A 72,089-nucleotide genomic window follows, 5' to 3' on the forward strand; every position below is an offset into this window, starting at 1 on the left:
AGTACTTGTGTCTTTAAGTCATCAGTCTGTACATAGCGCACTGACGATAGTGTCCTATGCCCGAATCTTACTTTCGGCGATCTATTCAGATCTGTCTAAGTACTTGTGTCTTTAAGTCATCAGTCTGTACATAGCGCACTCATGAATGTTTGTTCCCTTCCAGCTTATAAATAAGAGCTAGCTGCGAAGTAAGACTCATTCGGGTCGAGAGAGTTTAGAGTCATAAACTTTTCCTGCTCTGCATCTGCGGACATTTGTGTCTGATCTGCTTGCATCACGAAGAGTTTTCTAAGTCTTAGAGTCTGGTTTGGAAGCCTGCGCATCAGTGTGTTCGGCACTGGTGAGAACCTAAAGTGGCTGAACCATTAGGAAAGTCTGAGAGTTTGTCTGTAATCTCTGAGGCAGAGCCTGTCTATTGCCAGGAGCTTCCGGTAATACTTGTTCCTTGAGAACGGTAGAAAGTCCGGTGAATGCGTAGACAGTCAATCTCTGTAAGGAGATTTCTCTTATGTAATATCTGCATCCATATAATAAAAGTTCTGGTTCCAAATTTCCGCAATCTTGCTGTGTTCAGAGCCAAGTATTGTTTGAGTTGATATTTTGCTGTGAGATATTGTTTGAGTGAAAAAATTCGCTTGAGTCCTGAATAGCGTTCGAGCTCGTTGTTGCTGTTGTTGGCGTTGGAGAGCGTTGAAGACGTTGGACGAGAATTTGCCGCAATTTCTCCTTCAGAAGAAGACCACAATTCTTCTCATCATTTTCTGCAAGACTTTTGATACGGGTATTTTTCTATTCTAAAATGGATGCTTCTAGACATTCTTCAGCTGAATCTTCTGATTCTATTTTTGGATCTAAGCACTTTAGAACTATGAAAGAAGAAGAAATATCTGCATTAGAAGGGTTATGTAGATCTGAATCCTCTTCTGGAAATTCTGCTATCATAGAACAAGAAGAAACAGATCCCTCTGTTAATTGGAAACTTCCCCCAGTATCTCCACATGATGTATACAGAAATTTATCTTCTTTTAATTTACGTGCCATGAGTCAGATCAAAATCAAAGAAAAATCTATCAAAGCAGATTTAACTTTGAATGCCATGTTAACTATATCTCTCCTGGAAGCTAAACATATCAAATCAGCCCTCAAAGCTGGTTACCAGTATGTCCATCTGGGGATGGTGAGGATAGGACTGAATGCATTACATAGAAAAGGACAAAAAGCTTATGTGTTCTCAGCCCTATTCGACAATCGATGGACCACATTCACCCAGGCTATGATAGGTGGCATTGAAACAAGCCTTGCTGAAGGCCCAGTACAGTATGATGTTTTTCCAGATTTCTCTGTTGCACTTGATGACCCAAATGTCCTGCAATGCCTAACCTTAGGTATCCAAACTGCTGGGTATCAAAATTTCAAAGCAAAATCAAAAAATTTGGCCATATTTTATATTACTTGTGTTAGGTTTTATAACACAACAATCCCTGCTGTTCTGCATACTCCTGATAAAGATGAAGGCCGAGTTACTCTTATCCAGTATGATTCATCTTGCAATCCAGTAGCCCCAGTCTATGTCTCCAGAAATGATTTATGTCCACCTGATGATTGGGTAACCAATTGGGGAAAGCCTACGAAGAAACCTGTTGCTGCTGCACAGTCAATAATAACAGAGATAGATGGAAAAGTTACCACAAGATTCCCTAGAGTTCACAATGAAGGACCCTCTACTTCTATCTCTGCCATTCCTACTACAATCAGTCAGTTACATCCGGGTCAATCTCCTGCACCCCCACAGTTTGTAATAGACCAAGCAGTGTATGATTCTATCAGAAGAATGTTTTCACAGCCAAGCTCATCTCAGCCTTTTAGCTCAGTCTGTGACCATCCACACTGCTCCAAAACCTTCTGTCAATTTTCTTCAGAACCACCAACTCCACATGGTGAGTCATCAGATCGGCATAGAATAAATATGATCAGATTTACTCCTTCATCTGACTCATCTGAAGAAAATTACAAAAAGGTTGTATTTTTTAATCCACAAGAAGAACTACTTGTACATACTGTATCCAGTTCTTCTACTTACGGTTTAGGTTATATTGATTCTTCACCTATTCCTGAATACAGAAAAAATCCCATTGATAAGATTCCAAGACATGTTGAAATTCCTTCTGATTCAGAGATAATCGCCTTTTTAAAAATCTTTAAAGGAATCAGTCCATATGATCCTGATGATCAATGGAAAAAGAAAATGTTCAATTGGGATATGTTTACACATGAAAAAGAACACTTGTATTTTGAAGAAGTAATGCTTCTTCCAAAAAATGATCGTCCTGCCTTCAACAGACAGAATGTTGAAAAATGGAAAGAATGGATGAAGGTAGAAAATCAATGGATATCATTCTATGAATGGTATTACCCTTCTGCAAATATCATAGAACAATCCTTGATGAAGCAATTCAGGAACCAGGCTAAACAGAAAAAAATCAAGGATCCAGAAAAATTTGTAGAAGAAAAACTGAAAGAAAATCCAGTAGTAATTCCTCCTCCTTTGAAAGCACATGTTTTTCAGCCAAAGATTCAGAGTATGTTAAGCAAGTCAAACATTCCAAGATCTCTGATTGCTGTTCAAATAGAAGGAGAAAAATTACTAAGGAAAATATGTTCTCAGTTCCAAGTAAATATGATGCGGACTGGGACCCCAAATAAACACAAGTGGGAACTCCTTGATGGAAATCTTTTAGAAACAGACACAGAGTTCCCTCCTTGGAAAAATTTTGTGATTAGAAGTCAAGATGGGAAATTGTATAAATTACTCCCATCTCATGTAGATGATCCTAATCTAGTAGCAAGAGATGCTGTTGCTGCTACAAATTGGACAAATTTAGCTCTATCCAGTCTAGAGAAATTTGTCAGTTCTAAGTTTGAAAATATTGAAACTGCCAATTCTGAAATGAAGATTATGCTTGAAAGTATCTTGAGAAAACAAGACTATAATACAGTCTGTTTGAATAACAGTGTTAATACTTTGGCAGAAAATGATAAGGCTCTTGCTAAGAGTCTTGACAGATTATCTTTACAAACAGGGCAGATTGATAAGAAGACCCATGATGCTACCAATGCTCATGGAAAGGAAATAGTAAAGATCAGTAATTCCCTTGATATTGTAAAGAAACAAGTTTGGGAAGTAACTCAAGGGATAGAATCCTTGAAAAAGAAGCCTAAGGTTGAAACCTATAAATCAGCAACTATATTTTCAGAACCTAAGACTTCTGTCCCATATTCTATTACTCCTTCTGTGGAAAGCCTTATTAAAACTCCAAACTCTATAACCTTTCCACCACCCACCTCTTCTCATCCATATTCTCTGTTTGCAAACCCCAGTTTCTTTAGTCCACATCCTGTCATAAAACACTCTAAAGAGACTAGTGAATCCAGCAAACCAGAATCTTCTAATCTGGTGAATGAAGATTCCTATACTAGAGAAGAAGAAGAAAGTTTTGATACAAGTTTTCACAAAACAGAAACATCCTTTGGTGATATGACTCTTCACAAAATAGAGGCAGAACCACAAATGGAAGAGCTTGAAACCTGTATCAATAACTTATCTTTGACAGATCAAGAACAAGATCAACTTGATAATGAAAATCAAGTCAATGCTACATCATCCAGGTCAAGATGGCAAACTACCTGGAATCCTGCTCCTGACAGAAGAGATCTTATGAAGTCTGAATACCATAAGGATTGGTCTGCAAATGCTACTTACTCATGGAATATTGATAATTGCACAGAGGCTGAGATCATGTCTGTTTTACATTCCATGCTTGTATGTTATAGGACTTATCTTGCAGATGACATAGGACCTATCAATGCTACAAGAAGAATAATAGGAGGATTTGAAGGAACATTGGATTCTTGGCTAAAAGCTGAGACAGTTAAAGATCCTAATCTCCTTGCAGGATGGGAACAATCAGTTGTTGAAAATGAAGATGGATCTACCCACATAGATCCTGTCACTAGTTTGCCTGTCAATAATATGATAGGAAAACTTCTTTATGCTATCACAGTTAATTTCATTGGATTCCCCCAGATAACCAATGATATTACAACTATCACTCTGCTGGCCATGAGATTGCATAATATGCAACATTTTGATGAATATTTTAATGAATTCCTTCATAGATTGCATACTTTGACTCCAGATCTCATTCTTGAGCCAAAATGGAAGGAAATTTTTGTTGCATCTCTTCCCCAATGGGTCTCTTCAGCAATTGTAAATAAATTACCAGGCAAGATTGGAGACTATAAATTTGGCATAATCAGACAAGCAGTAAAAGCAATCATTGTTGAATTATGTTCACAAATGAAGATTGCAAGAGCTGCCACAAATCCTAAAAAGCCACATGGATATCAACAGCTTTGCAAACAATGGCATCTTGGTAAAGTTGGAAATTCTGAGGGGCATAAGAGGAGAAAACGACAATTCAAGAAGAATACCCAGACCTCCCAAGATAAGCCAAAAGGAAAACATTACAAAGCAAAACCTTACAAGCATACAAAGATGTTTTCTAAGGATAGAGAAATAATTTGTTACAACTGTAACAAAAAAGGTCACACAGCTCCAAATTGTCCAAATAAAAAGAAAGACTCTTCTAAAAAGAAAGTCCAGTATAGAAATAAGAAAGGAAAGATAAATTCATTCGATCTTCCTAGTAGCTGTGATGAATTGGTATCTTCTGATTCAGAATCTGAAAATGAACTTAATTTTGTTGATTCAGATGAATCATCTGATGAAGAATTCTGTAAAGATCCCCATTGTACAGAATGTAAATATTGTGATTGTGATGATCCTGATATTTGTACATGCAATGCAGTCAGGATGATGAAGACTGATTATGATGAAATCAGTAAGAACATTTTTGCACAAATGATGGCTGCTACAGATCCGCAAATGAAAGAAATGTACAGATCTTTGCTGACAGAACATTTGAAGAAAGCACCCTCTACTTCAAAGAATTCTCCAAATAAAGGGTATGTGCCCCCTGCTACTCTTTTCTCTGTTGAAGCCTTAACCAGACAATTTAAGAATGAAGATTTTGGAGAAGACTTGCCACAGACTTTACCTGCAGTGCATCAGGCAATAAAAGAACTGAGGAAAACAATCAAAGAGAATAGAAGATTGTGTGTTGAAAGCCATAATGAGTTAAGCCTAAAGATGCTCAATGCACAAGCTCCTCCTGCTTCTTCATCACAAGGTCCCATTTCAGGAAAGACAGAAAATTGGACCTATCATATGGGGCCAGTTCAACAGCAGCATAACAAAGAAGAAGAAGAAGAAGAAGAAGAAGTAGCAAGAACAGATTTTGGATGCAATAGCATGAATAGAGATGTCATGTATTGTGTAAAAATGAAAGTAAAGATTGGACACCAGTATGAATTTTGGAAGGTACTTATGGACACTGGTTCCAGATTAAACATCGTAAGTGATACAGTAGTTGGCATGCATCACAGAAGGCCAACAACATGTCCAAGGGTGATCACAGCAAGTGGAGACATTCCCACAAAACATGAAGCAGAAATTGATGTTCTGCTCACAGACAAAATAGGAGTTCATCTGGTTTGTCCTGTTGTTCCAGGACTGGATTGTGCAATGTACCTTGGGACACCATTTTTTCAGAATTTCAGCATGCATGGAGCAAAATTTGATGCAAGAACCCAGAGGTATGGATATTTTATTAATTTTGATAATAAGGAAGTCTTTTTTCCATTCATCAATTCTAATTCTCCAATGAGGATTAAGAGAGTTGAAAGAATGGAGAATCTTTTGGCAAAAATGGAAGTGAAAAGGGAAGTATTGAAAACAGAAGAACATCTAGATAATGGAAAGTATGCTTCTGAGATAGCAAATCTCACTTCCCAGTTTAAAGAATGTTGTTCAGATGATCCAAATGCCTTTTGGCATATTAAGAAACAAGAGGTAGAACTTCCTCTCAAGAAGGATTTCAGTGGAAAATTAAGAAGATCTAAAGCAGTAGCAATGAATGAAGAACAAATGAAACTCTGCAGAGAAGAAATTAAATATCTTTTGAAGAAAGGGCTTATCAGGAAAAGTAAAAGCCCCATAGCATGTTTTGCATTCTATGTAAATAAGCATGCTGAAGTTGCCAGAGGTAAACCAAGGTTAGTTGTGAATTATAAACCTCTGAATAAAATTCTGGATTACGATGCATATCCTTTGCCAAAGCCATCTTCCATACTTGCTCAGATATCAAAGTCCAAGATATTTTCCAAGTTTGATCTCAAATCTGGTTTCTGGCAAGTAGGAATTAAAGAAGATGATAAATGGAAGACAGCATTCTCTGTACCAGAAGGGCATTATGAATGGAACATCATGCCATTTGGCCTGATTAATGCTCCTTCGGCTTTCCAGAGAATAATGGATGAAACTTTCGAAGGAATGGAAAGTTTCTTGAAGAAATATATTGATGATTTACTAATTCATTCTGATAATATTGCTGACCATATCAAACATTTGAAAATCTTTCTCCGCAGGGTTAAAGAAATGGGCATAGTATTATCAGAATCTAAGTTGAAATTATTCCGGCCAATGATAGACTTTTTGGGTTATAATATACAGTACGGATCCTATACTGTAATCCAAAGAAGTTTAAATTTTGTTGATCATTTCCCTGATGAAATCAAGGACAAAACTCAACTGCAAAGGTTTTTGGGAAGCCTGAATTACATTTCAAAATTTCTGAAGCATTGTGCACAAGAAAGGAAATTATTGAATAAAAGGCTTCAAAAGAATCCAATTCCATGGAATAATGATTGCACACAAGCAGTCAGGGCAATAAAAGAAAAAGTCAGAAATATTCAACCACTCTCCCCTATCAGAGAAGAATGGGAGAAGATCATCATGACAGATGCCAGTTATGAAGGATGGGGAGCAGTTTTATGTCAGAAAAATCCCAGCAGTAAAAAAGAGATTGAAATTTGCCAATATGCATCTGGATTATGGGCAAAAAATCAATTGAATTGGTCAAGTTTGAAGAAAGAACTCAGAGCAGTTTGCCTAGGAATAGAAAAATTCAGAGATTTTGTTATCTACACCAAATTCACTGTTAAGACAGACTGCCAGGCATTGAAATTTGCAATTCATAAATGTGATTTTGAGGATGCTGCTATGGTCAGGTGGATCATGCAGTTAAGCCAGTACAATTTTGATGTTGAATTTGTTAAAGGCGATAAGAACAATTTCGCAGATATGCTGAGTAGAGAATTTCTGTCAAAACATTCAATTTTGAGCTTGCATTGCAATTTTATCAGGAGAAGGGAAAGCACTGTTGAAATAGAAACACCAAATGGTTGGGTAAGTTATATGCTTGAAACTCCAGTACTTATCCATGATGTAGATTGGTACCCAATCAAAGAAATTAGACATAGGGAAGATATTCCTTACCTATGGACAGAAACAATGCAAGACGAAATGAACCAAGAAGCAGTAGATGCTCTGGACTATTTGGAATACATTGACAACATACACTATACTCTTGAGAGAGATGATGAGGATGATGAACGGATGACAAGCTGCCACATCACACTGAGAAGATTTGATAATCCTCTCCACAGAGAAAATTATGACCCTGACAGACAAAAAGAATGTTTCTATACAGCTATGAATCTTCAAAATTGCTCAGCTAATTTATTTTATTCTATACAGTCCTCATTTTTATTTGAAGGCATGACAGCAGAAGCTTTGGAACAAGAAGATCCTACACCAGAATGGTTCATTGAGTGGTGGCAGATATATGGTCTTTCAGCTCTAATCATCAAACCCTATACACTCCAAATGCTTAAAATCCCTGGTTTCAGTGAACCGTTTGCCCATATGAATGGAATTGTATACAAAGATATTGAAAATGTTTCCGACATCAGTGATTTATCTTTTCTACAAGCAATCAGACGCTGTGGTCACATCAGATGGTTTGTTACAAACCAGTACAAGGCAAGGATGATATCTCATAGTACTAATTATGAAGATTTCCACCATCAGGTTGATATCGCATCAAATCCTTTCCAACCTATCAACTTTTTGGAACCTCCCAACCAAAATATTTCACAGATGTGGGAATCAGAGAAAGAAATAAGAGTACAATACTTCAATAATTCTCTGATTGAAAGATTCAGATATCAGCATTATACACATCCGCAGATAGAATACTATACTATGGATTGAGTGACGTCTTTCTGGCCGACTATGGTGCCGGACGAGCTTTCGTGGATTCCCTCGCTCTGGAATCTCCACTTTGTACAAATCATGGATTTTGCAAATCTAATCTTTTATGACATGATAAGTCTTTCGAGGGTTCACTAATGAATTTCCTCTGTGTAAATAGTACGTTTGGTACTAAGATTCGGTCCCCACATGCCTCAGGCTCTCTGATAAAGAGTAGGGACGAGATAACATAGGACGATAGTGTCCTATGCCCGAATCTTACTTTCGGCGATCTATTCAGATCTGTCTAAGTACTTGTGTCTTTAAGTCATCAGTCTGTACATAGCGCACTGACGATAGTGTCCTATGCCCGAATCTTACTTTCGGCGATCTATTCAGATCTGTCTAAGTACTTGTGTCTTTAAGTCATCAGTCTGTACATAGCGCACTCATGAATGTTTGTTCCCTTCCAGCTTATAAATAAGAGCTAGCTGCGAAGTAAGACTCATTCGGGTCGAGAGAGTTTAGAGTCATAAACTTTTCCTGCTCTGCATCTGCGGACATTTGTGTCTGATCTGCTTGCATCACGAAGAGTTTTCTAAGTCTTAGAGTCTGGTTTGGAAGCCTGCGCATCAGTGTGTTCGGCACTGGTGAGAACCTAAAGTGGCTGAACCATTAGGAAAGTCTGAGAGTTTGTCTGTAATCTCTGAGGCAGAGCCTGTCTATTGCCAGGAGCTTCCGGTAATACTTGTTCCTTGAGAACGGTAGAAAGTCCGGTGAATGCGTAGACAGTCAATCTCTGTAAGGGGATTTTCTTATGTAATATCTGCATCCATATAATAAAAATTCCAGTTCAAAATTCCGCAATCTTGCTGTGTTGATGGTATTGCGGAATTTTGAACTGGAATTTTTATTATATGGATGCAGATATTACATAAGAAAATCCCCTTACAGAGATTGACTGTCTACGCATTCACCGGACTTTCTACCGTTCTCAAGGAACAAGTATTACCGGAAGCTCCTGGCAATAGACAGGCTCTGCCTCAGAGATTACAGACAAACTCTCAGACTTTCCTAATGGTTCAGCCACTTTAGGTTCTCACCAGTGCCGAACACACTGATGCGCAGGCTTCCAAACCAGACTCTAAGACTTAGAAAACTCTTCGTGATGCAAGCAGATCAGACACAAATGTCCGCAGATGCAGAGCAGGAAAAGTTTATGACTCTAAACTCTCTCGACCCGAATGAGTCTTACTTCGCAGCTAGCTCTTATTTATAAGCTGGAAGGGAACAAACATTCATGAGTGCGCTATGTACAGACTGATGACTTAAAGACACAAGTACTTAGACAGATCTGAATAGATCGCCGAAAGTAAGATTCGGGCATAGGACACTATCGTCAGTGCGCTATGTACAGACTGATGACTTAAAGACACAAGTACTTAGACAGATCTGAATAGATCGCCGAAAGTAAGATTCGGGCATAGGACACTATCGTCCTATGTTATCTCGTCCCTACTCTTTATCAGAGAGCCTGAGGCATGTGGGGACCGAATCTTAGTACCAAACGTACTATTTACACAGAGGAAATTCATTAGTGAACCCTCGAAAGACTTATCATGTCATAAAAGATTAGATTTGCAAAATCCATGATTTGTACAAAGTGGAGATTCCAGAGCAAGGGAATCCACGAAAGCTCGTCCGGCACCATAGTCGGCCAGAAAGACGTCACTCAATCCATAGTATAGTATTCTATCTGCGGATGTGTATAATGCTGATATCTGAATCTTTCAATCAGAGAATTATTGAAGTATTGTACTCTTATTTCTTTCTCTGATTCCCACATCTGTGAAATATTTTGGTTGGGAGGTTCCAAAAAGTTGATAAGTTGGAAAGGATTTGATGCGATATCAACCTGATGGTGGAAATCTTCATAATTAGTACTATGAGATATCATCCTTGCCTTGTACTGGTTTGTAACAAACCATCTGATGTGACCACAGCGTCTGATTGCTTGTAGAAAAGATAAATCACTGATGTCGGAAACATTTTCAATATCTTTGTATACAATTCCATTCATATGGGCAAACGGTTCACTGAAACCAGGGATTTTAAGCATTTGGAGTGTATAGGGTTTGATGATTAGAGCTGAAAGACCATATATCTGCCACCACTCAATGAACCATTCTGGTGTAGGATCTTCTTGTTCCAAAGCTTCTGCTGTCATGCCTTCAAATAAAAATGAGGACTGTATAGAATAAAATAAATTAGCTGAGCAATTTTGAAGATTCATAGCTGTATAGAAACATTCTTTTTGTCTGTCAGGGTCATAATTTTCTCTGTGGAGAGGATTATCAAATCTTCTCAGTGTGATGTGGCAGCTTGTCATCCGTTCATCATCCTCATCATCTCTCTCAAGAGTATAGTGTATGTTGTCAATGTATTCCAAATAGTCCAGAGCATCTACTGCTTCTTGGTTCATTTCGTCTTGCATTGTTTCTGTCCATAGGTAAGGAATATCTTCCCTATGTCTAATTTCTTTGATTGGGTACCAATCTACATCATGGATAAGTACTGGAGTTTCAAGCATATAACTTACCCAACCATTTGGTGTTTCTATTTCAACAGTGCTTTCCCTTCTCCTGATAAAATTGCAATGCAAGCTCAAAATTGAATGTTTTGACAGAAATTCTCTACTCAGCATATCTGCGAAATTGTTCTTATCGCCTTTAACAAATTCAACATCAAAATTGTACTGGCTTAATTGCATGATCCACCTGACCATAGCAGCATCCTCAAAATCACATTTATGAATTGCAAATTTCAATGCCTGGCAGTCTGTCTTAACAGTGAATTTGGTGTAGATAACAAAATCTCTGAATTTTTCTATTCCTAGGCAAACTGCTCTGAGTTCTTTCTTCAAACTTGACCAATTCAATTGATTTTTTGCCCATAATCCAGATGCATATTGGCAAATTTCAATCTCTTTTTTACTGCTGGGATTTTTCTGACATAAAACTGCTCCCCATCCTTCATAACTGGCATCTGTCATGATGATCTTCTCCCATTCTTCTCTGATAGGGGAGAGTGGTTGAATATTTCTGACTTTTTCTTTTATTGCCCTGACTGCTTGTGTGCAATCATTATTCCATGGAATTGGATTCTTTTGAAGCCTTTTATTCAATAATTTCCTTTCTTGTGCACAATGCTTCAGAAATTTTGAAATGTAATTCAGGCTTCCCAAAAACCTTTGCAGTTGAGTTTTGTCCTTGATTTCATCAGGGAAATGATCAACAAAATTTAAACTTCTTTGGATTACAGTATAGGATCCGTACTGTATATTATAACCCAAAAAGTCTATCATTGGCCGGAATAATTTCAACTTAGATTCTGATAATACTATGCCCATTTCTTTAACCCTGCGGAGAAAGATTTTCAAATGTTTGATATGGTCAGCAATATTATCAGAATGAATTAGTAAATCATCAATATATTTCTTCAAGAAACTTTCCATTCCTTCGAAAGTTTCATCCATTATTCTCTGGAAAGCCGAAGGAGCATTAATCAGGCCAAATGGCATGATGTTCCATTCATAATGCCCTTCTGGTACAGAGAATGCTGTCTTCCATTTATCATCTTCTTTAATTCCTACTTGCCAGAAACCAGATTTGAGATCAAACTTGGAAAATATCTTGGACTTTGATATCTGAGCAAGTATGGAAGATGGCTTTGGCAAAGGATATGCATCGTAATCCAGAATTTTATTCAGAGGTTTATAATTCACAACTAACCTTGGTTTACCTCTGGCAACTTCAGCATGCTTATTTACATAGAATGCAAAACATGCTATGGGGCTTTTACTTTTCCTGATAAGCCCTTTCTTCAAAAGATATTTAATTTCTTCTCTGCAGAGTTTCATTTGTTCTTCATTCATTGCTACTGCTTTAGATCTTCTTAATTTTCCACTGAAATCCTTCTTGAGAGGAAGTTCTACCTCTTGTTTCTTAATATGCCAAAAGGCATTTGGATCATCTGAACAACATTCTTTAAACTGGGAAGTGAGATTTGCTATCTCAGAAGCATACTTTCCATTATCTAGATGTTCTTCTGTTTTCAATACTTCCCTTTTCACTTCCATTTTTGCCAAAAGATTCTCCATTCTTTCAACTCTCTTAATCCTCATTGGAGAATTAGAATTGATGAATGGAAAAAAGACTTCCTTATTATCAAAATTAATAAAATATCCATACCTCTGGGTTCTTGCATCAAATTTTGCTCCATGCATGCTGAAATTCTGAAAAAATGGTGTCCCAAGGTACATTGCACAATCCAGTCCTGGAACAACAGGACAAACCAGATGAACTCCTATTTTGTCTGTGAGCAGAACATCAATTTCTGCTTCATGTTTTGTGGGAATGTCTCCACTTGCTGTGATCACCCTTGGACATGTTGTTGGCCTTCTGTGATGCATGCCAACTACTGTATCACTTACGATGTTTAATCTGGAACCAGTGTCCATAAGTACCTTCCAAAATTCATACTGGTGTCCAATCTTTACTTTCATTTTTACACAATACATGACATCTCTATTCATGCTATTGCATCCAAAATCTGTTCTTGCTACTTCTTCTTCTTCTTCTTCTTCTTCTTTGTTATGCTGCTGTTGAACTGGCCCCATATGATAGGTCCAATTTTCTGTCTTTCCTGAAATGGGACCTTGTGATGAAGAAGCAGGAGGAGCTTGTGCATTGAGCATCTTTAGGCTTAACTCATTATGGCTTTCAACACACAATCTTCTATTCTCTTTGATTGTTTTCCTCAGTTCTTTTATTGCCTGATGCACTGCAGGTAAAGTCTGTGGCAAGTCTTCTCCAAAATCTTCATTCTTAAATTGTCTGGTTAAGGCTTCAACAGAGAAAAGAGTAGCAGGGGGCACATACCCTTTATTTGGAGAATTCTTTGAAGTAGAGGGTGCTTTCTTCAAATGTTCTGTCAGCAAAGATCTGTACATTTCTTTCATTTGCGGATCTGTAGCAGCCATCATTTGTGCAAAAATGTTCTTACTGATTTCATCATAATCAGTCTTCATCATCCTGACTGCATTGCATGTACAAATATCAGGATCATCACAATCACAATATTTACATTCTGTACAATGGGGATCTTTACAGAATTCTTCATCAGATGATTCATCTGAATCAACAAAATTAAGTTCATTTTCAGATTCTGAATCAGAAGATACCAATTCATCACAGCTACTAGGAAGATCGAATGAATTTATCTTTCCTTTCTTATTTCTATACTGGACTTTCTTTTTAGAAGAGTCTTTCTTTTTATTTGGACAATTTGGAGCTGTGTGACCTTTTTTGTTACAGTTGTAACAAATTATTTCTCTATCCTTAGAAAACATCTTTGTATGCTTGTAAGGTTTTGCTTTGTAATGTTTTCCTTTTGGCTTATCTTGGGAGGTCTGGGTATTCTTCTTGAATTGTCGTTTTCTCCTCTTATGCCCCTCAGAATTTCCAACTTTACCAAGATGCCATTGTTTGCAAAGCTGTTGATATCCATGTGGCTTTTTAGGATTTGTGGCAGCTCTTGCAATCTTCATTTGTGAACATAATTCAACAATGATTGCTTTTACTGCTTGTCTGATTATGCCAAATTTATAGTCTCCAATCTTGCCTGGTAATTTATTTACAATTGCTGAAGAGACCCATTGGGGAAGAGATGCAACAAAAATTTCCTTCCATTTTGGCTCAAGAATGAGATCTGGAGTCAAAGTATGCAATCTATGAAGGAATTCATTAAAATATTCATCAAAATGTTGCATATTATGCAATCTCATGGCCAGCAGAGTGATAGTTGTAATATCATTGGTTATCTGGGGGAATCCAATGAAATTAACTGTGATAGCATAAAGAAGTTTTCCTATCATATTATTGACAGGCAAACTAGTGACAGGATCTATATGAGTAGATCCATCTTCATTTTCAACAACTGATTGTTCCCATCCTGCAAGGAGATTAGGATCTTTAACTGTCTCAGCTTTTAGCCAAGAATCCAATGTTCCTTCAAATCCTCCTATTATTCTTCTTGTAGCATTGATAGGTCCTATGTCATCTGCAAGATAAGTCCTATAACATACAAGCATGGAATGTAAAACAGACATGATCTCAGCCTCTGTGCAATTATCAATATTCCATGAGTAAGTAGCATTTGCAGACCAATCCTTATGGTATTCAGACTTCATAAGATCTCTTCTGTCAGGAGCAGGATTCCAGGTAGTTTGCCATCTTGACCTGGATGATGTAGCATTGACTTGATTTTCATTATCAAGTTGATCTTGTTCTTGATCTGTCAAAGATAAGTTATTGATACAGGTTTCAAGCTCTTCCATTTGTGGTTCTGCCTCTATTTTGTGAAGAGTCATATCACCAAAGGATGTTTCTGTTTTGTGAAAACTTGTATCAAAACTTTCTTCTTCTTCTCTAGTATAGGAATCTTCATTCACCAGATTAGAAGATTCTGGTTTGCTGGATTCACTAGTCTCTTTAGAGTGTTTTATGACAGGATGTGGACTAAAGAAACTGGGGTTTGCAAACAGAGAATATGGATGAGAAGAGGTGGGTGGTGGAAAGGTTATAGAGTTTGGAGTTTTAATAAGGCTTTCCACAGAAGGAGTAATAGAATATGGGACAGAAGTCTTAGGTTCTGAAAATATAGTTGCTGATTTATAGGTTTCAACCTTAGGCTTCTTTTTCAAGGATTCTATCCCTTGAGTTACTTCCCAAACTTGTTTCTTTACAATATCAAGGGAATTACTGATCTTTACTATTTCCTTTCCATGAGCATTGGTAGCATCATGGGTCTTCTTATCAATCTGCCCTGTTTGTAAAGATAATCTGTCAAGACTCTTAGCAAGAGCCTTATCATTTTCTGCCAAAGTATTAACACTGTTATTCAAACAGACTGTATTATAGTCTTGTTTTCTCAAGATACTTTCAAGCATAATCTTCATTTCAGAATTGGCAGTTTCAATATTTTCAAACTTAGAACTGACAAATTTCTCTAGACTGGATAGAGCTAAATTTGTCCAATTTGTAGCAGCAACAGCATCTCTTGCTACTAGATTAGGATCATCTACATGAGATGGGAGTAATTTATACAATTTCCCATCTTGACTTCTAATCACAAAATTTTTCCAAGGAGGGAACTCTGTGTCTGTTTCTAAAAGATTTCCATCAAGGAGTTCCCACTTGTGTTTATTTGGGGTCCCAGTCCGCATCATATTTACTTGGAACTGAGAACATATTTTCCTTAGTAATTTTTCTCCTTCTATTTGAACAGCAATCAGAGATCTTGGAATGTTTGACTTGCTTAACATACTCTGAATCTTTGGCTGAAAAACATGTGCTTTCAAAGGAGGAGGAATTACTACTGGATTTTCTTTCAGTTTTTCTTCTACAAATTTTTCTGGATCCTTGATTTTTTTCTGTTTAGCCTGGTTCCTGAATTGCTTCATCAAGGATTGTTCTATGATATTTGCAGAAGGGTAATACCATTCATAGAATGATATCCATTGATTTTCTACCTTCATCCATTCTTTCCATTTTTCAACATTCTGTCTGTTGAAGGCAGGACGATCATTTTTTGGAAGAAGCATTACTTCTTCAAAATACAAGTGTTCTTTTTCATGTGTAAACATATCCCAATTGAACATTTTCTTTTTCCATTGATCATCAGGATCATATGGACTGATTCCTTTAAAGATTTTTAAAAAGGCGATTATCTCTGAATCAGAAGGAATTTCAACATGTCTTGGAATCTTATCAATGGGATTTTTTCTGTATTCAGGAATAGGTGAAGAATCAATATAACCTAAACCGTAAGTAGAAGAACTGGATACAGTATGTACAAGTAGTTCTTCTTGTGGATTAAAAAATACAACCTTTTTGTAATTTTCTTCAGATGAGTCAGATGAAGGAGTAAATCTGATCATATTTATTCTATGCCGATCTGATGACTCACCATGTGGAGTTGGTGGTTCTGAAGAAAATTGACAGAAGGTTTTGGAGCAGTGTGGATGGTCACAGACTGAGCTAAAAGGCTGAGATGAGCTTGGCTGTGAAAACATTCTTCTGATAGAATCATACACTGCTTGGTCTATTACAAACTGTGGGGGTGCAGGAGATTGACCCGGATGTAACTGACTGATTGTAGTAGGAATGGCAGAGATAGAAGTAGAGGGTCCTTCATTGTGAACTCTAGGGAATCTTGTGGTAACTTTCCCATCTATCTCTGTTATTATTGACTGTGCAGCAGCAACAGGTTTCTTCGTAGGCTTTCCCCAATTGGTTACCCAATCATCCGGTGGACATAAATCATTTCTGGAGACATAGACTGGGGCTACTGGATTGCAAGATGAATCATACTGGATAAGAGTAATTCGGCCTTCATCTTTATCAGGAGTATGCAGAACAGCTGGGATTGTTGTGTTATAAAACCTAACACAAGAAATATAAAATATGGCCAAATTTTTTGATTTTGCTTTGAAATTTTGATACCCAGCAGTTTGGATACCTAACGTTAGGCATTGCAGGACATTTGGGTCATCAAGTGCAACAGAGAAATCTGGAAAAACATCATACTGTACTGGGCCTTCAGCAAGGCTTGTTTCAATGCCACCTATCATAGCCTGGGTGAATGTGGTCCATCGATTGTCGAATAGGGCTGAGAACACATAAGCTTTTTGTCCTTTTCTATGTAATGCATTCAGTCCTATCCTCACCATCCCCAGATGGACATACTGGTAACCAGCTTTGAGGGCTGATTTGATATGTTTAGCTTCCAGGAGAGATATAGTTAACATGGCATTCAAAGTTAAATCTGCTTTGATAGATTTTTCTTTGATTTTGATCTGACTCATGGCACGTAAATTAAAAGAAGATAAATTTCTGTATACATCATGTGGAGATACTGGGGGAAGTTTCCAATTAACAGAGGGATCTGTTTCTTCTTGTTCTATGATAGCAGAATTTCCAGAAGAGGATTCAGATCTACATAACCCTTCTAATGCAGATATTTCTTCTTCTTTCATAGTTCTAAAGTGCTTAGATCCAAAAATAGAATCAGAAGATTCAGCTGAAGAATGTCTAGAAGCATCCATTTTAGACTAGAAAAATACCCGTATCAAAAGTCTTGCAGAAAATGATGAGAAGAATTGTGGTCTTCTTCGAAGGAGAAATTGCGGCAAATTCTCGTCCAACGTCTTCAACGCTCTCCAACGCCAACAACAGCAACAACGAGCTCGAACGCTATTCAGGACTCAAACGAATTTTTTTCACTCAAACAATATCTCACAGCAAAATACTAACTCAAACAAAACTTGGCTCTGATACCAGGCAAAATTCCGCAATCTTGCCTGGTAATTTATTTACAATTGCTGAAGAGACCCATTGGGGAAGAGATGTATACAGAAATTTATCTTCTTTTAATTTACGTGCCATGAGTCAGATCAAAATCAAAGAAAAATCTATCAAAGCAGATTTAACTTTGAATGCCATGTTAACTATATCTCTCCTGGAAGCTAAACATATCAAATCAGCCCTCAAAGCTGGTTACCAGTATGTCCATCTGGGGATGGTGAGGATAGGACTGAATGCATTACATAGAAAAGGACAAAAAGCTTATGTGTTCTCAGCCCTATTCGACAATCGATGGACCACATTCACCCAGGCTATGATAGGTGGCATTGAAACAAGCCTTGCTGAAGGCCCAGTACAGTATGATGTTTTCCCAGATTTCTCTGTTGCACTTGATGACCCAAATGTCCTGCAATGCCTAACCTTAGGTATCCAAACTGCTGGGTATCAAAATTTCAAAACAAAATCAAAAAATTTGGCCATATTTTATATTACTTGTGTTAGGTTTTATAACACAACAATCCCTGCTGTTCTGCATACTCCTGATAAAGATGAAGGCCGAATTACTCTTATCCAGTATGATTCATCTTGCAATCCAGTAGCCCCAGTCTATGTCTCCAGAAATGATTTATGTCCACCTGATGATTGGGTAACCAATTGGGGAAAGCCTACGAAGAAACCTGTTGCTGCTGCACAGTCAATAATAACAGAGATAGATGGAAAAGTTACCACAAGATTCCCTAGAGTTCACAATGAAGGACCCTCTAATTCTATCTCTGCCATTCCTACTACAATCAGTCAGTTACATCCGGGTCAATCTCCTGCACCCCCACAGTTTGTAATAGACCAAGCAGTGTATGATTCTATCAGAAGAATGTTTTCACAGCCAAGCTCATCTCAGCCTTTTAGCTCAGTCTGTGACCATCCACACTGCTCCAAAACCTTCTGTCAATTTTCTTCAGAACCACCAACTCCACATGGTGAGTCATCAGATCGGCATAGAATAAATATGATCAGATTTACTCCTTCATCTGACTCATCTGAAGAAAATTACAAAAAGGTTGTATTTTTTAATCCACAAGAAGAACTACTTGTACATACTGTATCCAGTTCTTCTACTTACGGTTTAGGTTATATTGATTCTTCACCTATTCCTGAATACAGAAAAAATCCCATTGATAAGATTCCAAGACATGTTGAAATTCCTTCTGATTCAGAGATAATCGCCTTTTTAAAAATCTTTAAAGGAATCAGTCCATATGATCCTGATGATCAATGGAAAAAGAAAATGTTCAATTGGGATATGTTTACACATGAAAAAGAACACTTGTATTTTGAAGAAGTAATGCTTCTTCCAAAAAATGATCGTCCTGCCTTCAACAGACAGAATGTTGAAAAATGGAAAGAATGGATGAAGGTAGAAAATCAATGGATATCATTCTATGAATGGTATTACCCTTCTGCAAATATCATAGAACAATCCTTGATGAAGCAATTCAGGAACCAGGCTAAACAGAAAAAAATCAAGGATCCAGAAAAATTTGTAGAAGAAAAACTGAAAGAAAATCCAGTAGTAATTCCTCCTCCTTTGAAAGCACATGTTTTTCAGCCAAAGATTCAGAGTATGTTAAGCAAGTCAAACATTCCAAGATCTCTGATTGCTGTTCAAATAGAAGGAGAAAAATTACTAAGGAAAATATGTTCTCAGTTCCAAGTAAATATGATGCGGACTGGGACCCCAAATAAACACAAGTGGGAACTCCTTGATGGAAATCTTTTAGAAACAGACACAGAGTTCCCTCCTTGGAAAAATTTTGTGATTAGAAGTCAAGATGGGAAATTGTATAAATTACTCCCATCTCATGTAGATGATCCTAATCTAGTAGCAAGAGATGCTGTTGCTGCTACAAATTGGACAAATTTAGCTCTATCCAGTCTAGAGAAATTTGTCAGTTCTAAGTTTGAAAATATTGAAACTGCCAATTCTGAAATGAAGATTATGCTTGAAAGTATCTTGAGAAAACAAGACTATAATACAGTCTGTTTGAATAACAGTGTTAATACTTTGGCAGAAAATGATAAGGCTCTTGCTAAGAGTCTTGACAGATTATCTTTACAAACAGGGCAGATTGATAAGAAGACCCATGATGCTACCAATGCTCATGGAAAGGAAATAGTAAAGATCAGTAATTCCCTTGATATTGTAAAGAAACAAGTTTGGGAAGTAACTCAAGGGATAGAATCCTTGAAAAAGAAGCCTAAGGTTGAAACCTATAAATCAGCAACTATATTTTCAGAACCTAAGACTTCTGTCCCATATTCTATTACTCCTTCTGTGGAAAGCCTTATTAAAACTCCAAACTCTATAACCTTTCCACCACCCACCTCTTCTCATCCATATTCTCTGTTTGCAAACCCCAGTTTCTTTAGTCCACATCCTGTCATAAAACACTCTAAAGAGACTAGTGAATCCAGCAAACCAGAATCTTCTAATCTGGTGAATGAAGATTCCTATACTAGAGAAGAAGAAGAAAGTTTTGATACAAGTTTTCACAAAACAGAAACATCCTTTGGTGATATGACTCTTCACAAAATAGAGGCAGAACCACAAATGGAAGAGCTTGAAACCTGTATCAATAACTTATCTTTGACAGATCAAGAACAAGATCAACTTGATAATGAAAATCAAGTCAATGCTACATCATCCAGGTCAAGATGGCAAACTACCTGGAATCCTGCTCCTGACAGAAGAGATCTTATGAAGTCTGAATACCATAAGGATTGGTCTGCAAATGCTACTTACTCATGGAATATTGATAATTGCACAGAGGCTGAGATCATGTCTGTTTTACATTCCATGCTTGTATGTTATAGGACTTATCTTGCAGATGACATAGGACCTATCAATGCTACAAGAAGAATAATAGGAGGATTTGAAGGAACATTGGATTCTTGGCTAAAAGCTGAGACAGTTAAAGATCCTAATCTCCTTGCAGGATGGGAACGATCAGTTGTTGAAAATGAAGATGGATCTACTCATATAGATCCTGTCACTAGTTTGCCTGTCAATAATATGATAGGAAAACTTCTTTATGCTATCACAGTTAATTTCATTGGATTCCCCCAGATAACCAATGATATTACAACTATCACTCTGCTGGCCATGAGATTGCATAATATGCAACATTTTGATGAATATTTTAATGAATTCCTTCATAGATTGCATACTTTGACTCCAGATCTCATTCTTGAGCCAAAATGGAAGGAAATTTTTGTTGCATCTCTTCCCCAATGGGTCTCTTCAGCAATTGTAAATAAATTACCAGGCAAGATTGGAGACTATAAATTTGGCATAATCAGACAAGCAGTAAAAGCAATCATTGTTGAATTATGTTCACAAATGAAGATTGCAAGAGCTGCCACAAATCCTAAAAAGCCACATGGATATCAACAGCTTTGCAAACAATGGCATCTTGGTAAAGTTGGAAATTCTGAGGGGCATAAGAGGAGAAAACGACAATTCAAGAAGAATACCCAGACCTCCCAAGATAAGCCAAAAGGAAAACATTACAAAGCAAAACCTTACAAGCATACAAAGATGTTTTCTAAGGATAGAGAAATAATTTGTTACAACTGTAACAAAAAAGGTCACACAGCTCCAAATTGTCCAAATAAAAAGAAAGACTCTTCTAAAAAGAAAGTCCAATATAGAAATAAGAAAGGAAAGATAAATTCATTCGATCTTCCTAGTAGCTGTGATGAATTGGTATCTTCTGATTCAGAATCTGAAAATGAACTTAATTTTGTTGATTCAGATGAATCATCTGATGAAGAATTCTGTAAAGATCCCCATTGTACAGAATGTAAATATTGTGATTGTGATGATCCTGATATTTGTACATGCAATGCAGTCAGGATGATGAAGACTGATTATGATGAAATCAGTAAGAACATTTTTGCACAAATGATGGCTGCTACAGATCCGCAAATGAAAGAAATGTACAGATCTTTGCTGACAGAACATTTGAAGAAAGCACCCTCTACTTCAAAGAATTCTCCAAATAAAGGGTATGTGCCCCCTGCTACTCTTTTCTCTGTTGAAGCCTTAACCAGACAATTTAAGAATGAAGATTTTGGAGAAGACTTGCCACAGACTTTACCTGCAGTGCATCAGGCAATAAAAGAACTGAGGAAAACAATCAAAGAGAATAGAAGATTGTGTGTTGAAAGCCATAATGAGTTAAGCCTAAAGATGATCAATGCACAAGCTCCTCCTGCTTCTCCATCACAAGGTCCCATTTCAGGAAAGACAGAAAATTGGACCTATCATATGGGGCCAGTTCAACAACAGCATAACAAAGAAGAAGAAGAAGAAGAAGAAGAAGTAGCAAGAACAGATTTTGGATGCAATAGCATGAATAGAGATGTCATGTATTGTGTAAAAATGAAAGTAAAGATTGGACACCAGTATGAATTTTGGAAGGTACTTATGGACACTGGTTCCAGATTAAACATCGTAAGTGATACAGTAGTTGGCATGCATCACAGAAGGCCAACAACATGTCCAAGGGTGATCACAGCAAGTGGAGACATTCCCACAAAACATGAAGCAGAAATTGATGTTCTGCTCACAGACAAAATAGGAGTTCATCTGGTTTGTCCTGTTGTTCCAGGACTGGATTGTGCAATGTACCTTGGGACACCATTTTTTCAGAATTTCAGCATGCATGGAGCAAAATTTGATGCAAGAACCCAGAGGTATGGATATTTTATTAATTTTGATAATAAGGAAGTCTTTTTTCCATTCATCAATTCTAATTCTCCAATGAGGATTAAGAGAGTTGAAAGAATGGAGAATCTTTTGGCAAAAATGGAAGTGAAAAGGGAAGTATTGAAAACAGAAGAACATCTAGATAATGGAAAGTATGCTTCTGAGATAGCAAATCTCACTTCCCAGTTTAAAGAATGTTGTTCAGATGATCCAAATGCCTTTTGGCATATTAAGAAACAAGAGGTAGAACTTCCTCTCAAGAAGGATTTCAGTGGAAAATTAAGAAGATCTAAAGCAGTAGCAATGAATGAAGAACAAATGAAACTCTGCAGAGAAGAAATTAAATATCTTTTGAAGAAAGGGCTTATCAGGAAAAGTAAAAGCCCCATAGCATGTTTTGCATTCTATGTAAATAAGCATGCTGAAGTTGCCAGAGGTAAACCAAGGTTAGTTGTGAATTATAAACCTCTGAATAAAATTCTGGATTACGATGCATATCCTTTGCCAAAGCCATCTTCCATACTTGCTCAGATATCAAAGTCCAAGATATTTTCCAAGTTTGATCTCAAATCTGGTTTCTGGCAAGTAGGAATTAAAGAAGATGATAAATGGAAGACAGCATTCTCTGTACCAGAAGGGCATTATGAATGGAACATCATGCCATTTGGCCTGATTAATGCTCCTTCGGCTTTCCAGAGAATAATGGATGAAACTTTCGAAGGAATGGAAAGTTTCTTGAAGAAATATATTGATGATTTACTAATTCATTCTGATAATATTGCTGACCATATCAAACATTTGAAAATCTTTCTCCGCAGGGTTAAAGAAATGGGCATAGTATTATCAGAATCTAAGTTGAAATTATTCAGGCCAATGATAGACTTTTTGGGTTATAATATACAGTACGGATCCTATACTGTAATCCAAAGAAGTTTAAATTTTGTTGATCATTTCCCTGATGAAATCAAGGACAAAACTCAACTGCAAAGGTTTTTGGGAAGCCTGAATTACATTTCAAAATTTCTGAAGCATTGTGCACAAGAAAGGAAATTATTGAATAAAAGGCTTCAAAAGAATCCAATTCCATGGAATAATGATTGCACACAAGCAGTCAGGGCAATAAAAGAAAAAGTCAGAAATATTCAACCACTCTCCCCTATCAGAGAAGAATGGGAGAAGATCATCATGACAGATGCCAGTTATGAAGGATGGGGAGCAGTTTTATGTCAGAAAAATCCCAGCAGTAAAAAAGAGATTGAAATTTGCCAATATGCATCTGGATTATGGGCAAAAAACCAATTGAATTGGTCAAGTTTGAAGAAAGAACTCAGAGCAGTTTGCCTAGGAATAGAAAAATTCAGAGATTTTGTTATCTACACCAAATTCACTGTTAAGACAGACTGCCAGGCATTGAAATTTGCAATTCATAAATGTGATTTTGAGGATGCTGCTATGGTCAGGTGGATCATGCAATTAAGCCAGTACAATTTTGATGTTGAATTTGTTAAAGGCGATAAGAACAATTTCGCAGATATGCTGAGTAGAGAATTTCTGTCAAAACATTCAATTTTGAGCTTGCATTGCAATTTTATCAGGAGAAGGGAAAGCACTGTTGAAATAGAAACACCAAATGGTTGGGTAAGTTATATGCTTGAAACTCCAGTACTTATCCATGATGTAGATTGGTACCCAATCAAAGAAATTAGACATAGGGAAGATATTCCTTACCTATGGACAGAAACAATGCAAGACGAAATGAACCAAGAAGCAGTAGATGCTCTGGACTATTTGGAATACATTGACAACATACACTATACTCTTGAGAGAGATGATGAGGATGATGAACGGATGACAAGCTGCCACATCACACTGAGAAGATTTGATAATCCTCTCCACAGAGAAAATTATGACCCTGACAGACAAAAAGAATGTTTCTATACAGCTATGAATCTTCAAAATTGCTCAGCTAATTTATTTTATTCTATACAGTCCTCATTTTTATTTGAAGGCATGACAGCAGAAGCTTTGGAACAAGAAGATCCTACACCAGAATGGTTCATTGAGTGGTGGCAGATATATGGTCTTTCAGCTCTAATCATCAAACCCTATACACTCCAAATGCTTAAAATCCCTGGTTTCAGTGAACCGTTTGCCCATATGAATGGAATTGTATACAAAGATATTGAAAATATTTCACAGATGTGGGAATCAGAGAAAGAAATAAGAGTACAATACTTCAATAATTCTCTGATTGAAAGATTCAGATATCAGCATTATACACATCCGCAGATAGAATACTATACTATGGATTGAGTGACGTCTTTCTGGCCGACTATGGTGCCGGACGAGCTTTCGTGGATTCCCTTGCTCTGGAATCTCCACTTTGTACAAATCATGGATTTTGCAAATCTAATCTTTTATGACATGATAAGTCTTTCGAGGGTTCACTAATGAATTTCCTCTGTGTAAATAGTACGTTTGGTACTAAGATTCGGTCCCCACATGCCTCAGGCTCTCTGATAAAGAGTAGGGACGAGATAACATAGGACGATAGTGTCCTATGCCCGAATCTTACTTTCGGCGATCTATTCAGATCTGTCTAAGTACTTGTGTCTTTAAGTCATCAGTCTGTACATAGCGCACTGACGATAGTGTCCTATGCCCGAATCTTACTTTCGGCGATCTATTCAGATCTGTCTAAGTACTTGTGTCTTTAAGTCATCAGTCTGTACATAGCGCACTCATGAATGTTTGTTCCCTTCCAGCTTATAAATAAGAGCTAGCTGCGAAGTAAGACTCATTCGGGTCGAGAGAGTTTAGAGTCATAAACTTTTCCTGCTCTGCATCTGCGGACATTTGTGTCTGATCTGCTTGCATCACGAAGAGTTTTCTAAGTCTTAGAGTCTGGTTTGGAAGCCTGCGCATCAGTGTGTTCGGCACTGGTGAGAACCTAAAGTGGCTGAACCATTAGGAAAGTCTGAGAGTTTGTCTGTAATCTCTGAGGCAGAGCCTGTCTATTGCCAGGAGCTTCCGGTAATACTTGTTCCTTGAGAACGGTAGAAAGTCCGGTGAATGCGTAGACAGTCAATCTCTGTAAGGGGATTTTCTTATGTAATATCTGCATCCATATAATAAAAATTCCAGTTCAAAATTCCGCAATCTTGCTGTGTTGATGGTATTGCGGAATTTTGAACTGGAATTTTTATTATATGGATGCAGATATTACATAAGAAAATCCCCTTACAGAGATTGACTGTCTACGCATTCACCGGACTTTCTACCGTTCTCAAGGAACAAGTATTACCGGAAGCTCCTGGCAATAGACAGGCTCTGCCTCAGAGATTACAGACAAACTCTCAGACTTTCCTAATGGTTCAGCCACTTTAGGTTCTCACCAGTGCCGAACACACTGATGCGCAGGCTTCCAAACCAGACTCTAAGACTTAGAAAACTCTTCGTGATGCAAGCAGATCAGACACAAATGTCCGCAGATGCAGAGCAGGAAAAGTTTATGACTCTAAACTCTCTCGACCCGAATGAGTCTTACTTCGCAGCTAGCTCTTATTTATAAGCTGGAAGGGAACAAACATTCATGAGTGCGCTATGTACAGACTGATGACTTAAAGACACAAGTACTTAGACAGATCTGAATAGATCGCCGAAAGTAAGATTCGGGCATAGGACACTATCGTCAGTGCGCTATGTACAGACTGATGACTTAAAGACACAAGTACTTAGACAGATCTGAATAGATCGCCGAAAGTAAGATTCGGGCATAGGACACTATCGTCCTATGTTATCTCGTCCCTACTCTTTATCAGAGAGCCTGAGGCATGTGGGGACCGAATCTTAGTACCAAACGTACTATTTACACAGAGGAAATTCATTAGTGAACCCTCGAAAGACTTATCATGTCATAAAAGATTAGATTTGCAAAATCCATGATTTGTACAAAGTGGAGATTCCAGAGCAAGGGAATCCACGAAAGCTCGTCCGGCACCATAGTCGGCCAGAAAGACGTCACTCAATCCATAGTATAGTATTCTATCTGCGGATGTGTATAATGCTGATATCTGAATCTTTCAATCAGAGAATTATTGAAGTATTGTACTCTTATTTCTTTCTCTGATTCCCACATCTGTGAAATATTTTGGTTGGGAGGTTCCAAAAAGTTGATAAGTTGGAAAGGATTTGATGCGATATCAACCTGATGGTGGAAATCTTCATAATTAGTACTATGAGATATCATCCTTGCCTTGTACTGGTTTGTAACAAACCATCTGATGTGACCACAGCGTCTGATTGCTTGTAGAAAAGATAAATCACTGATGTCGGAAACATTTTCAATATCTTTGTATACAATTCCATTCATATGGGCAAACGGTTCACTGAAACCAGGGATTTTAAGCATTTGGAGTGTATAGGGTTTGATGATTAGAGCTGAAAGACCATATATCTGCCACCACTCAATGAACCATTCTGGTGTAGGATCTTCTTGTTCCAAAGCTTCTGCTGTCATGCCTTCAAATAAAAATGAGGACTGTATAGAATAAAATAAATTAGCTGAGCAATTTTGAAGATTCATAGCTGTATAGAAACATTCTTTTTGTCTGTCAGGGTCATAATTTTCTCTGTGGAGAGGATTATCAAATCTTCTCAGTGTGATGTGGCAGCTTGTCATCCGTTCATCATCCTCATCATCTCTCTCAAGAGTATAGTGTATGTTGTCAATGTATTCCAAATAGTCCAGAGCATCTACTGCTTCTTGGTTCATTTCGTCTTGCATTGTTTCTGTCCATAGGTAAGGAATATCTTCCCTATGTCTAATTTCTTTGATTGGGTACCAATCTACATCATGGATAAGTACTGGAGTTTCAAGCATATAACTTACCCAACCATTTGGTGTTTCTATTTCAACAGTGCTTTCCCTTCTCCTGATAAAATTGCAATGCAAGCTCAAAATTGAATGTTTTGACAGAAATTCTCTACTCAGCATATCTGCGAAATTGTTCTTATCGCCTTTAACAAATTCAACATCAAAATTGTACTGGCTTAATTGCATGATCCACCTGACCATAGCAGCATCCTCAAAATCACATTTATGAATTGCAAATTTCAATGCCTGGCAGTCTGTCTTAACAGTGAATTTGGTGTAGATAACAAAATCTCTGAATTTTTCTATTCCTAGGCAAACTGCTCTGAGTTCTTTCTTCAAACTTGACCAATTCAATTGGTTTTTTGCCCATAATCCAGATGCATATTGGCAAATTTCAATCTCTTTTTTACTGCTGGGATTTTTCTGACATAAAACTGCTCCCCATCCTTCATAACTGGCATCTGTCATGATGATCTTCTCCCATTCTTCTCTGATAGGGGAGAGTGGTTGAATATTTCTGACTTTTTCTTTTATTGCCCTGACTGCTTGTGTGCAATCATTATTCCATGGAATTGGATTCTTTTGAAGCCTTTTATTCAATAATTTCCTTTCTTGTGCACAATGCTTCAGAAATTTTGAAATGTAATTCAGGCTTCCCAAAAACCTTTGCAGTTGAGTTTTGTCCTTGATTTCATCAGGGAAATGATCAACAAAATTTAAACTTCTTTGGATTACAGTATAGGATCCGTACTGTATATTATAACCCAAAAAGTCTATCATTGGCCTGAATAATTTCAACTTAGATTCTGATAATACTATGCCCATTTCTTTAACCCTGCGGAGAAAGATTTTCAAATGTTTGATATGGTCAGCAATATTATCAGAATGAATTAGTAAATCATCAATATATTTCTTCAAGAAACTTTCCATTCCTTCGAAAGTTTCATCCATTATTCTCTGGAAAGCCGAAGGAGCATTAATCAGGCCAAATGGCATGATGTTCCATTCATAATGCCCTTCTGGTACAGAGAATGCTGTCTTCCATTTATCATCTTCTTTAATTCCTACTTGCCAGAAACCAGATTTGAGATCAAACTTGGAAAATATCTTGGACTTTGATATCTGAGCAAGTATGGAAGATGGCTTTGGCAAAGGATATGCATCGTAATCCAGAATTTTATTCAGAGGTTTATAATTCACAACTAACCTTGGTTTACCTCTGGCAACTTCAGCATGCTTATTTACATAGAATGCAAAACATGCTATGGGGCTTTTACTTTTCCTGATAAGCCCTTTCTTCAAAAGATATTTAATTTCTTCTCTGCAGAGTTTCATTTGTTCTTCATTCATTGCTACTGCTTTAGATCTTCTTAATTTTCCACTGAAATCCTTCTTGAGAGGAAGTTCTACCTCTTGTTTCTTAATATGCCAAAAGGCATTTGGATCATCTGAACAACATTCTTTAAACTGGGAAGTGAGATTTGCTATCTCAGAAGCATACTTTCCATTATCTAGATGTTCTTCTGTTTTCAATACTTCCCTTTTCACTTCCATTTTTGCCAAAAGATTCTCCATTCTTTCAACTCTCTTAATCCTCATTGGAGAATTAGAATTGATGAATGGAAAAAAGACTTCCTTATTATCAAAATTAATAAAATATCCATACCTCTGGGTTCTTGCATCAAATTTTGCTCCATGCATGCTGAAATTCTGAAAAAATGGTGTCCCAAGGTACATTGCACAATCCAGTCCTGGAACAACAGGACAAACCAGATGAACTCCTATTTTGTCTGTGAGCAGAACATCAATTTCTGCTTCATGTTTTGTGGGAATGTCTCCACTTGCTGTGATCACCCTTGGACATGTTGTTGGCCTTCTGTGATGCATGCCAACTACTGTATCACTTACGATGTTTAATCTGGAACCAGTGTCCATAAGTACCTTCCAAAATTCATACTGGTGTCCAATCTTTACTTTCATTTTTACACAATACATGACATCTCTATTCATGCTATTGCATCCAAAATCTGTTCTTGCTACTTCTTCTTCTTCTTCTTCTTCTTCTTTGTTATGCTGTTGTTGAACTGGCCCCATATGATAGGTCCAATTTTCTGTCTTTCCTGAAATGGGACCTTGTGATGGAGAAGCAGGAGGAGCTTGTGCATTGATCATCTTTAGGCTTAACTCATTATGGCTTTCAACACACAATCTTCTATTCTCTTTGATTGTTTTCCTCAGTTCTTTTATTGCCTGATGCACTGCAGGTAAAGTCTGTGGCAAGTCTTCTCCAAAATCTTCATTCTTAAATTGTCTGGTTAAGGCTTCAACAGAGAAAAGAGTAGCAGGGGGCACATACCCTTTATTTGGAGAATTCTTTGAAGTAGAGGGTGCTTTCTTCAAATGTTCTGTCAGCAAAGATCTGTACATTTCTTTCATTTGCGGATCTGTAGCAGCCATCATTTGTGCAAAAATGTTCTTACTGATTTCATCATAATCAGTCTTCATCATCCTGACTGCATTGCATGTACAAATATCAGGATCATCACAATCACAATATTTACATTCTGTACAATGGGGATCTTTACAGAATTCTTCATCAGATGATTCATCTGAATCAACAAAATTAAGTTCATTTTCAGATTCTGAATCAGAAGATACCAATTCATCACAGCTACTAGGAAGATCGAATGAATTTATCTTTCCTTTCTTATTTCTATATTGGACTTTCTTTTTAGAAGAGTCTTTCTTTTTATTTGGACAATTTGGAGCTGTGTGACCTTTTTTGTTACAGTTGTAACAAATTATTTCTCTATCCTTAGAAAACATCTTTGTATGCTTGTAAGGTTTTGCTTTGTAATGTTTTCCTTTTGGCTTATCTTGGGAGGTCTGGGTATTCTTCTTGAATTGTCGTTTTCTCCTCTTATGCCCCTCAGAATTTCCAACTTTACCAAGATGCCATTGTTTGCAAAGCTGTTGATATCCATGTGGCTTTTTAGGATTTGTGGCAGCTCTTGCAATCTTCATTTGTGAACATAATTCAACAATGATTGCTTTTACTGCTTGTCTGATTATGCCAAATTTATAGTCTCCAATCTTGCCTGGTAATTTATTTACAATTGCTGAAGAGACCCATTGGGGAAGAGATGCAACAAAAATTTCCTTCCATTTTGGCTCAAGAATGAGATCTGGAGTCAAAGTATGCAATCTATGAAGGAATTCATTAAAATATTCATCAAAATGTTGCATATTATGCAATCTCATGGCCAGCAGAGTGATAGTTGTAATATCATTGGTTATCTGGGGGAATCCAATGAAATTAACTGTGATAGCATAAAGAAGTTTTCCTATCATATTATTGACAGGCAAACTAGTGACAGGATCCATATGGGTAGATCCATCTTCATTTTCAACAACTGATTGTTCCCATCCTGCAAGGAGATTAGGATCTTTAACTGTCTCAGCTTTTAGCCAAGAATCCAATGTTCCTTCAAATCCTCCTATTATTCTTCTTGTAGCATTGATAGGTCCTATGTCATCTGCAAGATAAGTCCTATAACATACAAGCATGGAATGTAAAACAGACATGATCTCAGCCTCTGTGCAATTATCAATATTCCATGAGTAAGTAGCATTTGCAGACCAATCCTTATGGTATTCAGACTTCATAAGATCTCTTCTGTCAGGAGCAGGATTCCAGGTAGTTTGCCATCTTGACCTGGATGATGTAGCATTGACTTGATTTTCATTATCAAGTTGATCTTGTTCTTGATCTGTCAAAGATAAGTTATTGATACAGGTTTCAAGCTCTTCCATTTGTGGTTCTGCCTCTATTTTGTGAAGAGTCATATCACCAAAGGATGTTTCTGTTTTGTGAAAACTTGTATCAAAACTTTCTTCTTCTTCTCTAGTATAGGAATCTTCATTCACCAGATTAGAAGATTCTGGTTTGCTGGATTCACTAGTCTCTTTAGAGTGTTTTATGACAGGATGTGGACTAAAGAAACTGGGGTTTGCAAACAGAGAATATGGATGAGAAGAGGTGGGTGGTGGAAAGGTTATAGAGTTTGGAGTTTTAATAAGGCTTTCCACAGAAGGAGTAATAGAATATGGGACAGAAGTCTTAGGTTCTGAAAATATAGTTGCTGATTTATAGGTTTCAACCTTAGGCTTCTTTTTCAAGGATTCTATCCCTTGAGTTACTTCCCAAACTTGTTTCTTTACAATATCAAGGGAATTACTGATCTTTACTATTTCCTTTCCATGAGCATTGGTAGCATCATGGGTCTTCTTATCAATCTGCCCTGTTTGTAAAGATAATCTGTCAAGACTCTTAGCAAGAGCCTTATCATTTTCTGCCAAAGTATTAACACTGTTATTCAAACAGACTGTATTATAGTCTTGTTTTCTCAAGATACTTTCAAGCATAATCTTCATTTCAGAATTGGCAGTTTCAATATTTTCAAACTTAGAACTGACAAATTTCTCTAGACTGGATAGAGCTAAATTTGTCCAATTTGTAGCAGCAACAGCATCTCTTGCTACTAGATTAGGATCATCTACATGAGATGGGAGTAATTTATACAATTTCCCATCTTGACTTCTAATCACAAAATTTTTCCAAGGAGGGAACTCTGTGTCTGTTTCTAAAAGATTTCCATCAAGGAGTTCCCACTTGTGTTTATTTGGGGTCCCAGTCCGCATCATATTTACTTGGAACTGAGAACATATTTTCCTTAGTAATTTTTCTCCTTCTATTTGAACAGCAATCAGAGATCTTGGAATGTTTGACTTGCTTAACATACTCTGAATCTTTGGCTGAAAAACATGTGCTTTCAAAGGAGGAGGAATTACTACTGGATTTTCTTTCAGTTTTTCTTCTACAAATTTTTCTGGATCCTTGATTTTTTTCTGTTTAGCCTGGTTCCTGAATTGCTTCATCAAGGATTGTTCTATGATATTTGCAGAAGGGTAATACCATTCATAGAATGATATCCATTGATTTTCTACCTTCATCCATTCTTTCCATTTTTCAACATTCTGTCTGTTGAAGGCAGGACGATCATTTTTTGGAAGAAGCATTACTTCTTCAAAATACAAGTGTTCTTTTTCATGTGTAAACATATCCCAATTGAACATTTTCTTTTTCCATTGATCATCAGGATCATATGGACTGATTCCTTTAAAGATTTTTAAAAAGGCGATTATCTCTGAATCATAAGGAATTTCAACATGTCTTGGAATCTTATCAATGGGATTTTTTCTGTATTCAGGAATAGGTGAAGAATCAATATAACCTAAACCGTAAGTAGAAGAACTGGATACAGTATGTACAAGTAGTTCTTCTTGTGGATTAAAAAATACAACCTTTTTGTAATTTTCTTCAGATGAGTCAGATGAAGGAGTAAATCTGATCATATTTATTCTATGCCGATCTGATGACTCACCATGTGGAGTTGGTGGTTCTGAAGAAAATTGACAGAAGGTTTTGGAGCAGTGTGGATGGTCACAGACTGAGCTAAAAGGCTGAGATGAGCTTGGCTGTGAAAACATTCTTCTGATAGAATCATACACTGCTTGGTCTATTACAAACTGTGGGGGTGCAGGAGATTGACCCGGATGTAACTGACTGATTGTAGTAGGAATGGCAGAGATAGAATTAGAGGGTCCTTCATTGTGAACTCTAGGGAATCTTGTGGTAACTTTTCCATCTATCTCTGTTATTATTGACTGTGCAGCAGCAACAGGTTTCTTCGTAGGCTTTCCCCAATTGGTTACCCAATCATCAGGTGGACATAAATCATTTCTGGAGACATAGACTGGGGCTACTGGATTGCAAGATGAATCATACTGGATAAGAGTAATTCGGCCTTCATCTTTATCAGGAGTATGCAGAACAGCAGGGATTGTTGTGTTATAAAACCTAACACAAGTAATATAAAATATGGCCAAATTTTTTGATTTTGTTTTGAAATTTTGATACCCAGCAGTTTGGATACCTAAGGTTAGGCATTGCAGGACATTTGGGTCATCAAGTGCAACAGAGAAATCTGGGAAAACATCATACTGTACTGGGCCTTCAGCAAGGCTTGTTTCAATGCCACCTATCATAGCCTGGGTGAATGTGGTCCATCGATTGTCGAATAGGGCTGAGAACACATAAGCTTTTTGTCCTTTTCTATGTAATGCATTCAGTCCTATCCTCACCATCCCCAGATGGACATACTGGTAACCAGCTTTGAGGGCTGATTTGATATGTTTAGCTTCCAGGAGAGATATAGTTAACATGGCATTCAAAGTTAAATCTGCTTTGATAGATTTTTCTTTGATTTTGATCTGACTCATGGCACGTAAATTAAAAGAAGATAAATTTCTGTATACATCATGTGGAGATACTGGGGGAAGTTTCCAATTAACAGAGGGATCTGTTTCTTCTTGTTCTATGATAGCAGAATTTCCAGAAGAGGATTCAGATCTACATAACCCTTCTAATGCAGATATTTCTTCTTCTTTCATAGTTCTAAAGTGCTTAGATCCAAAAATAGAATCAGAAGATTCAGCTGAAGAATGTCTAGAAGCATCCATTTTAGACTAGAAAAATACCCGTATCAAAAGTCTTGCAGAAAATGATGAGAAGAATTGTGGTCTTCTTCCGAAGGAGAAATTGCGGCAAATTCTCGTCCAACGTCTTCAACGCTCTCCAACGCCAACAACAGCAACAACGAGCTCGAACGCTATTCAGGACTCAAACGAATTTTTTTCACTCAAACAATATCTCACAGCAAAATACTAACTCAAACAAAACTTGGCTCTGATACCAGGCAAAATTCCGCAATCTTGCCTGGTAATTTATTTACAATTGCTGAAGAGACCCATTGGGGAAGAGATGTATACAGAAATTTATCTTCTTTTAATTTACGTGCCATGAGTCAGATCAAAATCAAAGAAAAATCTATCAAAGCAGATTTAACTTTGAATGCCATGTTAACTATATCTCTCCTGGAAGCTAAACATATCAAATCAGCCCTCAAAGCTGGTTACCAGTATGTCCATCTGGGGATGGTGAGGATAGGACTGAATGCATTACATAGAAAAGGACAAAAAGCTTATGTGTTCTCAGCCCTATTCGACAATCGATGGACCACATTCACCCAGGCTATGATAGGTGGCATTGAAACAAGCCTTGCTGAAGGCCCAGTACAGTATGATGTTTTCCCAGATTTCTCTGTTGCACTTGATGACCCAAATGTCCTGCAATGCCTAACCTTAGGTATCCAAACTGCTGGGTATCAAAATTTCAAAACAAAATCAAAAAATTTGGCCATATTTTATATTACTTGTGTTAGGTTTTATAACACAACAATCCCTGCTGTTCTGCATACTCCTGATAAAGATGAAGGCCGAATTACTCTTATCCAGTATGATTCATCTTGCAATCCAGTAGCCCCAGTCTATGTCTCCAGAAATGATTTATGTCCACCTGATGATTGGGTAACCAATTGGGGAAAGCCTACGAAGAAACCTGTTGCTGCTGCACAGTCAATAATAACAGAGATAGATGGAAAAGTTACCACAAGATTCCCTAGAGTTCACAATGAAGGACCCTCTAATTCTATCTCTGCCATTCCTACTACAATCAGTCAGTTACATCCGGGTCAATCTCCTGCACCCCCACAGTTTGTAATAGACCAAGCAGTGTATGATTCTATCAGAAGAATGTTTTCACAGCCAAGCTCATCTCAGCCTTTTAGCTCAGTCTGTGACCATCCACACTGCTCCAAAACCTTCTGTCAATTTTCTTCAGAACCACCAACTCCACATGGTGAGTCATCAGATCGGCATAGAATAAATATGATCAGATTTACTCCTTCATCTGACTCATCTGAAGAAAATTACAAAAAGGTTGTATTTTTTAATCCACAAGAAGAACTACTTGTACATACTGTATCCAGTTCTTCTACTTACGGTTTAGGTTATATTGATTCTTCACCTATTCCTGAATACAGAAAAAATCCCATTGATAAGATTCCAAGACATGTTGAAATTCCTTATGATTCAGAGATAATCGCCTTTTTAAAAATCTTTAAAGGAATCAGTCCATATGATCCTGATGATCAATGGAAAAAGAAAATGTTCAATTGGGATATGTTTACACATGAAAAAGAACACTTGTATTTTGAAGAAGTAATGCTTCTTCCAAAAAATGATCGTCCTGCCTTCAACAGACAGAATGTTGAAAAATGGAAAGAATGGATGAAGGTAGAAAATCAATGGATATCATTCTATGAATGGTATTACCCTTCTGCAAATATCATAGAACAATCCTTGATGAAGCAATTCAGGAACCAGGCTAAACAGAAAAAAATCAAGGATCCAGAAAAATTTGTAGAAGAAAAACTGAAAGAAAATCCAGTAGTAATTCCTCCTCCTTTGAAAGCACATGTTTTTCAGCCAAAGATTCAGAGTATGTTAAGCAAGTCAAACATTCCAAGATCTCTGATTGCTGTTCAAATAGAAGGAGAAAAATTACTAAGGAAAATATGTTCTCAGTTCCAAGTAAATATGATGCGGACTGGGACCCCAAATAAACACAAGTGGGAACTCCTTGATGGAAATCTTTTAGAAACAGACACAGAGTTCCCTCCTTGGAAAAATTTTGTGATTAGAAGTCAAGATGGGAAATTGTATAAATTACTCCCATCTCATGTAGATGATCCTAATCTAGTAGCAAGAGATGCTGTTGCTGCTACAAATTGGACAAATTTAGCTCTATCCAGTCTAGAGAAATTTGTCAGTTCTAAGTTTGAAAATATTGAAACTGCCAATTCTGAAATGAAGATTATGCTTGAAAGTATCTTGAGAAAACAAGACTATAATACAGTCTGTTTGAATAACAGTGTTAATACTTTGGCAGAAAATGATAAGGCTCTTGCTAAGAGTCTTGACAGATTATCTTTACAAACAGGGCAGATTGATAAGAAGACCCATGATGCTACCAATGCTCATGGAAAGGAAATAGTAAAGATCAGTAATTCCCTTGATATTGTAAAGAAACAAGTTTGGGAAGTAACTCAAGGGATAGAATCCTTGAAAAAGAAGCCTAAGGTTGAAACCTATAAATCAGCAACTATATTTTCAGAACCTAAGACTTCTGTCCCATATTCTATTACTCCTTCTGTGGAAAGCCTTATTAAAACTCCAAACTCTATAACCTTTCCACCACCCACCTCTTCTCATCCATATTCTCTGTTTGCAAACCCCAGTTTCTTTAGTCCACATCCTGTCATAAAACACTCTAAAGAGACTAGTGAATCCAGCAAACCAGAATCTTCTAATCTGGTGAATGAAGATTCCTATACTAGAGAAGAAGAAGAAAGTTTTGATACAAGTTTTCACAAAACAGAAACATCCTTTGGTGATATGACTCTTCACAAAATAGAGGCAGAACCACAAATGGAAGAGCTTGAAACCTGTATCAATAACTTATCTTTGACAGATCAAGAACAAGATCAACTTGATAATGAAAATCAAGTCAATGCTACATCATCCAGGTCAAGATGGCAAACTACCTGGAATCCTGCTCCTGACAGAAGAGATCTTATGAAGTCTGAATACCATAAGGATTGGTCTGCAAATGCTACTTACTCATGGAATATTGATAATTGCACAGAGGCTGAGATCATGTCTGTTTTACATTCCATGCTTGTATGTTATAGGACTTATCTTGCAGATGACATAGGACCTATCAATGCTACAAGAAGAATAATAGGAGGATTTGAAGGAACATTGGATTCTTGGCTAAAAGCTGAGACAGTTAAAGATCCTAATCTCCTTGCAGGATGGGAACAATCAGTTGTTGAAAATGAAGATGGATCTACCCATATGGATCCTGTCACTAGTTTGCCTGTCAATAATATGATAGGAAAACTTCTTTATGCTATCACAGTTAATTTCATTGGATTCCCCCAGATAACCAATGATATTACAACTATCACTCTGCTGGCCATGAGATTGCATAATATGCAACATTTTGATGAATATTTTAATGAATTCCTTCATAGATTGCATACTTTGACTCCAGATCTCATTCTTGAGCCAAAATGGAAGGAAATTTTTGTTGCATCTCTTCCCCAATGGGTCTCTTCAGCAATTGTAAATAAATTACCAGGCAAGATTGGAGACTATAAATTTGGCATAATCAGACAAGCAGTAAAAGCAATCATTGTTGAATTATGTTCACAAATGAAGATTGCAAGAGCTGCCACAAATCCTAAAAAGCCACATGGATATCAACAGCTTTGCAAACAATGGCATCTTGGTAAAGTTGGAAATTCTGAGGGGCATAAGAGGAGAAAACGACAATTCAAGAAGAATACCCAGACCTCCCAAGATAAGCCAAAAGGAAAACATTACAAAGCAAAACCTTACAAGCATACAAAGATGTTTTCTAAGGATAGAGAAATAATTTGTTACAACTGTAACAAAAAAGGTCACACAGCTCCAAATTGTCCAAATAAAAAGAAAGACTCTTCTAAAAAGAAAGTCCAATATAGAAATAAGAAAGGAAAGATAAATTCATTCGATCTTCCTAGTAGCTGTGATGAATTGGTATCTTCTGATTCAGAATCTGAAAATGAACTTAATTTTGTTGATTCAGATGAATCATCTGATGAAGAATTCTGTAAAGATCCCCATTGTACAGAATGTAAATATTGTGATTGTGATGATCCTGATATTTGTACATGCAATGCAGTCAGGATGATGAAGACTGATTATGATGAAATCAGTAAGAACATTTTTGCACAAATGATGGCTGCTACAGATCCGCAAATGAAAGAAATGTACAGATCTTTGCTGACAGAACATTTGAAGAAAGCACCCTCTACTTCAAAGAATTCTCCAAATAAAGGGTATGTGCCCCCTGCTACTCTTTTCTCTGTTGAAGCCTTAACCAGACAATTTAAGACTGAAGATTTTGGAGAAGACTTGCCACAGACTTTACCTGCAGTGCATCAGGCAATAAAAGAATTGAGGAAAACAATCAAAGAGAATAGAAGATTGTGTGTTGAAAGCCATAATGAGTTAAGCCTAAAGATGATCAATGCACAAGCTCCTCCTGCTTCTCCATCACAAGGTCCCATTTCAGGAAAGACAGAAAATTGGACCTATCATATGGGGCCAGTTCAACAACAGCATAACAAAGAAGAAGAAGAAGAAGAAGAAGAAGTAGCAAGAACAGATTTTGGATGCAATAGCATGAATAGAGATGTCATGTATTGTGTAAAAATGAAAGTAAAGATTGGACACCAGTATGAATTTTGGAAGGTACTTATGGACACTGGTTCCAGATTAAACATCGTAAGTGATACAGTAGTTGGCATGCATCACAGAAGGCCAACAACATGTCCAAGGGTGATCACAGCAAGTGGAGACATTCCCACAAAACATGAAGCAGAAATTGATGTTCTGCTCACAGACAAAATAGGAGTTCATCTGGTTTGTCCTGTTGTTCCAGGACTGGATTGTGCAATGTACCTTGGGACACCATTTTTTCAGAATTTCAGCATGCATGGAGCAAAATTTGATGCAAGAACCCAGAGGTATGGATATTTTATTAATTTTGATAATAAGGAAGTCTTTTTTCCATTCATCAATTCTAATTCTCCAATGAGGATTAAGAGAGTTGAAAGAATGGAGAATCTTTTGGCAAAAATGGAAGTGAAAAGGGAAGTATTGAAAACAGAAGAACATCTAGATAATGGAAAGTATGCTTCTGAGATATCAAATCTCACTTCCCAGTTTAAAGAATGTTGTTCAGATGATCCAAATGCCTTTTGGCATATTAAGAAACAAGAGGTAGAACTTCCTCTCAAGAAGGATTTCAGTGGAAAATTAAGAAGATCTAAAGCAGTAGCAATGAATGAAGAACAAATGAAACTCTGCAGAGAAGAAATTAAATATCTTTTGAAGAAAGGGCTTATCAGGAAAAGTAAAAGCCCCATAGCATGTTTTGCATTCTATGTAAATAAGCATGCTGAAGTTGCCAGAGGTAAACCAAGGTTAGTTGTGAATTATAAACCTCTGAATAAAATTCTGGATTACGATGCATATCCTTTGCCAAAGCCATCTTCCATACTTGCTCAGATATCAAAGTCCAAGATATTTTCCAAGTTTGATCTCAAATCTGGTTTCTGGCAAGTAGGAATTAAAGAAGATGATAAATGGAAGACAGCATTCTCTGTACCAGAAGGGCATTATGAATGGAACATCATGCCATTTGGCCTGATTAATGCTCCTTCGGCTTTCCAGAGAATAATGGATGAAACTTTCGAAGGAATGGAAAGTTTCTTGAAGAAATATATTGATGATTTACTAATTCATTCTGATAATATTGCTGACCATATCAAACATTTGAAAATCTTTCTCCGCAGGGTTAAAGAAATGGGCATAGTATTATCAGAATCTAAGTTGAAATTATTCAGGCCAATGATAGACTTTTTGGGTTATAATATACAGTACGGATCCTATACTGTAATCCAAAGAAGTTTAAATTTTGTTGATCATTTCCCTGATGAAATCAAGGACAAAACTCAACTGCAAAGGTTTTTGGGAAGCCTGAATTACATTTCAAAATTTCTGAAGCATTGTGCACAAGAAAGGAAATTATTGAATAAAAGGCTTCAAAAGAATCCAATTCCATGGAATAATGATTGCACACAAGCAGTCAGGGCAATAAAAGAAAAAGTCAGAAATATTCAACCACTCTCCCCTATCAGAGAAGAATGGGAGAAGATCATCATGACAGATGCCAGTTATGAAGGATGGGGAGCAGTTTTATGTCAGAAAAATCCCAGCAGTAAAAAAGAGATTGAAATTTGCCAATATGCATCTGGATTATGGGCAAAAAACCAATTGAATTGGTCAAGTTTGAAGAAAGAACTCAGAGCAGTTTGCCTAGGAATAGAAAAATTCAGAGATTTTGTTATCTACACCAAATTCACTGTTAAGACAGACTGCCAGGCATTGAAATTTGCAATTCATAAATGTGATTTTGAGGATGCTGCTATGGTCAGGTGGATCATGCAATTAAGCCAGTACAATTTTGATGTTGAATTTGTTAAAGGCGATAAGAACAATTTCGCAGATATGCTGAGTAGAGAATTTCTGTCAAAACATTCAATTTTGAGCTTGCATTGCAATTTTATCAGGAGAAGGGAAAGCACTGTTGAAATAGAAACACCAAATGGTTGGGTAAGTTATATGCTTGAAACTCCAGTACTTATCCATGATGTAGATTGGTACCCAATCAAAGAAATTAGACATAGGGAAGATATTCCTTACCTATGGACAGAAACAATGCAAGACGAAATGAACCAAGAAGCAGTAGATGCTCTGGACTATTTGGAATACATTGACAACATACACTATACTCTTGAGAGAGATGATGAGGATGATGAACGGATGACAAGCTGCCACATCACACTGAGAAGATTTGATAATCCTCTCCACAGAGAAAATTATGACCCTGACAGACAAAAAGAATGTTTCTATACAGCTATGAATCTTCAAAATTGCTCAGCTAATTTATTTTATTCTATACAGTCCTCATTTTTATTTGAAGGCATGACAGCAGAAGCTTTGGAACAAGAAGATCCTACACCAGAATGGTTCATTGAGTGGTGGCAGATATATGGTCTTTCAGCTCTAATCATCAAACCCTATACACTCCAAATGCTTAAAATCCCTGGTTTCAGTGAACCGTTTGCCCATATGAATGGAATTGTATACAAAGATATTGAAAATGTTTCCGACATCAGTGATTTATCTTTTCTACAAGCAATCAGACGCTGTGGTCACATCAGATGGTTTGTTACAAACCAGTACAAGGCAAGGATGATATCTCATAGTACTAATTATGAAGATTTCCACCATCAGGTTGATATCGCATCAAATCCTTTCCAACTTATCAACTTTTTGGAACCTCCCAACCAAAATATTTCACAGATGTGGGAATCAGAGAAAGAAATAAGAGTACAATACTTCAATAATTCTCTGATTGAAAGATTCAGATATCAGCATTATACACATCCGCAGATAGAATACTATACTATGGATTGAGTGACGTCTTTCTGGCCGACTATGGTGCCGGACGAGCTTTCGTGGATTCCCTTGCTCTGGAATCTCCACTTTGTACAAATCATGGATTTTGCAAATCTAATCTTTTATGACATGATAAGTCTTTCGAGGGTTCACTAATGAATTTCCTCTGTGTAAATAGTACGTTTGGTACTAAGATTCGGTCCCCACATGCCTCAGGCTCTCTGATAAAGAGTAGGGACGAGATAACATAGGACGATAGTGTCCTATGCCCGAATCTTACTTTCGGCGATCTATTCAGATCTGTCTAAGTACTTGTGTCTTTAAGTCATCAGTCTGTACATAGCGCACTGACGATAGTGTCCTATGCCCGAATCTTACTTTCGGCGATCTATTCAGATCTGTCTAAGTACTTGTGTCTTTAAGTCATCAGTCTGTACATAGCGCACTCATGAATGTTTGTTCCCTTCCAGCTTATAAATAAGAGCTAGCTGCGAAGTAAGACTCATTCGGGTCGAGAGAGTTTAGAGTCATAAACTTTTCCTGCTCTGCATCTGCGGACATTTGTGTCTGATCTGCTTGCATCACGAAGAGTTTTCTAAGTCTTAGAGTCTGGTTTGGAAGCCTGCGCATCAGTGTGTTCGGCACTGGTGAGAACCTAAAGTGGCTGAACCATTAGGAAAGTCTGAGAGTTTGTCTGTAATCTCTGAGGCAGAGCCTGTCTATTGCCAGGAGCTTCCGGTAATACTTGTTCCTTGAGAACGGTAGAAAGTCCGGTGAATGCGTAGACAGTCAATCTCTGTAAGGGGATTTTCTTATGTAATATCTGCATCCATATAATAAAAATTCCAGTTCAAAATTCCGCAATCTTGCTGTGTTGATGGTACCATCAACACAGCAAGATTGCGGAATTTTGAACTGGAATTTTTATTATATGGATGCAGATATTACATAAGAAAATCCCCTTACAGAGATTGACTGTCTACGCATTCACCGGACTTTCTACCGTTCTCAAGGAACAAGTATTACCGGAAGCTCCTGGCAATAGACAGGCTCTGCCTCAGAGATTACAGACAAACTCTCAGACTTTCCTAATGGTTCAGCCACTTTAGGTTCTCACCAGTGCCGAACACACTGATGCGCAGGCTTCCAAACCAGACTCTAAGACTTAGAAAACTCTTCGTGATGCAAGCAGATCAGACACAAATGTCCGCAGATGCAGAGCAGGAAAAGTTTATGACTCTAAACTCTCTCGACCCGAATGAGTCTTACTTCGCAGCTAGCTCTTATTTATAAGCTGGAAGGGAACAAACATTCATGAGTGCGCTATGTACAGACTGATGACTTAAAGACACAAGTACTTAGACAGATCTGAATAGATCGCCGAAAGTAAGATTCGGGCATAGGACACTATCGTCAGTGCGCTATGTACAGACTGATGACTTAAAGACACAAGTACTTAGACAGATCTGAATAGATCGCCGAAAGTAAGATTCGGGCATAGGACACTATCGTCCTATGTTATCTCGTCCCTACTCTTTATCAGAGAGCCTGAGGCATGTGGGGACCGAATCTTAGTACCAAACGTACTATTTACACAGAGGAAATTCATTAGTGAACCCTCGAAAGACTTATCATGTCATAAAAGATTAGATTTGCAAAATCCATGATTTGTACAAAGTGGAGATTCCAGAGCAAGGGAATCCACGAAAGCTCGTCCGGCACCATAGTCGGCCAGAAAGACGTCACTCAATCCATAGTATAGTATTCTATCTGCGGATGTGTATAATGCTGATATCTGAATCTTTCAATCAGAGAATTATTGAAGTATTGTACTCTTATTTCTTTCTCTGATTCCCACATCTGTGAAATATTTTGGTTGGGAGGTTCCAAAAAGTTGATAAGTTGGAAAGGATTTGATGCGATATCAACCTGATGGTGGAAATCTTCATAATTAGTACTATGAGATATCATCCTTGCCTTGTACTGGTTTGTAACAAACCATCTGATGTGACCACAGCGTCTGATTGCTTGTAGAAAAGATAAATCACTGATGTCGGAAACATTTTCAATATCTTTGTATACAATTCCATTCATATGGGCAAACGGTTCACTGAAACCAGGGATTTTAAGCATTTGGAGTGTATAGGGTTTGATGATTAGAGCTGAAAGACCATATATCTGCCACCACTCAATGAACCATTCTGGTGTAGGATCTTCTTGTTCCAAAGCTTCTGCTGTCATGCCTTCAAATAAAAATGAGGACTGTATAGAATAAAATAAATTAGCTGAGCAATTTTGAAGATTCATAGCTGTATAGAAACATTCTTTTTGTCTGTCAGGGTCATAATTTTCTCTGTGGAGAGGATTATCAAATCTTCTCAGTGTGATGTGGCAGCTTGTCATCCGTTCATCATCCTCATCATCTCTCTCAAGAGTATAGTGTATGTTGTCAATGTATTCCAAATAGTCCAGAGCATCTACTGCTTCTTGGTTCATTTCGTCTTGCATTGTTTCTGTCCATAGGTAAGGAATATCTTCCCTATGTCTAATTTCTTTGATTGGGTACCAATCTACATCATGGATAAGTACTGGAGTTTCAAGCATATAACTTACCCAACCATTTGGTGTTTCTATTTCAACAGTGCTTTCCCTTCTCCTGATAAAATTGCAATGCAAGCTCAAAATTGAATGTTTTGACAGAAATTCTCTACTCAGCATATCTGCGAAATTGTTCTTATCGCCTTTAACAAATTCAACATCAAAATTGTACTGGCTTAATTGCATGATCCACCTGACCATAGCAGCATCCTCAAAATCACATTTATGAATTGCAAATTTCAATGCCTGGCAGTCTGTCTTAACAGTGAATTTGGTGTAGATAACAAAATCTCTGAATTTTTCTATTCCTAGGCAAACTGCTCTGAGTTCTTTCTTCAAACTTGACCAATTCAATTGGTTTTTTGCCCATAATCCAGATGCATATTGGCAAATTTCAATCTCTTTTTTACTGCTGGGATTTTTCTGACATAAAACTGCTCCCCATCCTTCATAACTGGCATCTGTCATGATGATCTTCTCCCATTCTTCTCTGATAGGGGAGAGTGGTTGAATATTTCTGACTTTTTCTTTTATTGCCCTGACTGCTTGTGTGCAATCATTATTCCATGGAATTGGATTCTTTTGAAGCCTTTTATTCAATAATTTCCTTTCTTGTGCACAATGCTTCAGAAATTTTGAAATGTAATTCAGGCTTCCCAAAAACCTTTGCAGTTGAGTTTTGTCCTTGATTTCATCAGGGAAATGATCAACAAAATTTAAACTTCTTTGGATTACAGTATAGGATCCGTACTGTATATTATAACCCAAAAAGTCTATCATTGGCCTGAATAATTTCAACTTAGATTCTGATAATACTATGCCCATTTCTTTAACCCTGCGGAGAAAGATTTTCAAATGTTTGATATGGTCAGCAATATTATCAGAATGAATTAGTAAATCATCAATATATTTCTTCAAGAAACTTTCCATTCCTTCGAAAGTTTCATCCATTATTCTCTGGAAAGCCGAAGGAGCATTAATCAGGCCAAATGGCATGATGTTCCATTCATAATGCCCTTCTGGTACAGAGAATGCTGTCTTCCATTTATCATCTTCTTTAATTCCTACTTGCCAGAAACCAGATTTGAGATCAAACTTGGAAAATATCTTGGACTTTGATATCTGAGCAAGTATGGAAGATGGCTTTGGCAAAGGATATGCATCGTAATCCAGAATTTTATTCAGAGGTTTATAATTCACAACTAACCTTGGTTTACCTCTGGCAACTTCAGCATGCTTATTTACATAGAATGCAAAACATGCTATGGGGCTTTTACTTTTCCTGATAAGCCCTTTCTTCAAAAGATATTTAATTTCTTCTCTGCAGAGTTTCATTTGTTCTTCATTCATTGCTACTGCTTTAGATCTTCTTAATTTTCCACTGAAATCCTTCTTGAGAGGAAGTTCTACCTCTTGTTTCTTAATATGCCAAAAGGCATTTGGATCATCTGAACAACATTCTTTAAACTGGGAAGTGAGATTTGATATCTCAGAAGCATACTTTCCATTATCTAGATGTTCTTCTGTTTTCAATACTTCCCTTTTCACTTCCATTTTTGCCAAAAGATTCTCCATTCTTTCAACTCTCTTAATCCTCATTGGAGAATTAGAATTGATGAATGGAAAAAAGACTTCCTTATTATCAAAATTAATAAAATATCCATACCTCTGGGTTCTTGCATCAAATTTTGCTCCATGCATGCTGAAATTCTGAAAAAATGGTGTCCCAAGGTACATTGCACAATCCAGTCCTGGAACAACAGGACAAACCAGATGAACTCCTATTTTGTCTGTGAGCAGAACATCAATTTCTGCTTCATGTTTTGTGGGAATGTCTCCACTTGCTGTGATCACCCTTGGACATGTTGTTGGCCTTCTGTGATGCATGCCAACTACTGTATCACTTACGATGTTTAATCTGGAACCAGTGTCCATAAGTACCTTCCAAAATTCATACTGGTGTCCAATCTTTACTTTCATTTTTACACAATACATGACATCTCTATTCATGCTATTGCATCCAAAATCTGTTCTTGCTACTTCTTCTTCTTCTTCTTCTTCTTCTTTGTTATGCTGTTGTTGAACTGGCCCCATATGATAGGTCCAATTTTCTGTCTTTCCTGAAATGGGACCTTGTGATGGAGAAGCAGGAGGAGCTTGTGCATTGATCATCTTTAGGCTTAACTCATTATGGCTTTCAACACACAATCTTCTATTCTCTTTGATTGTTTTCCTCAGTTCTTTTATTGCCTGATGCACTGCAGGTAAAGTCTGTGGCAAGTCTTCTCCAAAATCTTCAGTCTTAAATTGTCTGGTTAAGGCTTCAACAGAGAAAAGAGTAGCAGGGGGCACATACCCTTTATTTGGAGAATTCTTTGAAGTAGAGGGTGCTTTCTTCAAATGTTCTGTCAGCAAAGATCTGTACATTTCTTTCATTTGCGGATCTGTAGCAGCCATCATTTGTGCAAAAATGTTCTTACTGATTTCATCATAATCAGTCTTCATCATCCTGACTGCATTGCATGTACAAATATCAGGATCATCACAATCACAATATTTACATTCTGTACAATGGGGATCTTTACAGAATTCTTCATCAGATGATTCATCTGAATCAACAAAATTAAGTTCATTTTCAGATTCTGAATCAGAAGATACCAATTCATCACAGCTACTAGGAAGATCGAATGAATTTATCTTTCCTTTCTTATTTCTATATTGGACTTTCTTTTTAGAAGAGTCTTTCTTTTTATTTGGACAATTTGGAGCTGTGTGACCTTTTTTGTTACAGTTGTAACAAATTATTTCTCTATCCTTAGAAAACATCTTTGTATGCTTGTAAGGTTTTGCTTTGTAATGTTTTCCTTTTGGCTTATCTTGGGAGGTCTGGGTATTCTTCTTGAATTGTCGTTTTCTCCTCTTATGCCCCTCAGAATTTCCAACTTTACCAAGATGCCATTGTTTGCAAAGCTGTTGATATCCATGTGGCTTTTTAGGATTTGTGGCAGCTCTTGCAATCTTCATTTGTGAACATAATTCAACAATGATTGCTTTTACTGCTTGTCTGATTATGCCAAATTTATAGTCTCCAATCTTGCCTGGTAATTTATTTACAATTGCTGAAGAGACCCATTGGGGAAGAGATGCAACAAAAATTTCCTTCCATTTTGGCTCAAGAATGAGATCTGGAGTCAAAGTATGCAATCTATGAAGGAATTCATTAAAATATTCATCAAAATGTTGCATATTATGCAATCTCATGGCCAGCAGAGTGATAGTTGTAATATCATTGGTTATCTGGGGGAATCCAATGAAATTAACTGTGATAGCATAAAGAAGTTTTCCTATCATATTATTGACAGATCAAGAACAAGATCAACTTGATAATGAAAATCAAGTCAATGCTACATCATCCAGGTCAAGATGGCAAACTACCTGGAATCCTGCTCCTGACAGAAGAGATCTTATGAAGTCTGAATACCATAAGGATTGGTCTGCAAATGCTACTTACTCATGGAATATTGATAATTGCACAGAGGCTGAGATCATGTCTGTTTTACATTCCATGCTTGTATGTTATAGGACTTATCTTGCAGATGACATAGGACCTATCAATGCTACAAGAAGAATAATAGGAGGATTTGAAGGAACATTGGATTCTTGGCTAAAAGCTGAGACAGTTAAAGATCCTAATCTCCTTGCAGGATGGGAACAATCAGTTGTTGAAAATGAAGATGGATCTACCCATATGGATCCTGTCATAGCCAATTTGGTAGTGGTAAGGAAGAAAACTGGAGAAATCAGGCTCTGCATTGATTTCATAAACTTAAACAAATGCTCTAAGAAAGACAATTATCCTCAACCCAAGATGGAGCATTTGCTGCAGAAAGTCTAAGGAGCCAAAGTGATGTCTTTCCTAGATGGATTTTTAGGGTATAATCAGGTTGTTGTGCATCTAGATGACCAAGAGAAGACTTCACCACTCCTTGGGGCACTTTTATGTATTCCAAGATGCCTTTTGGGCTGATGAATTCTAGAGCCACCTTTCAGAGGGCTATGGATATAGCATTTGTGGGAGAGAAGGATAAGTTTGTCCTTGTCTACCTTGATTATATAACAATGTACTCCAGTAGCCATCAAGACCATTTGTAACATTTGAAGAAAGTGTTCCTGAAGTGCAGAAGGTTTGGGATTTCAGTTAATCCTAAAAAGTCACAGCTTTCTTTAGAAGAAGGCAAGTTGTTAGGACATGTTGTTTCTACTGCAGGTGTCAGAATTGACCCAGAAAGAGTAAGGGCAATACAGACCTTGTCTGTCCCGAGATCAAAGAAGGATATCCAGTCCTTTCTGGGAAAGATAAATTTTGTAAGGAGGTTTATCCCAAATTTGGCAGAACTTGTAAAACACATTACCTCCATGTTGAAAAAGGGGTTAGAAATCAAATGGATTGATGTAGCAAGAAGATCCTTTGAATCCATTAAGAAAGCTATTATGGATGCTCCTACTTTAATCAGCCTAGATTACAGCAAGTAATTCCATATATTTTTGTTTGCCTCTGATGATACCCTCGCAATAGTTTTATTACAAGCAGATGAGGAAGGTTCAGAGCACCCAGTGGCATTTTTCAGCAAAACCTTAAGGGATGCTGAGTTGAGATATGATATCATTAAGAAACAAGCATATTCTCTTATCAAATCTCTGAAAGTTTTCAGAGTTTACATCCTACATTCTAAGGTAATTGCATATGTTCCCTTTGCTTCAGTTAAAGATGTCCTAACTTAGCCAGATGCTGATGGAAGAAGGGATAAATGGATCGCAAAACTGATTGAATTCAACATAGAATTGAAGCCCACCAAGCTGTTCAGAGGTCAAGGCCTTGCTAGACTAATGGCTGAAGAAAATTGTAGAATGCGGGACATGAATTTGATAAGCATGAATTCAGAGGGTGGTCAGACAGAAGAGGAGATAGTTGAACCAGGGAAAAATTAGTCATTGGCAGAAAATCTAGCTTCTTGTGAATGGTATTTTGCAATAGCTCAATTCTTGCTGAACCTAGAAGTTCCTCCAGGCCTTAGTTAAGGCCAAGCTAGAACTATCAAGCTCAGGGTAGCCAAATACTGCATTCATCAAAATCAGCTCTATTGGAGGGATCCCTCTGGAATTCTTTTGAGGTGTCTGGACAAAGAACAATCCATGGAGGTTATGCAGCAGTTTCATTCCAGCATATGTGGAGGACATCACTATTGGAAAACTACAGCTCAGAATATCCTCAGGACTAGATATTATTGGCCCACCTTGTTTGTTGATGTCTTTTCAGTCGTTAAATCTTGTGACAGGTGCCAAAGATTTGAAGGGAAGCAGCAATTGAAGTCTCTGCCCTTAAAACCCATACATTCTAGTGGCCCTTTTTAGCAGTGGGGCTTGGATTTCATTGGAGAAATCAATCCACATTTCAGTGGCAAACACAGATGGATCTTAGTGGCCACTGATTACTTCACTAAATGGATTGAGGCCATCCCTACCAGAAAGGCTGACCATCAGGTGGTCATGAAGTTCTTAATAGAGAGCATATTCACTAGGTTTGGTTGTCCACATAAATTAGTTATAGACAATGCAGCAGCCTTCAGGGCAAAATAATTGGTGGACATGTGTAACTCAATGGGCATTAAATTGGTTCATTCCACCTCATATTACCCTCAAGGCAATGGTCTGGCAGAATCTTCCAACAAGAGTCTGATAAGGATAATTAAAAATATGTTGGAAGACAACAAAAAGAATTGGGATTCTAAGCTCAAGTATGCACTATAGGCTGACAGAGTAACCACCAAGAAATCCACACAGAATTCTCCTTTCAAGCTAGTATATGGCACTAAGGCTGTATTCCCAATTCGGTTAACCCTCCCAGTGGAAAAATTCTTACAAGAAGAGAAGAATGAGGAAGAGGACATGGAAAAATGGATCACTGATTTAGCAAAGGCACATCAAATCAGAGAGCAGCAGATTGAGAATTCTGCAGCACATCGAAAGAGAATCAAGGAATCCTTTGATAGGAAGGCAAAAATAGATAATTTTCAGGTTGGAAACTTGGTTCTTAAGTGGGACGCACTGAAAGAGAAGAAAGGAAACCATGGGAAGTTTGATGATTTATGGACAGGGCCTTTTATCATTTCTCAGATCCAAGGGAACAATACTTTCATACTACAAAGTATGGAAGGGGAGACAGTTTTTGATGGCCTAGTTAATGGCCGATTTTTGAAAATTTATGTTGTTTAAGGTCTTCAGGCCTTAAAGTTGTAAATATGTCATTTTATCAGTTTTAGTGTAGACTCAGTTAGACTCCATGCCCAATGGAACACTAGGAAATCTTGCTGATATGGTTTTTGTAGGAAAGGCAATGATCTGCAGTTCTTGAGACCTCATAGGGAGGATCTCATCCCTAGAAGGAGCCAGTGTTAGCTCTGCTATATAACATTGATTCTCTAAAAGCTGGAGGCAAACTTGGTCCTTGGTCGTGCTCAAAGAAGGCCTATAATGGTTACCCTCACCTTTTCCTTTACCCCGCTCATCCTCCTTTCATCTCCTTTTCCCATGCTTTTGTTAAAAACCATATAAAACTCCTTTTCTTAAGCCTCGGGCGTTAAAACCCAAAACCCCATAAAACCATGCCCAGCGGACTCCGCGCCTCCATAAACTCACCACCGTAACCTCAGCCATTGATCTCTACCTCCCTATCCAATGGCTCCCCGTCACATTCAATGGAAAACCCGCACGATTGTTTCCCCGCCATCCGATCATCTCTGCCACGATCGGACGGCATTCGCTCTCTCCGCGTCCACGAAGTGTCGGGACGATAACGCGCGATGGAGAGTGGTTTTCCTCTCTCCTCCGCCACCACACATCACACTCTGAATGGGATCACACACCGTTATCCTTTTACCGTCCAACATCCTACGACGATGCAATCAATACCGCTTACCGCTCGGTCCTCTGTCCTCGCTAGTTAACCCCCGTGCACTTCTGCCACCCGACGACCGTTGGATCTATCCCCTTGAGATCCAACGACCCACGTTCATTCCGCCCTCGCTTTCCCGATAGCCCCCACCAAGCCATCTCTGTCATCTATTCGCCCGATCCAACGACCAATCTTGCTCCTTAAACCAACTCGTCCATTTTCCACGTAGTCCACGTCCCTTGACTATTCCATGCACCCGAAGGACGAAGGTGACCGGTCTTCCAGTACCATTTGCAGTTGCTCCTCAACCACCATATTTAACAAACAGTATGGCCGAGGAGGAAAATGACGGAGCACGAACAGATAGCTGCATTTAACAGTTATGGGGCCTCATTGATACAAGCACTCCAGCTGCCCTAAAGGACAACAAAGCATAGGAAAAGATCATATTAATCCACTAAAGCAAGCAAACGCACTCAGAAGCTCCATCAGGCAACTAAATGCAGTTGGTGGTCAATTATGACCCCTCCATACCTAGAACGACCAAGTGCCTTTTTATTGAAACTCTATATATACCTAGAAACAGGATGTAATCAGGGTTGATGGTTGATGTTTTGATGTAAGGTTCAACTTCTATAGACTATAACTATTTTGATACTTGCAGCGTTTCGTCTTCATTTTCAGCTAATACAAGCTTCTTTTGTTGTTAATTACTCACTTTTCGTTTCTTTCCTCTTCTAAGTTGTGCCTGATATGCCATATTTTTGAGCTCTTGATGTTTAGCATTAGAGAAGCTATCATCCTATCTTTGTGTTAAGGTCTTGTATGTATCAGTAAATGAGTCATTCAAGTTTCTTTTCACCTAGTGCTAGAGAGCTATCATCCTGTTTGTGCATTAGGGAATTAGATTTGCAGACTTCTTTACTAGTTGCAGCTGGCCATCACATGGTCTTTTGCATCTACTGGTGTGGTTAGTATTCTCCATATTCACCAAATCCTTAAACTGTAAGTAATTGGTGGTCTAAATCCTTGTAGTCTCGAGGTGTTCACGCATGTCTAGAGTTAAACAAAATAGAAGTGGTTATCTGGCTTGGACAAGCATCATTCCTTCCATTCATCCATTTGCAACAACAAGTTGAGTTTATATGTTCCTAGGCATCTCCGAGTTACAACCTAGGAGAGTTTCTAACAATGCCTGTCATGGGTAGTATGAGGTAGGAGTTTAGTCTAGTCCTTGTCGATGTTTTTGAAAATGTATATTTTTTTCGCTCTAAATTTCATTTCTAAAGGTTTTATTGAGTTTTTGGTAGTGACCTGGGCTTGGGTCCTAAAAAAGTGGCACAAATCCCAGAGTCGCGGGCACAACACTGGGGAAAAAGCTCTGTGAAATCTCCCTTCCCCTAACTACGGGAGAATCTAGAGCCTCCGAGACACACCCTTGTCCATATCAGGGGAGTGTCTAGGGGTTTAATACACTAGACCTTTAGTTGGTCTCAGGGTTAGTTATCTAAGTGGTTGGGGTGACTCCTGGGACTTTTTTTACTGATGTGGAAGGTCTATGTGATGTGTTTCACCAATTCCACTTCATTAACTAGCACATAGGGAGTTGAATCATATCATTGTAACTTCTCGTCACATGTTTACCCTGGTTCTTTGGTTACTTGGGTAGATGTGGGAGGAAGGTGTTACATCCTTTGTTTTTGCTTTGGTTTCACTTCCTTGTTGTGTCTTGTCTTTTCCTTTCTGTTCTATGGATAAGACTTTTCATGAAAGGTGTACTATTTGGCCTCAAATGAACAATGCAGAAAAATAGAGAAGGACTTGGTGACACTGCAATATTTGGCTAACTCTCTATTCTTCCTCCTTGTCTTGGTCACACCTTTTTGTCGATGATGTTACAATAGAAAATAGGATTCTTGTGTTAGGAAATCCTTATGTCAAACCATGATCTCCATTTTTATTCTATAAACCCCATGCCACCACTTAGTGTTTATGTTTCAGTGTTTTCAGGATGATCCAACCAAGTAGAGAATGACAAGGGGGAAATATAAATGAGAAAACTATTATCAGAGGTCTTATATATGCTTCTCTGAAGGGACAACCTCTCCTACTCTCAATAATTTGGGATCCCTCTTCCACCTATGAAAAAAATAAGTTTCGATCCACATTCCTATATAAATAAATAAATAATGAGAAAGAAGAGAAAGGCTCCTTGCGCAAAGAGGTGAAGTAAAAAACTCCACAAGGTCCTATTCATGACTACTAGCAGAGGAGAAATGCTAGAGATGAAAAACAACACTCCAAAAATCTAAAGCTCACGACTTCATTACCCTATTCTTATTCAAATCATTTTGTGATTGTTGATCTTATGTTTGTGTAACTGATTAAAGGAATAAAGGGGACTATGTTTATGCATGGGGTAAGTGGGGAAGCCATGGAAATATGGACGATGAGTTAATACTCCCTAAAGAACTAGACCCTACATGAAATAATTTACCAAGGGAAAGAAGTTGGAGTTCTACCAGTATGTTGCCAAGTGTTCTCATTGCGATAAAAACCCTCCAAAATTTCGCATATACTTGAATTTTGGAGCCTACCATGGATTTGCAATCGACATTTTTCATAGTCACTTCTAGCCTTGTTAAGCCTTTGAGCTCCCATTTGGATTGTAAGTGTCGAAGTCCGCAAAGAGTTCATGAACACACTGCTACATGCAAGCTTGAATAATCCTAGCACAGTCTATCAAGATAATGCTTTCTCTCTTATCAATCTATGTCGACAATTAGAGCACATTGATATTGACAGTTTCTCACTTCTAGCTGCATTTGTACTTCTATTTCAATGGGTTTTGAAAATTGTTTCTTATGCACACCCTTGCTGTCATAAGTGTTATTTTCATAGTTTTGACTATTTTGTTTTCTTGTTGTCACTCTAATTAGTTTTGTTTTCTTGTTGTCTTCACTTTGGCATGTGTTTTTTTCACTATTATTTGCATATCGCAAGTGTCGTTCACACTTTTATTTTCATATAGCAAGTGTCATTTTTTGGTGTGGGAATTTCACTTATGGGGTAAAGTGGAGTTTTTGTTTATTTCAATGGGAAATCTTTGTGGTAATGAGCTTTTATTATCATGTACACACATTCTACACTCATTTCCAAAGTTTCACACACTGTCGCACAAGTGTCATCATTGTCGTCACAAAGTGTATCTTTAGTGTCGCACTTGGAATGGGCTATCACAATGTTCTTGGATTAAGGAAAGTATGCTTTCCATGTGTTCTAAGTGTTCCATGTTGTGTCTTCAAGTGAACTAAGTTTACAATCATATTAAAGTCTTTCTTTTATTCAACGTCCTCTCATTGATCCAAAACTTAGTCAGAATTGGAAAAACTCCAGATTGAGCCACTTAGCCTCATCCATCCCTCCTAAACTATGCTCAGTCCTCAAGCAGAAACCTTCTCTCTTGGAACTATGCAATGCATAGTATCTACCTCCCATAACTATGCATTCCACAACCTCAGTGCTCAAGCCCAACCCCTTAGTCCCAAAATTGTGCAATATTTTTCTACAACCAAGAAAATATTGTGCATTGTGTAGTCTCAATCCTCAAGCCTCAATCTTAAGCTATTGAACTAGAAACTACACAATCCACTGCCCCCTGTCCTTCCATTATTGCACATTTTGCAATTTTCGTGCTTAAGCTTGAGCCTTGTCTTCAGAAAATGTGCAATCATGCTCTCAAGCTAGCCTAAACTATGCATTGTGTAATCTTAGACCTCAAGCCCAACCCTTCATCTCCTAATCTATGCAATTGCATAGTTACCTGGCCTCCTTTGCCTCTTCGATCTCTGTAGTTGTTTGAAACAATGCAAAACCCCTTATCCTAGTCCATTGACTCCAAAAATTGCACAATCTTCTTGCTTAATCCAACCTGAACTATGCATTAGACAATATCAAGGCTCAAGTATCACCCCTAACTAATTGAGTTGCACAATTATGTAGTCATTGAGCCTCTCCCTTAGCTTGTCACCCAGTTTTGACTCAATCAGTGGATCATCATGTAGCATCTGAGACTAGGGGTTTATTGAACTAATGTCATCGTGTCATGAGTTGATGGCAGATGTAGGTACTATATCATGCTATGGAATGATGATAAAGAAGGAGATGGATAAGGAGGACATGATATACTACACCTAAGGAGTTGAGGAGACAAGATTATCATTTGGCAAGAAGACAAAGGAAAGCTATATTACAACAAAAGATCAAAGATCAAGACCACATGAAGACTCCATCTGGTTCACAACCCATTGCAGGGTGGATTTGAAGAACAAAGAATATCTCTCATAAAGATGAATAGTTACACATCTCTTATTGAATACAAAGGAGTAGGTAGAATAGCTTTATTTCCATTTCATCAAGAAATCCTTGTAAGTAGTGTCATGTCATGAATTATCATGTGCCACATCATTTTGTGGAATATGTAATTCAATATTGGATAAATATAATTTGAAGTGGATGTCCAGGAGCCATTCATGTAATGTGAAAAACCATGTAGGAAGTCAAAATTTCATATAGAAGTCGAACAATAATGAGGGTAGCCCAAGAGTCACAAGGGAGGTGAAGGATCACCCCATTTTTTATACATACACCCTAATGGTACAAGCAAATGACTTTTAACCTTAGCTTCTCCCATAAGGAATCAAAGAGACAAAATTAGTACTTTTGGGTAGCAAGTCGTGGTTCTAATTATCCACTATTTGAACTGGTGATGTTGTATTCATGTATCATGGGACCTTTAATTAATACTTGAAGCTTGATGGTTGACACATTTTCATGCATGAATTATGAATATCTGTAAGAATGTTTTGTGAATATTTATGATTCACGTTTCCTTTCACCTGTACTATGGTAGTTGAGCTATTTTAGTTATTTCAATGCTTATCTAACTAAAAATGTGTTGTAATGGCTGCAACAATCATCACATCTATTGGACTATTATGCTTGATGTTAGGAAGTTATTTTTTCTCTTGTGTGTGCCTCTAATAGGTTGGTACTATTACCTTTCTATAAAAGGATCACCTTTCCTCCCTCCACAGTAGAAGGACCTTCATACACATACAATTGAACATTCACCAAAAACACTTACTTTCTTTTTTCAAAGGCACATACACACTTGTCTCTCTTGCAGAAACCTAAATCCAAGGTAAATCTCTAAGAATACATGGAAACTAGGCTGATAACCCAGATGGAGTTGCTATTCCAAATGGTGTGGGGCCTAATTGGGACTTCACATTGGGGATACCCCTTTTGATTCAGATTTAAATAGGAACACAATAAATTATAGAAATAACCATAAATACAGATATGCAGTGGAAATAATACTTCATTTCGTTAATGTAAAATACTAAAATATGCTTACAAACAGAAATGGAAATAAACCAGCTAGGGCGATGGTAGCTTTATCTCTGAGAAGAGATGTGGTGGCTACATGCCTCTAAACTGTGTTACAATGAGGCTCGAAGGGCTATTTATTGTTGAGAAATAATGGAAAACCCTTAACATCCCAAAACCTAACCCTAGAAGATGAAACACCAAATTGTGGGCCCCGTTTTGGGTAAGTTGGTACATCAATTTCCCGGGGTCGTAACATTGGCACCTGATCTTTGTTTGATGCGTACAATAGATTGTTAGAAAGATTTGTCTAAGAAATATAACTTTGGGAAGAGAAACACTAGTCCATGGACCCATATTGCTCCCATATTTCCCAAAAAACATCGTTTAGGGCTTCAAAACGGTTCTAGAAGTTCAGGACCTGAAAAAGTGCTAAAAATAGTAAATTGTGCTACAATTACGAAAATTGAAAAACTAATGAGATAGTTGTGGGGGTCTATGTGGATAGGTGGGTGGCCACCAACATCCACCTGGATCATTCCTCCCCCTTTAGGAAGCAATGGTTCCCATTGCATTGAGTTCCTCCATCTGTTGAACTTGGTCCCTGGTGCACTGTTCTACAACTTCTGATGTGTCCAGTAATGGTGGGAAGCTTGGTCGATGAGGGTCCACATTGAACACTCTGTGCAAGTGAAGGAATGGAGGAATGTTGTGCTACAAAGCATTGTTTACCACATCCTTGGTAATGTTGTAAGGACCATGTCGGAATGGTTTGAGCTTCTGATGGGTGCTGGTAAGGCGTTCTTTCTGCCGATGCAACCATACTTTGTTGCCCATCTAAAACTTGTGTGGTACCCCTGTGGGTGAGGAGAAGTTGTTATTGTGTTCTTTCATGACTGTATCCCTCTATTGATGTTGTTGTTGCGTTGAGGAACCCTTCGTGGGGGGTCATGGATGTGGCGATGATCTTCCCCTTACTTTGGGAGCGAACCAGACATAAAATGAATTTCCTAGTCTGGGATATGAGCTTGTTGCCTTTCTTAGAAGTGATTAAAGAGGTGGCGGTAGGTGGGGCTACCTTCAGTATCATGTATAATTAATGACCCAAAGAAATAATAACTGCATGGGACCTTGATTCATATACAGCATGTCACCTCCACAAGTATGGTTGGCCTAATAATACATCACAAACATCCAGAGGTGTAACATCACATAATACCTCGTCTGTGAAGGGTTCGCTGCTATAAGGAAGGTGGTGATGCTCGCGAACTCGGAGATATCGTCCATGGTGAAGCCACCCGATACTGTATGGTTGTGGGTGTGGTGCGGTCGATAGGCCCAACCACTTAACGAGCTCTGTTGAAATGAGGTTCTTTTGGCTGCCACTATCAACAATGAATTGCGACGGAAAACCCTTCACCTACATCTATGAGTGGAAAAGATGCTCCCCCTCTTTTGGATCCTTGGGCTCATTCTTTTGGATCTTGGTGGTGGCAACAGTGGCGATGGGCTCCACATCAATGATATGCTTCCCTTTGCCATTCTCCTTGTTCGGTTCTGACTCAGGGTCGGAAAATGCATCTGATTCAAAAGCCTTCAAATCGGCCACCAGTGACTACTTGGTCCGACACTCACTTGTGTTATGAGTGGGACTCTTGTGGAACTCGCACCACTTTCCTATGTCCTTCTTCAACTTTGTGGTGTTGTTCTTTTCTTGTGGCTTCGACAGGTTGTCTTGGGTCACCCCGCCTTAGCTTTATCCTTTGGTCTTCGGATTTTTAGATCCAAAGTCTCGCTTCTTCTGTTTAAACTTCTGCTTGAATTTGACAGCGTATCGGTACATCGTGCCAAGTGAGGAGATGTTCAGGAACTCCATCTATTCCTGGATGTATCTGTGTAGGAATTTGCAGTATTTGAGTACCAAATGTAGCTCAGATTCCTTAATACCCAACTGTGTGTGAAGGGTATGAAAAATGTTTGTGAACTCCAGCACATCTTGGTCTCTTCCCTGTCGTAGCGTGGTCCACTTTATGTATTTATCCTCATAGCTTTTGACAAGGTAGCACTGCTCCTTGATGGAATCACGAAATAAATTCCAAGTAGGTGTAGCTAAAAATAGTGAGCCTGTGCTTTTATCCTTCTGCTCGGAGTAGGTTTCCCACCAATCCTTGGCGTGGGGGGCTGCTTTGAGAAGAGTGAAAATAATCTTTTCTTGACTCAAAAATTCATGAATATAAAAATACCTTTCTAGCAGATTTAACCATTTATCTACGACATCTGCATCTATCTGACCCTTGAAGATGGGGATTTCAAAATTAACTTGTACCTTAAAGGGTGTGGCATTTCTAGAGTAGCTATTGGAAGCTGATGCATCGCCTCTAGGTAGCCGCTGAAGGATCTGGGAAAACTTTTCCATCATTGCATTCCTTTGTCGCTCGAGGGCTTCTTCGAGCAATATTTTGATAGGATCTCCTGCCCCCTCGTCTTTCTTTTCATTCGCCATGGGAGGCCATCGGGATTTGTGAGGCTAGTCTTGCAAAGGTTCAACTAGTTCAAGCCCTAAATCCTTATATCCCAACCTCGTTGGGGACATGCAAAGAAAAACAGGAAAAAAGCAGACCGCTCTGATACCACCGATCCGAATTTAAATAGGAACGCAATAAATTACAGAAATAACCATAAATACAGATATGCAGTGGAAATAATACTTCATTTCATTAATATAAAATACTTAAATCTGCTTACAAACAGAAATGGAAATAAACTAGCTAGGGCGATGGTGGCTACATGCCTTTGAACTGTGTTACAATGAGCCTTGAAGGCCTATTTATTGGTGAGCAATAATGGAAAACCCTTAACATCCCAAAACCTAACCCTAGAAGATGAAACGCCAAATTGTGGGCCATGTTTTGGGTAAGTTGGTACATCAACTTCCTGGGGTCATAACTTTGGCACCCGATCTTTGTTTGACACGTACAATAGCTCGTTAGAAAGATCCATCCAAGAAATATAACTTTTGAAAGAGCAACATCGGTCCATCAGTCGGACCGATGTTGCTCCCAAATTTCCCAAAAAACATCGTTTAGGGCCTCAAAATGGCTCCAGAAATTTAGAACCCGAAAAACTGCTAAAAATAGTAAATTGTGCTACAATTACGGAAACTGAAAAACTGAAAGAGATAGTTGTGGGGGTCCAAGTGGGATAGGTGCGTGGCCACCAACATCCACCTGGATCACCTTTCGTTGAAGAATTTCCAATAGCGTAAACACAAAGCTACACCACTATCAGCCCACATGTGAAACATGGGAGGGCAAACCAGGAATTTCTTCCTAGAACCACCCAACCACCAACTCATTAGCTCACTTAGCTCTTCAACAAAAATAACCCTAAAGCAACCAACGAGGGAATAAAACACTACCTTATTACTTGAATTACACCCTCCTTTGCTGATTTTTGCGTAGAGCATCGACATAAACATGTGCCACCCTAACCCCTAACCAATAGAGAAGGAGCTAACTTTAAAACATAAAATAGGCCACCAAGAGAGCCATTATGTCTTCAAGACTATGGGCACCATCAAGTTCCAAGCCTCCACTAGCAACCACACTGGAGAGAAGGAAATTAAGAAAATAGAAACCAAAAAATGGAGATGGCTAGGATCACACCAGATAATAATTTCCCTCCTACAATGGCATCCATGGTTCCACCCATCATACCAAAGAATCACAAACCAGAGAAAAATAAAACCTCCAAACAATCTAGGGTCCCAAATGAATGCACACCAGTCGGGCAGAGAAGCCACATCACTAGAGACTGAACACTCCATATAGGTCTAGCTACCCCATGGCCTTAGCAAGTGTGCTCAGTCGTTAGCACTCTTGTTTGCCACTGTAAACATAGATTTCATCACCCTAGAAACAACAACCATTATTTTATCATCACCACTATATATAATATCCAAAGGTGAGTCTAGAGGGATCGATCGACGACCGACCTGTCTCGTCATCTTATGTTTTCACATGATTACACCTACCACCAACCTCGCGAGGCACTCTAAGGTGGGCATGACATCTATTAATACACCCCCATCAGGGATAGGAAAATGTATTATTAAGTGCAAAAGGTGGGTTTAATATAGTTTTTATTTTCTCAAGAGTGGTTTGATGGGCGTTATGATTTACCTATTTTGTAGGCACATCATACTGCACTATTGGACTTTAGCAACTTACTCTTCTTCTCTTATCTACTCTTTATTTCCCTCCTACAATGGCATCCATGGTTCCACCCATCATACCAAAGCATCACAAACCAGAGAACCTCCAAACGATATAGGGTCCCAAATGAATGCATACAAGTTGGGTAGAGAAGCCACATCGCTAGAGACTGAACACTCCACATAGATCTAGCTACCCCATGGCCTTAGTAAGTGTGCTCAGCCGTTACCACTCTTGTCTGGCACCGTACACATAGATTTTGTTGCCCTAGAAACAACAACCATTATGTTATCATAACCACTATATATAATATCCGAAGGCGAGTCTAGAGTGATCGATCTATGACCGACCTGTCTCGTCATCTTAAGTTTTCACATGATCACACCTACCACCAACCTCATGAGGGGCACTCTGAGGTGGGAATGCCATTTGTTAATACACCCCCATCAGGGATAGGAAAATGTATTATTAAGTGCAAAAGGTGGGTTTAATATAGTTTTTATGTTCTCAAGAGTGTTTGATGGGCCTTATGATTTACCTGTTTTGAAGGTGCATCATACTGCACTACTGGACTTTAGCAACTTACTCTTCTTCTCTTCTCTACTCTTTTTCATTCATCCCCCCAATGACCTTCTTCATATCATAAGTTGAGCTAGTGGTGTTTGTACCTACTTGGTGGAATCCTACATTTTATTCTATAGAATTCCATTCCTTGGGTTCTTCTTCCCGATCTTGTTGTTCTTAGATCCATAGCAACAAGCCCTATATAACAGACTCCAATTATTTGGATGATCCTTTTGTATAAGGGAGTTTTGGCTAGTCTTGTCATCAATTGATCAAGAGAGTAGTATTCTCTAATTTTCATGCTATAGGGAAACACTTTCCATCTTATTTGACAAACTTGTGAGCTGTCCTCCCCTAATAGTTTAAAAGTGTCTTTGAAATTGGGGATGGCTTCCACTTGTCTATTTTTCCAAATATCCATTGTCTTGGGGTCCTCTACAAGGATGTCATAATTTGTGGTGAGTATGGACGGATTTGGATGCTTAGGCCTAATCCATGGTGGATGTCTTAGTTCCCCATCCAATGTTTTCTTCACTTCCTTTTCCCTTATTTCCTAATGCTTCAACTAGGATGATAGGGCTAATAGTTGTGCATCCCTTAGGTATGGGTTTGGATCCCATATGGGAATTTTGATAAGAATAAGGTTTTGGATGTATAATTCAACAAGATTAGGTTTGTCCTCCATGTTGCATTCTAGGTAAAAATAATTGAAATCTTTAGTCTCTTACAGTTGGATGGTCTTCGTTTATGCTATTTGGTTTATTTCGAACTTGTAGCATTGTTTCTTAAAAAATATTGAATAATTCCTTGGAGGCTACTTGCAACTAACTTCTTGCAAGGAGAGGAGCATCATAATCCACAAGGATGTTTCTAGTAATGAAATCTGAGCATATTTTGGATTCAGTAATTACTGTGCTTACTACAATTGGCGTCTTAGCTATTGGTTCTCCTTCTCAATAAATTCTCTTATATTTTCCTCATATATCGTTAATAAGGCGATCTATTCCCTCACCTTTCTTATTTCATCCTCCATATAAGAAATTTCAACCACTCCCTTGAATTTTTATATTATTCTCCATCAATGTGTTTCTAGGTTGTCCTTATCCAGTTCAACCATTAAGTGGAGGCCCAAGTGTGTAGTGAGCATTCTCCATGATGTCCGTGTAGCATGGGAATCAGCCTTTAATGGCCAGGAGAAGAAGGAATGTGGCTTCCTTGGGTTTGATTTCTATCTTTCATTTTTGTCTCCTATAACTCTATAGGTTGATCCTATAGTGGTGTAGGATACTCCTATAGCTACAAAATCCACCCCTATATTTGGAATGGTTATTGTATGACCTTAAGTTGCGCTAGAATTTTTACTTATTGTGCCTATTGTTCTAGTAATACTTGCACTTCTCCCTCTTGTAGCCTCTCCCCTTCATGACTAGTTGCTTATTTAATGGTAATGAGGGTAACAAGAGGTTCTTGCCTCATATTGAACCATATTCTGGAACTTTTCCTCCTCGTATACACAATTTGTTGGGCAAGCCTACTTTCCTTGGGCTTGGTAAATGTTCTAAGCCTACTATTATTGTTGCACTCTCCTTTTCCTATTCTTTTATTGTGTCTACCCCTTTCTACTTTGCATGGCTAGCCACTTCTTTCCCTTTCCTTTTCTGGGTAAGCTCTTCTTTAATAAGTTCTACTCAAGCCTATAAGGATTCTTTCTCTTCAAGGAGGAGGAGCCTCTTCGAAGAGATGGTTTCTTTCCCTCAAAAATCCCTAGAAAATGGGATCTTGTTCCCTATGAAATTACAACTATAGGGAGGAGTATTAATTACCTTAAGCTAGTCAATTTTGGTCATCTTGCAACATGAGAAAGATCCAATATTATTCTCTTCATTGGATTCCTTGTGATCAATACAAAATATGCTCAATAGCCTACACAATAAACACGTTAGGCACTCAAAATATGATCGTCATCTCTAGCCTTGCTAAGAACTTAATAAAGCTAAGAAATACACTATTAAGTGCAAAGGGAGAGGTTATATATGCCTAGAAAAGATCCAATGTGACTTAAGTTGTCACTAATTAGGAGGCCCATCCAGCTCATGTATGATGCTTTCAAGTAATGTTCATCTCTCTAGATCCCTTAGATTTCTTTAGTACCTAAGACATAGAATGTTTTCCTACTAGCACCAACATTCCCAATAATAAGCTAAGGATGTCCTTAGGAGGTCATTTTAAAGCTATTTTTCTTTTACCTATATGGCTAGAAGTCTCCCTTAGGGCCTAAGCTTCATTTTTCCTCACCAAGCCATCTCTAATGCCTTGAGACCCATGTTTTAAGTGTCATTGTCAAATTCCTAAAAGATTTCTTGAGGGCTTGAGGCTAGGGTTTTATTTTGCGACCATTTTTAAGGCACCATGACCCAAATCCTAGTGCTAGAAACCTTTTGAGAGAGACCATATTCCCTCTTAAATGCCAAAGATCCCATAGAAAGGTCTTAAATTATATTTTAAGTCCCTATTCATGTCCCTTCAACCTTAGATACTTCCTTTACATCTCGAAGCATGATTTTCCTCTCTTGACCATATTAACCCTTAATTAATGCTCAAAATCCTATAATTATGTCCATATTGCAACTCAAATGGAAAAGAGTCCCATAGAGGGATCAAATGTGGTGGTTTGAGGTCTAATTGATGGCTCTTAAGCCTTGGAAGCTACTTTTTACGTTGAATGAGAAAATTTAATGATGTAATATTGGTCCACTTATTTAAACTAATGCCTACTTATCTACCAACCTTATCAGTGGCACTATGTTCACTAAGAGGTAAATGATACTCTTTAGAGGTCATATATGTGGATTCAATGATTTTTTCATGGTGTAACATTTTACATAGGTTTAGGTTTTTTTCATAGGTTTAGATGCATCAATTTAACATGTCTTGCATGGCCCTAGCTTATGATTGAGGATGTAAATGCTACTTGGTGGTTTTAACTAGTAGGTACATGTCCTGTAGGCACTTCAAAGGATTTCATGTTTGTAGGAATGTGAACACATTATAAGAATTTTTGGGAATTTTCAATAACATTCAAATGCTTTACGTATTGTGTTTATTCCTTACCTTCAAATACGTTTGGGTCATATTGAAAATTTTAAATACGTGTTCATCAATTTATGCTACCTCACATTTAAGTTTGAAATGAAAATTCTAGTGACTTGGGACACAAATAAATCAATACCTCCATTTTTAAATACATCTAAATATCTCTATATGTCACATTATTTTTGTATATGTTACTCAAACATGTTTTTGATGAAACTACACATATATATATATAAACTCAACTATACCTATTCCAAATATAAAACTTTTGAAATAACATATATCAAAATATTAAAATACATAAATACTTATCCTATAACAATTTATCATATTACTTTACTATTTTTAAAATAAGTTATAAGTTGTAGTAGAGACATTAAGATATATAATATAAAAATAAATATATAAAACTGTATAATAGTATTAAGACCCTCATATCATGTACTAAAGCTAAAGATTTTAATTTAAAATATATCATAAGCTTTATTTATATTTAAAAATTTATAAAATTAATATTATAAATTATGAAAACAAAAATGTGTTTTTATTCCTTCATCCAACCCTTACACTAACAATAATATGCATCGTATTTTGAAGTAAAAATAACATATCACTATTCAAAAGATAAAAAAATTTATAAATAAAATATATATATTTAAGTTAATTCAATTTTTACATTTAAAAACTATATACTTAAAAGCTAATTCAATTTTTTACATTTCATTCTCGTCCTACCATAAAAATGTCTTCGATCATCACTCCAAGTCAATAGATTATTTTTTTCCCATGTTTGGAGTAACAATAACACACCATGAGAGATCGTAATTGGCTTGTACTGATCCATATACATTGTATCATAAAAGAAAAGTATACTTTAGAAAAACAAGAAGTAGCATACTAATGTTAAAAGATTATGAATATTGAATTATATAAACTTTCCATAAATATTTTTAAAGCTTAGTTAATTTCTTATATTTCTTCTTTTTTACACTACATTCTAGTAAGTTGTTCATGTACCTTTAATAATGGTTATTAATTTAGTCAATATTGTTGTTTTCAAAAATTTTCACTACAAATAACTTGTTATAAAAATTAATTTTAAAAAGATTATTGGTTTTTAGACAACCTAATATAAAAAGATGTATAAATTCTTCTATTCTCAATATAGATTTTATACCTGGTATTTAAAAATTATAATAAAAAATATTTTAATTTAAAAATTATAATAAAAAATATTTTAATTTCAATATCGATTCTCAATCTCTATATATAAAAATAAATAAATTTATATATATATGACTTGTAAAATTCCCTCCATATTTAATATACATCTTTTGAAAATACAAAAAAAAAAATTAAATTCAAAAATTGAAAAATGAACTTAAGTTTCCAGAAAGAAGATTGATATTTTAAATAATCAATAATTTAATATTAAAATAAACATATCTTTACAATTATTTATATTATAGTTCAATACTTATTTTGAAATATTCACATGTGTTATTTGAGAAATAAGGTAGCATCTTTGAAATGCATCAACATTTTATTGTCACTATTTATAACAATTTATTATAAAAAAAGTAAAATGAAATGTATGAGGCTAAGTGTTGGGCACCAAATCGGGTTATTTTTTTGTTGCATTTCCATCACCCTTTTTGACCTTTTTGCACTTATTCACCCATGTTTGCTATGCTAAATTTACAAGGTAAACACCCTTGACTTGTCTATTGGAATATTTTATTAATGAAGTAAAGTCACGGAGTCTTACCTATTTGCAGCACTAAAATGTATGTTTGACCGTAGCTTCTGGAGAACAGGAACCATTACTTCAACATCTCGCAGTAGATCCAGCAACGACCAACCATAAGGAGGTCGCGCAGCTGGAGTCACAGATCCCTGAACCATTCTTGGACCTCTTGCTGATCTTGTTTATCTGGCATTGGTGCCGTTCCAACTAATGTATATTTTTGAACATACGGTTACCATGTTTTGGGGAAATATGTTGTTCTCCCGTGCTGTGTATAAAAGACAGATTGTTCTTGTAAATGGGGATTCCCCCATCGATATTGTAATTGCCTATTTCAGATTAATAAAGTATCATCTGTTTTGTTGTTCTAATCTTCGTTGTGACTAACGCAGCCCTGATCAGAGAGTTGGGCCCGCTCTTCTGATCAGGGGTTGCGTCTGTGTGTGTTATTTATTAGTTTATGCTTCTTGTTATAGTTCTTTAATTCTTGTAATTGTTTTCTAGAGTTTTGTATTTAGTTTAATCTTACAGCAATGTTTTGAATCTTAACTGCGAACCCTTGGTCGAAACAGATTACGCTTTTGCCCCTGCATATACCTTGCACGGTACCTTGAAAGGATACGCACCCAGATTGGTAAATTAATGTCGGAATAGGGTGAATAAATCGTTCATACCTGGACATCAACATTTTGGCACCACTGTCAGGGAGGCTAAAAAGGTTTAAGACAACGATCCGGACCAACCAGAGGGTCAATCTCTCGTCCTGGGGAGAGAATGAGTTTTCATACTCTGCTTCAGGTCCTAAGCATAGGTGTTATTTCTGCTTGTTTTTATTTTTGCTTTCCTGTTTTGGGCCACTCTTTATCCTGGGGAGGGAGGAGTCTTTTGACGCCCTGCTCCAGGCCCTGAGCTAGATTTATTTTTTTAAAACCCTTTTGTGTTTTTTGGGAAACCCTAGCTTTTACCCTAGGGAGGGAGGAGTCTTTTGATGCCCTGCTTTAGATCTGGAAGTATTAGGTCTTCTCGAGGTGTGTGTTTGTTTTTGTCTTGTCTTAGGGAGGGAGGAGTCCTTTGATGCCCTTCTCTAGGCCTTGAACCCTAGATTTTTGTTTTTCTAGCTGCCTTTCTTTTTGTAAGTTCTTTCATCTTAGGGAAGGAATGGTCCTTTGACACCTTACTTCAAGATTGAAGCATTGTAGGTTCATACCAAGACCTTCCATCATATCAACTTTTGTATGAACAAAGAAGAGGGGCAGAGAAAGAGCCCTAAAGAGGGGAGGACCATATCTGGGAAGAAAGACCTATATTCAGCAAATAATAGTAAAGGTTGAATCAGAAGCATCCTCTCACGCAGTCGTGAGACCAGGGGCATGGAGAGTGAAGTCCGAGGAACAATCAATAGATCAACCACTGTTGTCTACAACATTCTTTGGTGGTTCGACATAGCAGGTCCCTCCAACAGTAGAGGAATCATCCAGCAGTATACCTGATGAGGAGAACTTTATGCTGGTAATATAAGGAGAAGAGGTCGCACGCAGAACATCGACAAGTTTAGACTACTCCAGTAAGGGAAACGAGGTTGTAGCCGAGGGATCAAGCCATCATGACACAGGAGAAGGAAATGAAGAGGTACTTGCATCACCAAGGGACCGGGGAAGTGCTGCTAAAGCAACTCGAGTCCGAGTAGTAAGGAATCCTCAACCATCTTCCACAGAGCCTATTGAAATTCCCAGTGGTTATTGGAAGATATTTATGGCTCCCACAACCTCCACCATCAAGTTTCTGATCGGGGATCTAGGAGCTGGTGCGCCCACAAAGCCTATTCCATTAGCAGCCTTACCAAACTTTCATGGGCTTGTTTCAGAAGACCCCAACACATTTCTATTTGAGTTTGACATAGTGTGTTGTGGGTATGACTACACGACGAATGCCTAGAAGTTAAAATTTTTCCCTTCTACATTAAAAGGAATGACTCTGCAATGGTTCATGGGCCTTGGAGGAAAGTCTATTTCCACATGGGATGATATGTGTACAACTTTTCTGGAAAAATACCAGGATTACTGTAAATCTCGAAACATGAAGGAGGAACTTTTCAAGTTCACACAAAAAGAAGACGAGAAATACACTTTATAGAGGTCAGGTCACTCTGACCTAGATAAGCAAATTTTAAAAATTATTCTCCTTCGATCTTTATGTGAGGACTCGATCGAACTATTGAACATTGTAGGAAAGGGAGACATCTCTAAGGAAATATTCGAAGCTATTTGCGAACTATGCATTCAGTGCTCGAGGGGGATTTCAAGAAACAAACAAGGAATTCGCTCAGCAAAAGGGTCTGGTAGAGGTGTTACGAAAGATGAAATCAGAAACCTGCTGGACAATCTGAGAACGGATATCCCCAACACTCTATCGGCACAGATGGATACTCTGCAAGTAAAGCAGATGCAGCTTGAATTGGACAGGACCATTTGCGATATTTTTCCCAAAGTGTAGAAAGAAGCACCCGGAAAGGGAATTTCCACTAAACACCATAGAGGAATGTGCAATCTGTGAGTTAAACCATGCAACAAGCTCATGCCCCTCCTTTCCAAGCCTAAAAGTAGTATTTCAAGGGACAGGGGGAAGACACAGAGAAATTATACCTCATGGGATCTAGGAAGCCATGGCAACCTTGACCACCAATGGGAAATCGAGGTATGTACTCAGATCCATCTCAGTATTTCAATAATTTTAATATGAATCCTCAAACCATGCCTTATCCTCCCATGTGGCCGCAATACCAGTTTCCACCTTGGCAGCAGTGGAACCCTCAAGCTAGTACGAGCTCTCCATGGGCTCCAACTTGGCGAGGATCCTCTCCTAGGCAGTTTCCTCAGCAGATGCCACAGTAGCAACTCCAACTGCCCTCTAATGTGCCTCCTGGTAATCAACCTACCCATCCTCAGCTTCCAATACAACCTAACCCTAATCCTAATAATAAGGGAGCTCATCAAGCTAACATTCTTAACCTACCTTCATATAGCATCTCCACTGTAGAGTTGTATGAAATGAATGTATGATCAGGGAGGACAGTCAATGTTCAACCTCCTCCAATTGTCATTGAACAACTTGATAATGAAGGTAGGGAATCAGAACCAATTAATAAAGATCTAAAACAAACTAATAGAAACCAGGCGGCTCCTGTAAAACAATAGCAATCTGAACCACCTTACCCAGAGAGACTAATTCTGACAAAATCAAGCTCTCAAGCTAAATTTGATTTATTAGGAGAATTGCAGAACTTATTTGTTAAAATTCCCTTGTTACAAGCTATGAAGGATGTGCCAATATATGCAAAGACTCTTAGGGAATACTGTTCAAAGAAGCCTGCAAAGAAATCCAAAGACCCCCTCACTATTCATGTTATGGGAAAATTATTAGATTTCATGATGGGAAAATCAATGCCTGTAAAGTATGGAGATCCAGGGAACCCAATTTTGACAATATAGATTAATGGGGTAGAGATTCCAAATGTGTTGGTAGACCTAGGTGCTGCCATTGACATCATCACCACTAAAACCATGCATGCATTAAGTCTTCGCAATTTGAAACATACACCTACAGTATTGGAATTCGCAGACTAATCTATAGTCAAACCTGTAGGGAAGTTGGAAGATGTAACAATTTCAATTGATTCATGGCACTATCCCATAGATTTCCTGGTTTTACATACGCAATCTTCGGTGGGCGGCCATCCTTTGATTTTGGGAAGACCATGGTTGGCTACTGCAGATGCTTACATTGGGTGCCATTCAGGGAACATGGTTATTTCGAATGGGCATAACACTAAGAACTTAGTGTTATACCCACCTACAGAACCAAACCCATCTATAAAACCAGCAGGTGGCAAGAAAACTTTATCTAGGGAAGAGCTCGAAATGGAAAATGAGGAATTGAGACCAGTCCTCACTATTGGATAGGCCCTTTAGTTGAAAATGGAATTGGAAGATAATGTAACCACTTACTTTATGGGTGATCATTGCTCCGTTTCAGAGCCAAATCAACAAATCCTAGAATCTATCCTAAGCTGTGAGACTTGAGAAACTATTGAAACAACAGAAGGATTAGAGGAGCCACCTGTTGATGCACCCCATGAAAGTGTTCCAGTGGAATTAGAACCAAGAAAAACCCTGAATATTAATCCAAACCTATCAGAATCCTAGAAGAAGCAACTTGTAGATGTCCTTCGAAAACATAAAGAAGCCTTCACCTGGGATTATTCATACATGAAGGGGATTCCTACTGATTTATGTACCCATCACATATACATTAAGGAAGATTGTCATCCTGTGAGACAACCTCAGAGAAGAATGAACCTTGTGTTGAAAAATGTTGTGAAAGAAGAGCTTCAGAAATTACTAGACGTAGGTTTTATTTACCCTATCTCAGATAGCCAATGGGTCTCACCATTAGTAATGGTCCCCAAGAAAAATGGTAAATGGTAGATATGCGTGGATTATCGAGAATTAAATAAGGCAACACAGAAAAATCATTTTCCTTTGCCATTTATTGATCAAGTTTTTGACACATTGGCTGGCAAAAAGTTTTTCTCTTTTCTAGATGGGTTTAGTGGGTATAACCAGATCCAGATAGCTCCTGAAGATCAAGAGAAAACCACTTTCACATGCCCCTGGGGAACATTCATATACCGGGTCCTTCCTTTTGGCCTATGTAATGCTCCTACAACATTCCAGAGGGAAATTTTGGGGATCTTCTCTGATCTGGTAGATGACAGCGTTGAAATTTACATGGATGACTTTACTCCATATGGGGATTCATTTCTAGAAGGACTGAAAAATTTAGAAAAAGTTCTTGAAAGGTGTATACAAGCGTGTGTCTCTCTAAGTACAGTAAAATTCCATATGATGATGGAGGAGGGAATCATTTTGGGACATTTTCTCTCAACAGACGGAATCCAGATGGACCCAGCGAAAATAAAGGTAATTATACACTTCCCGACACCCAAAACACCCACACAGGTACGTAGCTTTATTGGTTGTGCTAGTTATTACAGGTGTTTTATAGAAACTTTTGCGAAAGCAGCACATCCACTTTTTCAATTACTAACAAAATATTCAGATTTTGTGTGGTCAGGTGACTGTGATGCAGCCTTTACGAAAATTAAAGAATTGGTCTGTAGTGCTCTGATCCTTAGATGACCAGACTGGGCATTACCTTTCCATATTCATATGGATGCTTCCTAAACAACGTATGGTGCAGTATTAGGGCAGCAAGAGGATAGAGTACCATACGCGGTTTACTATGTTAGTAATAATTTGGCTTCTACTGAATTAAACTACATAGTGACTGAGAAAGAGTTCCTTGTTGTCATTTATGCCATCAACAAATTCCGACACTACATTACCGGGTATCCTACTTTTGTGCATACTGATCATGTAGCTATCAAGTATTTAATGAATAAACTTGTTACCCCTGGTCATATTACAAGGTGGCTTTTACTACTACAATAATTTGATATTACTATAGTAGATAAACCAAGGAAGGACAATGTGGTTGCAGATTTCTTATCTAGGATAGAACATGATGGTAAGAATACACCAATTGAAGATAATTTTCCAGATGAACATCTTTTTGCAGTTTCTGCTAACACTCCGTGGTATGCAGATATTGCTAATTATCTTGCTACAGGGAAGGTGGCTCATCATCTGTCATATAAGGAGCAAAGTAAGATTATTCACCAGAGTACCCAATATTCATGGATGGTAGGGTATCTCTTTCACACAGGGGTTGACCAACAGATTCGGCGTTGTGTAGTAGAAGATGATATTTATGAGATATTAAAGGCTGCACATGATGGACCCTATGGAGGAAATTTTGCAGATAAAAGAACAGGTCATAAAGTGCTGCAAATGGGATATTACTGGCCCTCCATCTTTTGTGATGCTCGGGATTATGTTTGAAGGTGTGATAGCTGCCAACGAATGGGACAACCTGGGAAAGCAGATGAAATGCCTCTTCAGCCCCAGATAGTCCTTGAACCGTTTGAGAAATGTGCCATTGATTTTGTTGGACCCTTCAACCCACCTTCTCATTAGAAAGCTTACATCCTGGTCTGCACTGATTATGTAACTAAATGGGTGGAAGCCAGAGCG

Source organism: Pinus tabuliformis, chromosome 3_2 (genome assembly GCF_031772625.1).
Source record: "Pinus tabuliformis cultivar Carrire ecotype Pingquan chromosome 3_2, CPIR1, whole genome shotgun sequence".
NCBI classification, from domain to species: domain Eukaryota; kingdom Viridiplantae; phylum Streptophyta; class Pinopsida; order Pinales; family Pinaceae; genus Pinus; species Pinus tabuliformis.